Here is a 72,089-nt window from a genome sequence, read left to right as displayed (position 1 = left end):
GTTCAGGTTCCTCCTTTTCTGTAAGGTGTATTGGGACAAATCTGCAAAGAATTGCAAGTTCTGATATTGTGGGGGATAGCATCCTGCTTTCTCATGAACATCATGAGGTTTTCTTTAACATGAAATAAGTGTAGACGGAGGAGTACATCCCTTGGTATATGGTCAGACAGGTGGGGTGGTTTGGGCAGCCGGTGGATTCTATCAATGGTAATGTCGAGACCAGTGAGCTCAGGAATGAGGGTTTTAAAGAGCGTTGTAGCATAGGAGCTCAGGTCAGATTGTTGCACTGATTTGGGAATACCTCTGATTTTCAGGATGTTTCTCCTTGACCTGTCTTCCAAGTCAGCTAATTTTGCCCTGACCCATGCAGCATCACTGTCTTTCTCCTCATACACATCGACCAGATCGTTGATCGTATCAGCGTATTCATCCATTTTCACCTCTGTGTGATCTACCCTGTCACCCAACTCATGGATATCTCGATTAAATTTGTGCATGCAGGATGCCATATCCGATTGTATAGTACTCCTGAGAGACAACAACATGTCCTTTAACACAGCATCACAGGCTGGTTCTGCATAGGGAAAGATTTGATCGATTCCGGCATGTCTCTCGTGTCATCCCCAGATTCGGGGCCTGGGCTGTCTAACTTATGCAATCCATTGCCCTCCAGCCTGGGCCTGGACTTAACTGGGCTTTGGGTTGCTGGGGATGGCGGAGAGGAGGGCCGGGAATCATGTGAATATGTTATTTTAGGCAGATTCCCTTTCTTAGTGTTGTGTTTCGCTGATGGGGCTGCGGAGATGGAGTAAGCCTCGGCGCCATCTTGCTTACCCTCCATGGCTTTCATGTGGAAGAAGTCCGTTAAACGTTGCGGGTGCCTTGGGTTCCGCCGTTTGCCAGGCATGTTCTCGTCGGTTGCCCGAGCCGGATCGCTGGTTTTCGGAGCAAAATCGGTGTTCGGATTGTCCGCTAATAGCCGCTGATTCCCTGAAGCGCCGGAGCTCTGGATCTATGCGACCATCCGGCTCCGCTGCAGGCCACGCCCCTGGGAGCACTGATTTTTAATGACGATTAAAGTGAAAAAAAAGTGAAATATTCCTTTAAATATTGTGCCGGGGGGTCTCTATAGTATGCCTGTGAAGTGGCATGTGTTCGCCGTGTTTAGAAAGGTCCCTGCACAAAATGACAAAATTAACAGAAAAAAAGTCATTTAAAACTGCTTGCGGTTTTAATGTAATATCTGGTTCCGGCAATACGGATGAAAATCATTGAGATAAATGGCATAGGTAGCCCCTCCTGCCCATTACCAGCCCCTTTGGGTCTTGTACGGATATTTAAGGGGAATCCCGTACCCATATTAAAAAAGGAAAGGCGTGGGGCCCCCAGGCCCTATATACTCAGAACAGGAGTATACAGGTGGTGCAAACAAGACAGGGACTGTGTAGGTTTTTTGTGTTAAGTAGAATCTGTTTGTAATTTTGAACTGGTACATTTTTAAAGTGTAGCTCCAGTCAAAAAATCTATTTTTAAGCTTTTAGAAAAACATAATGAAGGGTTATCACCCCTGTATAATTTGTTTTGCCATCCGTCTTTTTTCCTCTCATTTCCTGTTGTCTCCTTCCATTTGCAAGTAGGAGACGTTTGTAAGTTGGATGTTAGAAAGTAGGGGCCTGCCCTATATGCTCTGCAGCAATGGGGACCTAAGGTGTTGGTGTTGCCACAACACTGTAAGTCCTCAAAGGGACTCTTGATAGAGCGCCCTGCTGTGAACAATTATATCAAGAATTGTAATTGCATGCCATTGTTGAACAGTGGTAGAAAAATTGGGCCTTTGGTGGTTGTGGTGGTGGTGCTGGTGCCACAACACTATAAGTCCTCACAGTTACTCTCGGTGGGCACAGGAACAGGCCCTGCTGTGAAATATTATATCAAGAATTGTAATTACATGCCCCTGTTAAACAGGGGCTGAAAAATTGGGCCTATACACTGCCACCTCTACCATATACTCTAGTTGGAGTGCAGGAATGAGCCCTGCTGCAAAGCATTGCATCAAAAATTGTAATTACATACCCCTGTTAAACAGGGACTGAAAAATTGGGCCTTAATCACTGGTTCTGGTGCCACGACACTGCAACCTCTCCCATATACTCTATTTGGAGTGCAGAAATGAGACCTGCTGTAAAGCATTGCATCAAAAATTGTAATTACACGCCCCTGTTAAACAATTGGGCTGGTGGCATCACCCAGAACCAAAAATGTTCTTCCAAGATATCAGTGCGGGAGGAAGAGGATAGACAGTCAACATAACAGGACAGTCACTCAGCATCAGCATAGGCAGTCTTGAAGGGATGTGATATTTAAAAAAAAATATATTCGGTTACATCAGCTTCAGGTGCTTAGTAGCTGGTGGTGATCCAAGACTGATTCATCTTTATGAAGGTCAGTTGATCAACTGAGTCGGTGGACAGGTGCACCCTGTGATCGGTTACAAAGCCACCAGCAGCACTGAAGGTGCGTTCCAAAAGAACGCTGGATGCAGGACAGGCCAGTAGCTCAACTGCATACTGTGCAAGCTCTGGCCAGTGATCCATCCTCAAGACCCAGTAAGCCAGAGGATTTTCGGTGGGAAAGGTGTCCAAGTCTGACCTTGCCCCTAGGTATTCCTGCACCATGTAAATCAGACGCTGGCGATGGGTGCTGGAACCGATCATACCTTGAGGCTGCGGACTAAAAAATTGTCTGAAAGCATCAGTCAGACGGCCACCTTCTCCACCGCTCCTTCTGACCAATGCCTCAGCAACACGTTGTCCAGGACCAGGAGTTTGTAACCTCCCAGTCTCTGGGAACGCAAAGACCTTTCTGCAAGGCCTCCCGGAGTTGTCTCATCCTCTGCTCCCTCTGCGATGGCAAGATAAGTTCGGCAACCTTACCCTTGTACCGTGCATCAAGGAGAGTGGCCAGCCAGTAATGGTCCCTCTCCTTGATCCGAAGAATACGAGGATCCTTCCGCAGGCTTTGCAGGATCAGGGAGGCCATGCAGCGTAGGTTAGCTGAGGCATTCGGTCCGGAGAACTCTGGGTCACTAAGGACAACATGATCCACAGCTACCTCCTCCCAGCCACGTACAAGTCCACGTGTTTCTTGGGACTGTAAATCATCCCTACAAGACTGCTGCTGCTGATGCTGATGCTGAGTGCCAGCCTCCACCTCCATGCTGACACAATCATCCTCCTCCTCCTCTTCCTCCTCCTCTTCCTCTTCCTGTGTGATGGGTGGCACAGCAGGAACACTGTCTGGATAAAGGGGGCCTTGAGAGGCAAGGAAGTCCTCCTCTTCCTGCCTCTGTTCTGCCTCAAGTGCCCTGTCCATTATTCCACGCAGCGTATGCTCCAAGAGGTGGACAAGAGGTACAGTGTCACTGATGCATGCACTGTCACTGCTCACCATCCTTGTGGCCTCCTCAAACGGTGACAGGACAGTGCATGCATCCCTGATCATGCCCCACTGTCGTGGTGAGAAAAAACCGAGCTCCCCTGACCCTGTCCTGGTGCCGTAGTCGCACAGGTACTCATTGATGGCCCTCTTCTGCGTGTGCAGCCGCTGCAGCATGGCCAATGTTGAGTTCCATCTGGTGGGCATGTCACATATAAGGCGGTTCTTGGGCAGGTTCAACTCCTTTTGGAGCTCAGCCAGCCGAGCACAGGCATTAAATGATCGGCGGAAATGCACACAGACTTTCCTGGCCTGCTTCAGGACATCCTGTAAGCTGGGGTACCTGCCCAAGAACCGCTGCATCACCAGGTTAAGGACGTGAGCTACACAGGGCACATGGGTCAGTTGTCCCTGTCGGAGGGCGGAGAGGAGGTTGGTGCCATTGTCGCAAACCACCATTCCTGGCTTAAGCTGGCGTGGCGTCAACCACCTCTCGGCCTGCCCCTGCAGAGCTGACAAAACATCCGCCCCAGTGTGGCTCCTGTCCCCCAAACAAACCAGCGCAAGCACGGCATGGCATCGTTTTGCCTGCGTACTTGCGTAGCCCCTGGAACGCCTACGGAGCACCGCTGGTTCTGAGGACAGAGCACTGGAAGAGGCCATGGAGGAAGAAGAAGAGGAGGGGGTGGAGGAGAGAGGTGTGTCACAACCAATAGTAGCATTTTGGAGGCGTGGTGGCGGAAAAACCTCCAACACTACTGCACCTTGTCCTGCATCCTTCCCAGCTGCCAGAAGAGTGACCCAATGGGCCGTGAAAGACAGGTAACGTCCCTGTCCATGCCTGCTGGACCATGAGTCAGCGGTAATATGCACCTTACCGCTGACCGCCCTGTCCAGCGAGGCAAGGACATTGCCTTCCACATGCCGGTAGAGAGCCGGAATCGCCTTCCGTGAGAAAAAGTGGCGTTTGGGGACCTGCCACTGAGGAACCGCACATTGTACAAACTCACGGAAGGGGGCCGAGTCTACCAACTGAAAAGGCAGCAGTTGAAGTGCTAGCAATTTAGCCAAGCTAGCATTCAACCGCTGGGCATGTGGATGGCTGGGAGTGAACTTCTTTCGCCGGTCCAGCAGCTGGGGCAGGGACATTTGCCTGCTATAATCGGACGTGGGTGTACCGCTAGCAGAGTTCCCGGAAGCACTTGGCTGTGACACACCTAATTCTACACCTTCATTCCTCTCAGAGCAGGTTTCAGAGAGGAATGAAGGTCTAGTGGGGTTGGAGATGCCAGCTGATGAGGAGCAAGGAGAGGTCCGCTTTGTTCTTTGGTGTGGGTCTTTGAGGTACGCTTGCCAACGAGCTGCATGGCAGGTCAACATATGTCTGGTCAAGCATGTGGTGCCCAAGCGGCTGATGTTTTGGCCACGTGAGATACGCTTGAGACATATGTTGCAAATAGCAGCGGTGCGATCTGATGCACACGTCTCAAAAAAGGCCCACACCAAAGAACTTTTCGAATAACGCGCAGAGGCAGCGCTCTGCACAGGCAGAGCTCTGCGATGTGATTCAGTCGGTGTGCTGCCCCTAAGCTGGCCCCCGGAGGGCATCCTGCCTCGTTGGACATGTGCCTCCTCCTCCTCCTCCTCCTCCTCCCTCCTTCCAGGCACCCACGTGGAGTCAGTGCCCTCATCATCCCCTCCCTCTTCATCGCTGTAGCAAACCTGGCAGTATGCTGCAGCTTGTGGAACATGACTGCCAGATTGCTGTCCTTCTTGAGCATCCCCTCTCTCTGCGCTCACGCTACTGCCTTCCTCTAGCTGAGTGTCATCATCAGAGCCCACAAAACACTGGGCATCCTCCTGGAGCATGTACCCAACACTGTGCTCAAAGAGTTCAGGAGACTCCTCAGGAAGACGTGGTGGGTCTAGGGAAGGAGTCACAGATGATGACATTGAGAGGAGGGAAGACGATGCGTTGGCAGCTGCTTTGCTAGTACCCTGAGACTGGGTGAGAGAGGATGAGGAGGATGAAGAGGGCTTGGTCATCCACTCTACCAAGTCGTTGGCATGTTGCGGTTCAACATGTCCAGCTGCCGAAAAGAAGGACAAGCGTGTCCCATGGCCACGTGCTGATGACAATGCACCGCGTCCACGACCAGCACTGTTGTCTCTAGACACAGAGCCTGCTTGCCCTCTTTTATCAGCTCGCACCTGTCTGCCTCTCCTTGCTGGCCTTCCAGACATGGTAATGGCCTGAAGGGAGTTGGGTAAAAAAGCAGTTGGGTAGTGTATATTGTGCTAGAGGCACACAACACCCACTAACTCCTGCAGATGCCTTTATTATAGAACACCAGAGATAAAGGGGTATATACAGATGTATACTGTGCTGTGCTGGAGGCACACACAACTTCCAATAACTCCTGCAGATGGCAAGTGGGCTCAAATAGAGAACAGCTATGTAGGTGGATATAGCGGTATGTACTGGGTACAGAGCACGCAGACAGCACGCACTATCTCCTAACACTACTGACTGCAAGCTCTATTATAAAAGATAGATCACTAGCTATATATGTGAGGTGAATATAGCGGTGTATACTGCGGTCAGGGCACGCAGACAATAACCAGAGAACACCAGAGATAAAGGGGCATATACAGATGTATACTGTGCTGTGCTGGAGGCACACACAACTTCCAATAACTCCTGCAGATGGCAAGTGGGCTCAAATAGAGAACAGCTATGTAGGTGGATATAGCGGTATGTACTGGGTACAGAGCACGCAGACAGCACGCACTATCTCCTAACATTACTGACTGCAAGCTCTATTATAAAAGATAGATCACTAGCTATATAGGTGAGATGAATATAGCGATGTATACTGCGGTCAGGGCACGCAGACAATAACCACTACACAACAGCAAGATCGAAAATCGGCCGAAAACGATCGGTGTGTACTGTGTTGAAGGTACACAGAACACCCACTGCTTCAGACACCAACACACTACACGAGGCTGCCGCGCTGGCGGCCTTATATAGTGTGGGGCGTGCACTACACAGCCTGAGCTATGATTGGCCACAGGCATCCTGGCCAAGCATGCGGGGTCACAGTGCATGCTTGGCCAATCATGAGCCAGCAATGCACTGCGCCATCGCAGTGCATTGTGGGCCGTGAGCGCCACACGAATTTGACGCGAATGGACCAAAATGTTCGGACTTCGCCGAACGGAGGAACAGCCAATGTTCGAGTCGAACGTACGTTCGACTCGAACACGAAGCTCATCCCTACACAACACCCTCTAACTCCTGCAGATGGCTCTATTTGAGAATAGCAATAAAGGGTAGGTGTATATTGTGCTGTGCTGGAGGCACAAAACACCCACTAACTCCTGCAGATGCCTTTATTATAGAACACCAGCAATAAAGGGTAGATACAGGTGTATACTGCGCTGGAGGCACACAACACTAACTCCTACAGATGGCTATATTAGAGAACACCAGCAATAAAGGGTAGATATAGGTGTATATTGTGCTGTGCTGGAGGCACACAACACCCACTAACTACTGCAGATGCCTTTATTATAGAACACTAGCAATGAAGGGTAGATACAGGTGTATACTGTGCTGTGCTGGAGGCACACAGCACCCACTAACTACTGTAGATGCCTTTATTATAGAACACCAGCAATAAAGGGTAGATACAGGTGTATACTGTGCTGTGCTAGAGGCACACAACACCTACTAATTCCTGCAGATGGCTCTATTAGAGAACAGCAATAAAGGTAGATACAGGTGTATACTGCGCTGGAAGCACACAACACCCACTAACTCCTGCAAATGGCTCTATTAGAGAACAGCAATAAAAGGTAGATACAGGTGTATACTGTGCTGGAAGCACACAACACCCACTAACTCCTGCAGATGGCTCAATTAGAGAACAGCAATAAAGGGTAGATACACGTGTATACTGCGCTGGAGGCGCACAACACCCACTAACTCCTGCAGACGCCAGAACACTACACAAGGCTTCCGTGCTGGCGGACTTATATAGTGTGGAGCATGTACTAAACAGCCTGAGCTATAATTGGCCACAGGCATTCTGCCTGTGGCCAATTATGGCTCTCCTCGCTGCCGGCCCTGTGATTGGCCAAGCATGCGGGGTCACAGTGCATGCTTGGCCAATCATGAGCCAGCAATGCACTGCGATGGCGCAGTGCATTGTGGGCCATGAGCGCCACACGAATTTGGCACGAACGGCCCACAGCGTTCTGGCTTTGCCGAACAGGCAAACAGCCGGTGTTCGAGACGAACATGCGTTTGACTCAAAAAAAACAAGCTCATCCCTAGTAACCAGATTAGTGCACTGTAAGAATTTTTGGTCAATCAATTATATAATTTTTCACTCCCTTCACCACTGATGACTATACAACAAGAAATGCAACCTGAATTTATCAATTTCACCTCTGACAGCCTATCAAGGTGATATCACTCTTATTCTTTTACAGAAGGTGCATTTTTTCTACGTGATTCCACAACTCCATATTTACCTTGTGAGATCTCCAAGACAGTTCCACCATTATGGACTTTGACATTCTTAACCACTTCCCACCCGGCCAATGCACATATACAGCTGGTTGGGAGCCGTCTACTTCTGATAGGACGTTCAGGAACGTTCTTCAGAAGGAGCGGGATCGCGCGCGCGTGCCCGCGCAGCAGCGCGATCCCGATGCGCTCGTGTCATCCGGGCACAGCGCATCTCAGATCGGCAGGAGGGCTCTGTGATTGGCCCTCCTGATCACATGACAGCCGTGTCCAATCACGGCCGTCATGTGATGTAAACAAACAGCCGGTTGCTAGGCAATCAGCTCCTCCTCTCCTCACACAGAAGTCATCGCTGCAGCCGGCTGATAATCAGTGAATATGAGCTGTTTTTTACAGCTTTTTACTCACTGATCACCAGTCTAGTGTAAACACACAACACACCACACAGTATAAACACAATGTCCCCACATATGTCCCCAAAACACACCTGTCCCCAAAACATACATGTCCCCAAAACATACATGTCCCCAAATAATAAAAACACATGTCCCTAATAATAAAAACATGTCCCCCACATATGTCCCACTAAAATCACATGTCCCAATGATTATCTGCACACATATGTACGTGATCACCTGCACACATATGTACATGATCATTTGCGTACATATGTCCGTGATCACACAAACCAATTATTATACACTTATACACTTAACGGAATTTTTTTTACCAAAAACATGTAGCAGAATACATTTTGGCTTAAATTTATGACAAAATTTGATTTTATTGGATTTCTTTTAAAATAGAAAAAAGAAAATATTGTTTTTTTTCCAAATTTCCACTTTTTTTGCGCTTATATCGCAAAAAATAAAAAAAGGAGTCGTGAATAAATACCACCAAAATATAGCTCTATTTGTGCGAAAAAAATGATAAAAATTTCATTTGGGTACAGTGTAGCATGACCGCGCAATTGTCACTGAAAGCGCTAGAGCGATGAAAGCTGAAAATTGGGCTGGGAAGGAAGGGGGCGAAAGTGCCCTGTATTGAAGTGGTTAAATGAACAGAAAGAACTACTGGATGGGAAATTAAACACCTACCCACCCCCTACATAGTTTAATCCCTTTAATACCAGGCACTTTCCTGCCCAAGCCAATTTTCAGGTTTCAGCGCTTATGCAATTTGATTGACAATTGCACGGTCATGCTACACTGTACCCACATTTTTTTTATATCATTTTGTTCCCACAAATAGAGCATTCTTTTGGTGGTATTTTAAAAGCTAAATACATCCAAATGTATATGAAAAGGTAGTTTAGTTGAACAAGAGGAATTCTATTCATATAACAATTTAAACATAAATATATTGTTAATATCAGGTAAATGATAACACAGTAAGAACAGTATCCATAATGATAACAAGGTGTCTCAAAATGTAACCACTGATGTCAATGGTAGAAAAATAAACATTATCATGAACATTAGACAATTTAATGGCAATAATATCTCAATTAAGACATTAATAAAATTCCATAGTTCAACAAAGACAAGGTTAAATAAAATCAGTTACTAGGTAATGCCTGAAGGATAACAAATCCCTGGGGCTGGATAGTCTCCATGCAGAGATCTACAAGAAGTATAGTGAACCCCTCCTTCCCTTATTACTAAATACCCTTAATGACGCTCTTAGATGTGAGTGCCTCCCCCAGTCAATATATGAAGCAGTTATAGTGGTAATTCCGCAACCTGGAAAGAATCTGTTGTTGCCTGACTCCTATAGGCCCATCTCCCTACTCGATGCAGGCATCAAATTGTTAGCTAGGGATGGGCTTTATGTTCGGGTTGAACATGAGTTTGACTCAAACATTGGCTGTTTGCCTGTTTGCTGAATACCGAACAATTTGGGGTGTTTGTGGCAAATTCGAAAGCAGCGGAACACCCTTTAAAAGTCTATGGGAGAAATCAAAAGTGCTAATTTTAAAAGGTTAATATGCAAGTTATTGTCATAAAAAGTGTGCTGTCCTGTCACCATTTGAGGAGGCCACAAGTATGGTGAGCAGTAGGGATGAGCTTTATGTTCGAGTTGAACATGAGTTTCGTCTTGAACATTGGCTGTTCGCCAGTTCGCTGAACAGCGAACAATTTTGGGTGTTTGCAGCAAATTTGAAAGCCGCGGAACACCCTTTAAAAGTCTATGGGAGAAATCAAAAGTGCTAATTTTAAAGGTTAATATGCAAATTATTGTCAGAAAAAGTGTTTGGGGACCCAGGTCCTGGCCCAGGAGACATGTAGCAATGCAAAAAAAAAAAAGTTTTAAAAACGGAAGTTTTTTCAGGAGAGAGTGATTTTACCTTAAATTTTGTACCTGGGGGTGTCTATAGTATGCCTGTAAAGTGGCACATGTTTCCCGTGTTTAGAACAGTCTGAGAGCAAAATTAAATTTCTAAAGGAAAAAAGTAATTTAAAACTACTCGCGGCTATAATGAACTGTTGGTCCCAGCAATACACATAAAAGTCATTGAAAAAAAAAGCATGGGATTCCCCCACAGGGGAACCCCAAACCAAAAAAATAAATGAGTTGGGGTCCCCCCAAATTCCATACCAGGCCCTTCAGGTCTGGTATGGATATTAAGGGGAACCCCGCTCCAAAATTTAAAATAAAAATGGCGTAGGGTCCCCCCAAAAATCCATACCAGGCCCTTATCCGGGCACGCAACCTGTCAGGCTGCAGGAAAAGAGGAGGGGATGATAAAGTGCCCACCCTCCTGAACCATACCAGGCCACATGCCCTCAACATGGGGAGGGTGCTTTGAGGTAGCTCCCCAAAGCACCTTGTCCCCATGTTGATGGGGAGAAGGGCCTCATCCCCACAACTCTTGCCCGGTGGTTGTGGGGGTCTGTGGGTGGGGGCTTATCGGAATCTGGAAGCCCCTTTTAACAAGGGGGTCCCAGATCCCGTCCCACCGTGTGAATTGTTAATGGGGTAAAAATGTACCTACCATTTCACAAAAAAAGTGTCAAAAATGTTAAAAAAGACAATAGCCGGTTTTTGACAATTTCTTTATTAATGTCTTCTTCTTTCCCTGCTTCTTCCATCTTCTTCTGTTCTTCCTTCGGTTTTCTTCTTCTTCCCCTATCTTGTTTTTCCCCCGCTTCTTCCTCTATCTTCCTTTGCTTCTTCCTCCGGTCTTCTCATCCAGCAGCTTCCTCCGGCTTCTTCTTCCCCGCTTTGTCCTATGGATGATCCGCCTCAATGAGAGTCTCCCGCTGTGTGATGCTTCTGTTCAGGTGACAGCTATTCCTAAATGTCCAACTCCCGGTGAACAATCCAGGTATTCTTTCTTGACGCTGCCAAGGCCTTTGATAGCATCGAGTGGAGATACCATTGGGCAGTAGGGATGAGCTTCGAGTTTGAGTCGAACTCATGTTCGACTCGAACATTGCCTGTTCGCCTGTTCAGCGAACAGTGAACAATTTGGGCTGTTCGCAGCAAATTCGAAAAGCCGGAACACCCTATACAAGTCTATGGGAGAAATCTAAAGTGCTAATTTTAAAGGGTAATATGCAGGTTACTGTCCTAAAAAGTGTTTGGGGACCAGGGTCCTGCCCCAGGGTACATGGATCAATGCAAAAAAAAAGTTTTAAAAACGGCCGTTTTTTCAGGAGCAGTGATTTTAATAATGATTAAAGTGAAACAATAAAAGTGTAATATTCCTTTACATTTCGTAGCTGGGGGGTATCTATAGTATGCCTGTGAAGGGGCGCATGTTTATGGTGCTTAGAACTGTCCCTGCACAAAGTGTCATTTGTGCAGGAAAAAAAGTCTTTTAAAATCACTTGCGGCTAAATTGTCGGGTCTCGTAATACAGAGAACACTCAATGAGTGTTCTCTGTATTAGCCGACAATTCATTCATTCATTGATTTAAAAAAAAAAAAAAAAAAAAGCGTGGGGGTTCCCCTAAATTCAGTTACCAGGCCCTTCAGGTCTGACATGGATATTAAGGGGAACCCCGCATCAAATTTTTAAAAAAATTGACGTGGGGGTCCCCCTAAAAATCCATATCAGACCCTTTATCCGAGCACGCAACCTGGCAGGCTGCAGGAAAAGAGGGGAGGACGAGAGAGAGCCCCCCCTCCCTCCTGAACCATACCAGGCCACATACCCTCAACATTGGGAGGATGCTTTGGGGGTCTGTGACCCCTCAAAGCACCTTGTGCCCATGTTGATGAGGACAAGGGCCTCATCCTCACAATCCTGGCCGTTGGTTGTGAGGGTCTGCGGGCGGGGGGCTTATCAGAATCTGGAAGCCCCCTTTAACAAGGGGACCCCCAGATCCCGCCCCCCCCCCCTGTTTGAAATGGCAAGGGGGTACAAAAGTACCCCTACCATTTCACAAAGAAAGTGTCAAAATGGTTAAATAAGGCAAACACACTTTTGAAAAATTCCTTTATTAAAAATGAAAAAAATAAAAAAAAGATTCCAGCGGTGATAGTTGACTCTTGCTATCCAGCGAGGGATCTCCGGGGTCCAGCGATGGATGATCATATCCAGCGACGGGGATCTCTCAGTCACCCACACGTCACTGGGGAACCCCTGGCTTCCCTCTCCAGCGTCAGAGGGGCGGGGTCAGGTGACAGGTGGCCCCGCCCTCCTAATATAAGAAACGTCAGCGCTGGGCTCTCTGCAGTGTCTCCGGAGTGGAGACAGAAGAAGGATGTATGGACATCGCTGGACTGAGAGCACCTGTGTTTTGTCATCATCCGGGACGTGCTGTGATGGTCCTCCCATGTACTTATCTTGAAACATAAGTGGTTAGGCATCGGTGCACACAATCTTCTGGGGCAGAGGTAGGTGGATGGCCCTGGGAAACCCTGCTAACAGAGTCATCAAAAAGCAGAAGAGACTGCTGCATGATTTGGGGCTCAGACTGCTTGACTGATTTGCAAGGGGGTGAGACAATGTGAAGGAACTGGAGGCACTGTTGCCAACCCAATCTACTATCGCCTGTACTTTTCCTGGCCTCAACATTCGTAGAGCAGCCTTAGGCTCGACCAAATACCACTGCAGGCTCTGTCGCCTACTCACACCTGAGGAAGGTGTTTCACTTGTGCGTGTAGCTGGCACAGATTGACCATGTCCTCTCCCTGCAACAGGAGCTCCACCAGCAGCACCACGACCGGGGCCACATCCCTTCTTTGACGTTCTCCTCATATTTTTAAAATTTAGGATCTTGCCCTAAATGGGTGTTTTTTGAATAGAAGAACAGTATCTAAAGTGTGTATCTCACACATACAGATATGCAGGAAACACTGTAAAAAAATGTTTGGCCCTAAATGGGTGTTTTTAGAACAGCAGAATAGAGCAACAGTATCGAAAGGGTACATCTCATACATACAGATATGCAGAAAATGCTATTAAAAAAAAAATTGCCCTAAATTATTATTTTTTGAATAGCAGAATGGAACAACAGTATCTAAAGTGTATATCTCACATGTACAGATATGCAGGAAACACTGTAAAAAAAATGTTGGCCCTAAATGGGTGTTTTTAGAATAGCAGAATAGAGCAACAGTATCGAAAGGTTGTATCTCACAGGTACAGATATGCATAAAATGCTATTATTATTTTTTTCCCCTAAATTATTATTTTTTTGAATAGCACAATAGAAGAACAGTATCTAAAGTGTGTATCTCACACGTACACATATGCAGGAAACACTTAAAAAAAAATTTTGGGCCCTAAACGGGTGTTTTTAGAATCGTAGAATAGAGCAAAAGTATCGAAAGGGTGTATGTATCTCCCACATACAGATATGCAGAAAATGCTATTCAAAATTTTTTTTGAATAGCAGAATTGAAGAACAGTATCTAAAGTGTGTATCTCACACATACAGATAAGCAGGAAATACTGTAAAATATTTTTATCTGCCTTAAACGGGTGTTTTTAGAATAGCGGAATAGAGCAACTGTATCTAAAGGGTGTATCTCACATGTACAAATATGCCGCAAACGCAGCCAAAACATTTTTTTTCCCCTAAATTATTTTTTTTGAATAGCAGAACTAAAGAACAGTATCTAAAGTGTGTATCTCACACGTACAGATATGCAGGAAACACTTAAAAAATATTTTTGGGCCCTAAACGGGTGTTTTTAGAATCGTAGAATAGAGCAAAAGTATCGAAATGGTGTATGTAAAATATTTTTCTTTGCCCTAAATGGTTGTTTTTAGAATAGCAGAATATAGCAACGGTATCTAAAAGGTGTATCTCACAGTAACATATGCAGTGCTGGTGCACTGAGCTTGCATACAATGCCCGCCGACACCAACCTAACTAACAAACAGACGGATAAATGTTAGATTTTCTCTGCCACTGGGCTCAGGGCAGAGTAAAAAGGTTGTGCACTGCACCCACAAAACAAAATCAAGGTAGATTGCTGAGTAATTCGATTTCTGAAAACAGGACTCCTATCTAATTCTCTCCCTCAAAACAGCAGCAGCAACCTTTCCCTACACTATCTATCTTTTCTCTGGCACTGGGCTCAAGGCAGTGTAAAAAGATTGTGCACTGCAACCACATAAGAAAATCAAGGTAGATCGCTGAGTAATTCAATTTCTGAAGCAGGAGCTTATATAGAGGCTGGGTCACATGCTGCACTGGCCAGTCATAGCCATGCCATTAGTAGGCATGGCTGTGATGGCTTCTAAGGGCACACAAGTTAAACAAATGTTGATTGGCTGCCCTACAGCTGTTTAAAAAGCGCCATTACATTACTGAACACCGAACCCGAACCTGAACATACAGTAAATTGTTCGGGTTCTGGTCCGGGACCCAAAAACCCAAAAGTCCAGTACGAACCCAAGCTTTACAGTTTGGGTTCACTCAACCCTAGTTATAAGTAATTTTCTAGCCAAAAAAATACAGATTTTTAGCTTGTAAACAAAAAGTACCAGAATAGGCTGGGTCTTCAAGTGGCTAGTAACAAAGAAGTGATGAGAAAAACTGTGTACCTGTTACCTGAGAAAACATTAGAAATCAGCTTTGGCTTACTTATCAACTTTATTTTAACTGTACTGTTCCACTGAATTTATCATATTTATGATTTTAGAAATGTTGCTTACAACATTAAAGATAAAAGGAACCTTTTTAATAAAACATACACTGAACTCATGATCATCCTAAGCATTTTGTTTTCTTTATTAAATATTTATGAATTTCTAGATATTACCTTGTGCCTAGCACAATATTTTGTAAGAATAAAGAAATAAATACATGGATAAAACTGCAAAATGTAAAACCTCTTTTTTTAAACATAATATTTCTTTGCACAAGTATTCAACAAATACTTTTAGTTGGCCTGATATTTCCTCTTAAGGTAACTCATTTTATTACAATACATTACGACATTTCTTGTTTTTTCACTTTTGAAAACATCTGGAGAAATCCAAACTACCAAAGCACCAAAAAAATTTTATTTTCTTGCACTGAACTACTATTTATTAAATCGCTGCACTAAGGCACGGCATAAACCTGGAAACTATCTCTAATTACATTGAAGACATTTAATTCAACTAGTGACAGATGAATTAAAATACATGTAAATATAGGCTATTGAAAAATGTGAACATAAACCTTTATTAAACAAAACACACATCTACTAAGGCATTGAACAGAGATCTAACCACCCACTGCTCTTAGGCTCCATGCACCGTGAAGCTCATAAAAGGAAATTTTTGGGAGTTTGGGCATTTTTTTTTTAACAGCCCATAAACTCCCCTCTATGCCATCATATGTGCCCATGCACACATGGATGTTTTTGGACATTTAACAGCAGTGGAGTTTATGGGCTGTTACCTGAACACCCTAAAATCGCGTTCAGGAGCTGTTTTTCTGACCACAGAAAATGCTTAAAAGCATTAAACCGCGTTTAACGTGTTTTATCCATTGGGAAAAAAAATGTTCTTTTAAAAAAAAAAAGGCTAAAATGGGGGGCGTGGCTACCGCGCTGCTGTATGGACGCATGAGACGGTAGCTCCGCTACACCGAGAGCAAAACTCACACTCCGGAGTGCTTCTACGACCTCATACTGGCATCCATCGACGGCGTATCTCCTCCTTATACAGCTGAGATGACCCGTAAGCGTAAGAACTTACAGCAACTGAAGAAATTACCGCAATTCTTCCCGCGGAACCCTCGAGGCCTACTCCAAGATGGCGCCGGCGGCGCCTCGCCTTCGGCCTCCAGTAGCTCCGGCTCGGAGGCTCCAACCCCCGGATCATCGATCGCCACGTGGGTCCCCGGGAATGTCCACTCCGCTCTCCCTCAGTCCAGCGAAATCCAAGACGTGGATGAGGGAAGACCCTGGCGCAGAACAGGTTAGTGGAGAGGGGGACCAGTTGGAAGATACCAGGGAAATCTCAGGACACCATAGATTCGTTCCCCACATCTAACCAACCCGTGTCCGACACTACCTTAAAAGATATGCTGATCTCCCTACGCAGCACCCTGCACGCTGACATGATGGATTGTATGCGGGGGTTCAAATCTGATATGAATGCTGTGGGCGCGCGGATCGACCATGTGGAAAATAAAATGGGCGAATTTGCCACTACTATTAATTCAGTAGTAGATGCACAGAACGACCAGTCAGAGGAGGTGGTGTGGCTAAAAGCAAAAGTCGCAGATTTGGAGGATAGGTCCCGATGCAACAATATTAAGCTGAGAGGCGTCCCGGAGTTGGTATTGCCGGCGCAGCTACTCCAATATGCCCAGGAACTGATGGGTGCCTTCTTGCCGGACTTACCTGCCTCAGATCTGGCGATTGACAGAATCCATCGCCTCCCAAAGCCATCGCACCTCCCGGACAACATCCCGAGGGATGTACTGCTGAGGGTCCACTTTTTCCAGGTCAAGGAGAAATTTACTTTCGCCTTCCGAACCAATAAGCAACCTCCGGAACGCTACGCTAACCTCCAAGTCTTTGCAGACTTGTCGCAGCATACCATGCAGAGGAGGAAGGCTTTGCTGCCCATTACCAAAGCACTTCGCAACCATGCCATTGTTTATAGATGGGGATTTCCATGTAAGCTTACCATCTCCAGGGAAGCTCATACGACGGTGATTAATAACTTAGAGGATGGTTTGGAACTACTCAAACAGTGGAACATTCTCCCCTTACAATCTGACACCGCCCCAGCCTCTCTGTCAAAAATCTCATCGCCAGACAACTGACAGGTGGTGTCACGTAAGAAGAAAAGTTTGAATCGCAACTACTGAGGCACCCGGACTTTTTGCTTGATCACTACTACTCTCCATGCTGTTGCTCTCGGTACCTGCGGCTCTATGTGAACGTTGTTGTTTCCCCCCAGTTACATGACGGGCAGGATCACTGCCTACAGATTCCTAGTTGAATCGTCCTTTTTACCTCCGTGGCTTATGCCTAAACTCTGAAACTCTAACTTTTTCTTTATTTGTGTTGCTTTTTTCTCCTTTTTCTCCTATGCTCCTTCTCACCCCTGGACCCTACCCCTTCTCCCCATGAGATGGACTCTGTGGTGCTTCGGATGTGTCAGACAGAGTTGTAGAACTGGATCGACTTGGATGCCTATACATCTGCAGTACGTTTCTGCAATCAAGGGAGGTATGCGGAATAACCTACTCATTATGCACTCTTGCTTCCGATGTTTAAGTTAGTTTCGTTTAATGTACACGGGCTAAATCACCCAGCCAAAAGGGCATCAGTATGGAAGGAAGCTCAGAATCTGAGGGCGGATGTACTTTGCCTACAGGAATCGCATTTCTTGGCCGACGACCCGCCGCCCTTTCGCAACAGGCATTTCCCTCATCTTTTCTTTGCATCTGCCTCGCAAAAACGCAAAGGTGTGGTGATAGCTATCAGAGACTCGATTGCTTTTTCACATATCCTCACAATACCAGAGCCTGAGGGCAGATATATAATTTTGGTGGGTTCTCTTAATAATAAGATTTACACTATTGTGAACCTTTACGCTCCCAACTCCCACCAACTTAGGTTTCTCAAAAGACTGCTTACTAAAATTAGAGAAGTGCGACAAGGAGCTCTGGTGATGTGTGGAGATTATAACATAACTGTGGACTTCCGAATGGACACAACCACCAGATCTCGTCGACCTCTTCCCTCTTTACAACGCTTACTGGAGGAAGAGGGGCTATATGACGTCTGGAGATGTCAGCACTCTACTGAGAGGGATTATTCCTTTCACTCCTCCAGACATAACATGTATTCAAGGATTGATATGATCTTGGTAGATAGATTTTTGTTGCAAGCAGTGTCCTCCTCCGCCATCCATGGTATCTCTTGGTCTGATCATGCCCCTATATCTGTAGTGGTGGCGGAGGGGAACACTCATACTGTGTCTGGGATTTGGAGGGCGAGTGCTGGCATATTTGGTTCACATGAACAAATGGTAGAAGTAACTAAGAGTCTCAAAGAATTTTTCATAACCAACAATGGTTCGGTTAACGACCCAATGATTCTTTGGTGTGCACATAAAGCCTTTATAAGGGGTATCCTGTTACAAGCTAGTGCTAGACTTAAAAAACAGAGGTCTCTCAGACTGGACCGAATTCTAACTGATATTGACTCACTGGACAGACAGAACAAGATAAACCCTTGCCCCACGACGGCTCATAGGTTAGACGCTCTTCGTTCTGAGCTCAGACTTTTGCTCTTAGAAGACCATAACAAATTTGTCCACTACCTTAGATTGACTCATTACTCGGCGGGTAATAGAGCAGGTAAACTTTTGGCCCAACGTCTAAGAGAACAAAGGACTAGAACCACTATTCCTTATTTGATTAACTCTTCGGATAGTAGTAAGATATATAACCCTAAAGACATTGCTGATTCCTTTGCACGATATTACTCCTCATTGTACAATATTAAATCAGATTCCAACACTTCACAACCAACAGAAGCAGACATCCAAGCCTTTCTAGACAGTGTCTCGCTGCCCAAACTTTCGGTGGAACAACTTTCCTCTTTAAACGCCCCTATTTCCCAAACAGAGATACAAAAAATCATTAGAACTCTGCCATCAGGCAAGTCCCCTGGCCCTGATGGCCTTCCTGGCGAATATTACTCCAAATTCGGCGACCTTCTAACCCCAACGTTACAAGAAATTTACTCGCAGGCGATCACTACCTCCTTCTTCCCCTCAGAAATGTTAGGCGCCTATGTTGTCACCATACCTAAACCAGGAAAGTCTCCAGATACCCCAGCCAATTTCCGCCCAATTTCGCTTCTCAATACAGATATAAAGATTTACGCAAAAATTCTGGCCCACAGACTACTGCTCATTTTGCCTACTCTTATAAGCCCCGACCAAGCAGGATTTACAGTCGGAAGACAAGCTTCCGACGCGACTAGACGAGTGATTGATGTTGTGTGCCACGCGAGGACCTGTCGAACGCCTTCTCTGCTCCTCTCTTTGGATGCGGAGAAGGCGTTCGACAGGATACATTGGGGATACATGAACTCTGTCCTTTGTAAATTTGGCTTCCAAGGCCCTATTCTGTCTGCAATTTTAGCCCTTTACTCCACTCCTTCTGCAAGGGTGTATACCTCTAGCATCCTATCCCAACCTTTTACTATAACGAATGGTACCCGTCAGGGGTGCCCATTGTCCCCCTCCATCTTCAACTTGTTGATAGAACCCCTAGCTGAAAAAATTAGAGCCCATCCAGACATTCATGGTTTTGCTTATAGGGGCAAGAACCACAAAATAAATCTATTCGCGGATGATATAATCCTGTTCCTTACATCCCCAACACTTTCTTTAATACACACCCAGCGCATCCTGGACCATTTCAGTAGTATCTCCTATTATAAAGTTAATGACACTAAGTCCCTCATCCTTCCCCTTGATATCCCATCACAGACTATGCTTGATTTACAAAAGTATTTTCCATACTCCTGGAAAAGGGACAGCGTAACGTATTTGGGCCTGCAGATTACTGCAGACCCTAATAAATTAGCTGATGCCAACTATTCCTTACTACTCCAAAAGCTTACCTCCGAGACCAGACGTATTTCTAAAATAGAACTAACGTGGTCAGGACGCCTAGCCTCTTTTAAAATGTTACTGCTCCCACAGATTCTATATGTATTTCGCACACTACCCATACCTATCAAACCCATGTACCTTAGGTTACTTAACTCTCTTCTCAATGGGTATATTTGGCAACAGAAGAAGCCTAGATGCGCTAAAGGATTATTGATAAAGCATAGAAAAGTGGGGGGCATGGGCTATGTGGAGCTGCAAGACTATTTTAAGGCAGCTCTGCTCACCCAACTCAACACTTGGCTCGATAAACAAGCGTCTACCCCTTGGAGGGACATTGAACAGTCTATGTCCCCGACAGGTGACCTTCCTTCCTTGCTTTGGCTTGACCGTCTGAGGCCCTTTAATCTGGGACAACTACCGCTGACGATCCAGGCCTCTCTTTGGGCATGGAGGGACCTCGGACGGGTCGAGCCTATGGAAGTGGGAACGGTTGAGGTCCCCATGGATATTGACCTACTTACCAGGGCTATCCCTGGTCTTACTATTCAAAACTGGAGGCTCAAAGGTATTAATTTTCTCTCTGACCTGTTTCATGATAAACAAGTCAAAGATTTCAAAACGTTGCAAAATGAATATGGTTTAGAAATGGGTGAATTGTATAGATACGGTCAGATCTCGCACTTCCTACATTCCCTGCCCACAGCCCGAATTCTCAAACAGGCAGATGTCTGGAAGTTTTACACGAATAAACACATGCTAGTAAGAGGGGTTTCGCTTTTTTATGGCCTCCTCCAGCACAAAAATGTATTTACTAAATCCTCCCCATATTTAAAATGGGAGGGAGACTTGGGAAGGGTATACTCACTAAAACAGTGGCACCAAGCCATCAACTCGATCTACAAGGCATCCCGCTGTGTTAACCACTGGGAATTGTACCAAAAGATAGTGTTGCGGTGGTACCTTACCCCATACAGACTAAATTCTCCGAAGGGAACTCTAATTTGTGCTGGAGGGGCTGCGGAGAGGTGGGCTCACTCAAACATGTTTTTTGGTCATGTAAGCACTTGACCAGTTTCTGGAACAGCGTCTTTCAATTGTTAGCCTCCCTCACGGGGATAATCTCCCCCTCCGATGTAGGATTAGCCTTATTAAATTTGGGTATTGAGAAATATCCCCCCCCCCAGTATAAAACGGTGGTGACACATGTTCTTCTAGCCGCCAGGTCACTCATAACTCGGAAATGGAAAACAGATGTTGTTCCTAACCTCTCTGAAGTGATTACTATTGTGAAAACCAATTGTATATATGAAACGTTACTACTTTCTAGGTTAAGTAATGGTATGAAGCGTACAGATGTCTGGAAAATATGGAAAGTTAAATACCACTAACCTGTTTCTATACTCTTAATATATTAGAAACCTCAGGTCCATCTCAATCCCTCTTGCCCTCACCCTGTCCTCCCCCCTTCCCTTTCTCCTTATTCCTCCCCCTTCCTAACGCTACTTTTTGCTTATCTTAGATCAAAATCTTCCTTTCTCTCTCTTTTCTGCCTGATCTTTCTGTCTTTCTTTTGGTTCTCCTCTCTTCTTTGTTCTTGGCTCTATATAGTCCCAATCTGCCCTTTCTTCATCCTTGAACCAAACATAACCTGCATACTCTGAAAGGGGTTCAGTTATAAGTTACAATCTGCTAACCTAGGAACAGACCGCTTAATTATATATTGAAGGATTACATTAATACGCTTCTTTTTCCTCATATGGCTTAAGATCTGTAACTCTGTTTATGTTATAGCACTATTGTAATTCCTCTCATATACATGCTGTCCATGACTGTCTATTTTCTATGTTTGTGAAAATTTCTAATAAAAACTAAATTGAAAAAAAAAAAAAAAAAAGGCTAAAATGCACTAATGTGGAAAAATTCTAAATATGCTAATAAACACTATTGCAAAAACGTTGAAAAACATTGAGACTCACTGCAAAGCTACTGCCGTTTTTATAATGTTATTTTGACGTTCAGTGTGCATGGAGCCTAATACTGCTAAAGGGCTGCCCCGCTGCACTGAATCACGTACATGTACATAATTAACATTTCTGGGTAGGGCTCGAGCCACTGCTCTGTCTGTGCCGTCATTTGCTACAACACAAGTCAGTTAGCAGGTCCCAGTCAATGATTTATAGCTGGGACCTGCTGATCAGCTTAGCGGATTACAGTTTACTAATGCCACATGGTTCTGTACACTGAGCAGAGATGTGGCTGTTTATTCTCCCTGCAAAGCAGATCTCATATCTTAGTAAATCACATATCTTAGTAAAATCAGCACACATTGCAAATTTTAGGCACACAGTAAACCCTTTGATTACCCCTAAATTCGGAACTGTGCATGTGTAGTTCTGGACCGGAGCCAGCCAAGACATCTGAGTGCTTGCTAGAGTGTGTTCATATAGTGCTGGTGGGACTGGTGGAGACAGTGCCTGAGTGTGTCACATGAAGTCATGGAGCAAGGGAGTTGAGCTGAGTGGCTGGAGTCTCGCATGCGGGTCTGTGGGACTGGAGCAAGGCAAGCTGGGAGCCTGACTGTCAGGGCTGTTTGGACTGGAGTGGACTGAAGGGACCACCTGGGGTGGAGAGAGACTGTCACTGTGACTCAAGAGAGGTCATTTCATGTCAGTGTGGTGTCATCATCATCTGAGCTGCTGTACACTGCTGTCAGTATCACTGTGAGAGTCAATTTCGTGTGTGTATGCCTGCCTATTCTATGCTGATTTTCTTGCTCTCCAGAGACCTTTCTCTGAGCTACTTACTTCAAAAATAAAATAAAAAATATGTCTTTGCCCTAATATCTACCTTAATTCACATTTTTAATAGCATATTGTACTTGTGTGTAGGCTAAACACAAAAATGTGCATGTAAAACTGTAATTTTGTAACTTTTGGAAATGTCAGTAAAAACAAGTGAATTTTGGGTGTCATATCAGTAAATTTGAAGCTGGTAGGTTGGCAACACTGATATCTTCCCAGCCAGTGTCATTAGTACAGTGAAAGTGTATAGAATTATCATTGATTTCTTTACTAGCATCACTGGAGATGTCAATGTCAGTTCCCTCCTGTCCGATTTTCCACCGTATTGTTGTAAGTCGCTGATCACCGCCATTACTAGTATATATTTAAAAAAAAATATTCCAGTGTACAGTATATACCATAGTTTGTAGACACTAACTTTCACACAAACCAGTCAATATACACTTATTGGGATTCTTTTTGTTTTTACCAAAGATATGTAACAGAATATATTTTTTACAAAATTTATGAAGAAATTTGATTTTAAATGTTTTTATAGTATATGTTTTAAAGCAGAAAGTAAAAAAAAAAATATTGTTTTTTTCTTTTATTTTTGTCTTTTTTGTTTATATAATAATAATAAAAAAGAAAACAGTGGTGATCAAATACTACCAAAAGAAAGCTTTATTTGTTTGAAAAAAATATATATAAAATAAAATTTGTATACAGTGTTGCATGACTGCACAATTGCCAGTTAAATTAGCTCAGTAACGAATAGCAAAAAAATGCCTGGCCATGAAGGGGGTAAAACCTTCGGTAGCTGAAGTAGTTAATACAATCCAATGAGAACCTAGCAAATTGCCCATAACATGTAGAATATTTTTGTGTCCTTGAATACTTTTACCATAAGGGCATTCTTGGCAAGAGGCTAGGGCAGTATGGCAGAGGGAGCAGGCCCAAGCCTCACAATGTACAAATTGAGATGCTTTTTCTCATTTTGTTTCCCTTTCAATATACTCTCAATATACCGATAGTTAAATTCAGCATAACTGTTTGAAAAAGTGTTTTTATGAGAAGTTGAGTGTCAGAAGACCCCATAATCCAAAACACTTAAAACCATCTGTCCTTTCTCTTGTCCGCTTTTCTAAGACATTTTGATTAATTAAAACGATAATACTTGTAGATACTATGGCATTGCAAGTAGGCAATAAGTCAGTAAAATGTCCCTCTTAATGGATTCAGAATATTGTCAGCATTTATATTGTGCAGGCTTTGAATGCATTCAAATTATATTGAAATAGTTACTGCATTCACTCACAAATGTTGCATTTGACATATTTTAAAAGATCTATCATATCATCAAATATAAGCTTAACCTTCTAGGATAGCCTAGGATAAGACAAGCCTAAGATAAGCAGTCTGATATATAAGAAAAAAATATTAACCAATATCCATAATTAGAATTAGGAACCTCTAATCTCTCGATAAACTTGACACCACCTTTCTATACAGCCATCTCGTGACACTAACAAAGGTCACTAAAAAGAAAAAAGAAATAAAGGGACAATTTAGCATTTTAAAGTACTATTCAGCAATGGATTTTAATACTGTCTAAGTGTAGGTAAGGCTGAACATTACTAATTAAAATTTTAAAGAAACTAAAAGCATTAAACCTGTGAAAGAATCCATTAGTTTGGTGAACCACTTTATTTTTGATAATGACAAGTAAAATTAAAAAGTATGTATTAGATATGGATAGTTTTAAAATGATTAAAGTGAACACAAAGCTTTGGGACCACTTTTGTCGGATTGTGGACACCCCAACCCAGGGAGTATGTGTTATTTAAATTTATATATTTTGTTAAATTTTTCATCCTAAAATTGTATTGAAATTTACAAAAAAAGAAAGAATAAAAAAAAAGAAACACAGCAAAATAGAAATGTATAGCGAAGCCTGTATATGTTCTAAGTAATGCACCCATGAAAACCAACATGTATTACCATAAAAGACATTAGAATTGATTTGCCAGTGTACAGTAAAGATTGAACATTAATGACCAAAATTAAGTATAGAATAAAGATGAAAATAATAAAAGAAAAAGAGAGAAGGGGAAAAAAGGGGGGGGGGGGGGGGAAGCAACATGGACCTATCGACAGGATGTCCAATAGGGTCAAATAGGGAAATTTTAGGATAGGAAGGTCACAAAGTCAGGGTTTTTCATAAAGGCTATCCAAGGTAGCCATACCTTTTAGTATGTGTTATTTAACATTGTTATATGCATGTGTGTGTTTAGGAATTTTGAGGTAATGTCCCCTTTAAATATGGAGGGTCCAATAGGGACTCATGGAAAATTCTGGAAAATACTGGGACTGGATATAAGGATAGTTGTAGAGGTGTACAGCTTTGCGACCATTGGCAACAAAAGAGCTCCCTCCCTCCTGCCCTTCATAAGCACTTTATGTGGTGGTGTCTCCCTGGTATTCTGGGGGGCTTGGTTTAATAATATCAGATAGATAATCTGGTTCGAGTTCTAAATGACTGAGTCAAGAGGTAATCTGTTATTGTTTTATTTCAAACAAGTTTTATTGAAGATAAGAATAAGTCAACAATATGAGTAAGCACATGTCAACCTTCAGTACAACAAGAATAATATCAGGCAGGTTGTGAATGGTACATGCATATAATAAGAGCGATAGACTTTAACTGATTAAAGTACCAACAGGGTCATCAAAGAAGAACCGACAACAGTACAGTACCAAAGTGTAGTAATTATGAATGGTATGTTGTTCAACTCAACCAGGAAATGTAAGAAGAAGCAGGAGATAACTAAACGGAGATGGAAAAGAGGAGAAAGAAAAAGAAAAAATAGGGGGGGGGGGGAGATATTTTGGTCAGTTTAGTCTCTTGAGTGTAAATAAAGACCAAGAGTTCCATTTTGCATCAAACTCCGGGATAGAATCATTTAAGGTATGGAAGATTTTTTTCCGCTAACATTATTTGGTCTATCCGTGCAATTACCTGCGCAAAAGGAACCGAGGCTGTTTTCCAGTGTAATGCAGCGGCCCACAGCATGGCTATGCTAGCTGAATGAATCCGTTTTATAAGGGGTTTAGGAATGTCCGGGGGACTCTGAAATAGGCAATGTTGAATAGATAGGGTCACTGAACCCCAAGTGGGCTGTAGCTTTTCACAATCCCTGTTGGGTACAGCCCCTAAAGCACAGGGGGGAAGATTGGGGGTAAATTTCACTAAGGCGCAGGGGGGTATAATACCAGCTCGTGATTAATTTTATAGCAATTTCCCTGACTGTCAATGACTTGGTACACTTGCGCATAATTCGCCAACCCTTCTCCCAGTCTGTGTCGCCCTCCTCTAGTTGAAGGTCCCGTTTCCATTGGGATCTGTATTTCGGAATAGGTTTCTCATCCGTAGATTCTAAAATTTTATATATCTTTGAAATCAGGCCTTTTTGTCTAGGAGATGTGTGACATAAGTCCTTGAAAAGTGTACAAGGGTCTGGTGTGTATTTAGCATAATGCTGTTGAAAAAAATTCCAAATTTGTAGGAATCCGTAATATTCCTTTTCAGGTACTTGAATATTTGGGAGACAAGGAATTATCTAATCATGGACCATTGGGAGAAGAGATAAAGCTGGTCTGTGAGGTGTAGTCGTCAAAGTGTAAGATGACTAAAGCCGGCAATAGATTGATCTAATCTCGGCTGGTTCAGCAGGGACCAGCCAAGAATCGATTTATCTATGGCAAGGATGGTGGTACTGAAGTTGATCCATCCATTGACTTCTGTACAACCAGCCTGTTGGATTTTTTGCTTGAGATTACTGCGGGTGGAAGGCTACTGCCAGCAGAACTCAATAGTGCTGCAGGAGACAGGAGAGGTTCCCCCATCAACACTAACTGTGTTGATGGTGAAATTTAGTTATTTTCTTTCCTGCAACCTGTGGTTAAAGGAAGGGTAACCATCGGTTACAGGATAACCTGTCAAACTGTCTATTCTTGATAAATTATTATTTATTTTTTGGGGGAAACCTACCCAAAATCTACTATAGATCACTTTCAATGGGACATCAATAAATTTGCCTGACATTATAAAAGATACATTTTCAATAAACCTTCCCTATATTATTCTCATTAATCTGGTGCCTAGGTCTCCTTAATCTGTGGCAATATTATCTAGCATCTAGATTTGCCCAATTAGCCCAGTGGCATACCCATGATCCCCTTGATTATGCTGTAAGTCTTATTCAATAGTATTACAGTTATTTACTCCCAGGTTTGTTTGTGACTAATAGGGATGAGCCGAACACCCCCCGGTTTGGTTCGCACTAGAACTTTCGAACGGATCGAAAATTTGTGTGAACTTTAGAACTCCTTTGAAGTCTATGGGACTCGAACTTTCGAAATAAAAAGTGCTAATTTGAATTGCTAATATGCAAGATATTGCCCTAAAAAGGGTTTGGGGACCTGGCTCCTGCCCCAGGGGACATGGGTCAATGTCTAAAATGTTTTTAAAAATGGCAGTTTTTTCGGGAACACTGATTTTTTTTATAACAATAGGTTTTTATTGGAATTTTCCACAAGAAAAACAACAGAAATTATAACAACATGAATTCAGCCGAAACATAGTACTCAGCATAGTCATAAGCCATCATGGAATCAAGTTATTGAGACATCAAACATTCATGTTACATTATTCCTCTATTGGGATCCCAGATCCTGCTATTGCACTTATAAATGCTTATCAACTGCGTGAAATGAAAAAACAATAATGATCTGAGTGTATACATATATGGTATCCCCTGGGTTACTACCAGGGAGTGGGAACGATTCCATTGGGTAGGGAGCATGCGCTCCCCATAGCCGGGCGCCCCAACTGGGAACTAACTGCATCCCAAGTGAGGGATCGCACCCCCCCTTGAATCATGCCATAAAGTCTCCCCACTCCCGGGTTCCCAGCAATGCACACTGACTAGTTAACTACATATTGTGAATTCGTAATTAAACTTTATTTCCTTTATACCAATTCAACCACAATTCCCATTCTTGGTAGGCTTCCCTGTATTTGCCCAGAGAAGAGGCAAACATTAATTCGTATGATATATGCAAGTGCGTTGTCTGGAGAATCACTGAGACCGATGGTGCTACTGACGCCCTCCATCCTCTAGCTATCTCCAGTCTTACACTTAATAGAATATGGGTTATAATTTTCCTTAATCGAGTCTATACCTAGAGATAGAATAGCTAGACCTGGGCTTGGGTGCACAATGGTGCTTGCAATTGCTGATATTGTTTTAAATATAGAAGTCCATAGGGGTTGTATTATTGGGCAATCCCAAAAGATATGGATAAGTGTGCCTCTATATCCACAGTTTCTCCAGCACATTGGCGAGGTTTGTGTGGCAAAGTCGGCAATCCTTGAGGGTGTAAGGTACCACCTCAGCAACAACTTCTGGTAAAGTTCCCACAAGTTGGCACTTCTGGTGGCCTTGTAGGTGGAAGATATGGCTATACGCCATTCATCGTTGGTGTACGACTTTGACAAGTCTAACTCCCATGATCGCATGGAAGGGTTTTTTTTTGCAAACCTTGTTTTCTGTTGTAGGAAACTGTACATTAATAAGATTCCCTTAATAGATGTAGTAGGGTTATTAAAATAGAGATAGACCCTCCATGGTAGAGCAGTGGATGGGTCGGGGAGTGTTGAAAGTAAGTGGGAGATTTGATTGTAGGTAAATATGTCAACTGGCTTTAATTCGAATTCTAGTTGTAGTGTTCTAAAGGTTTTCGTAGCTGGCCCTATTTTTAAATCAGTAACAGTAGTAATACCTTTGGTTAACCAGTGTTTAATATTCAAATTTGGAATTAAGAGTTGCAAGCTAGATAGAGGTAGCGGGATAGACTGTAAAGGAGCATCTTCTAGTGGGGTGTACAGAAGGACTTTCCAAGCCTCTATGGCTGCTACCATAGGTGGAGAAATGTTAGGAGGCATTAAGAGCATGAATCTAGCTGGTAAGAGTAGATCCAGAGGATTCTTGTATGGGCATTGGTAGACTTCTAACTCGAGCCATCTAGTGTTGGCTTTACACAAGAACCACTGTCTGATTTGGGCTAGGCAAGCTGCCAAATAGTAATCTTTTAGAGCGATATGTCCTATTCCCCCTACCATTCTGGACTTGATGAGTTTGTGGAATGCGCACCTAGCTTTCTTCCCTTGCCACAGAAAGTTGTTTATCATAGATTGAGCTTTAGTAAAGTAGGCATTTGGGACTGGAATAGGGAGAGTGCGAAACAAATATATAAATTGAGCGAGAATTGTCATTTTAAGGGCCGCCAATCTGCTGGACCATGTTAGTTCTACTTTAACCACTTTCAGACCGGACCATTTTGCTGGTAAATGACCAGAGGTCTTTTTACACTTTGGCACTGCGCTGCTTTAACTGGTAATTGCGCGGTCATGCAATGTTGTACCCAAACAAAATTTGCGTCCTTTTCTTCCCACAAATAGAGCTTTCTTTTGATGGTATTTGATTGCCTCTGCGATTTTTATTTTTTGCGATATAAACGTAAAAAGACCGCAAATTTTGAAAAAAAATGATATTTTCTACTTTTTGTTATTAGAAAAATCCAATAAACTCAATTTTAGTCATACATTTAGGCCAAAATGTATTCAGCCACATGTCTTTGGTAAAAAAAAAGTCAATAATTGTATATTTATTGGTTTGCGCAAAAGTTGTCACATCTACAAACTAAGGTACGTTTTCTGGAATTTACGCAGCTTTTAGTTTACGACTGCCTATCTCATTTCTTGAGGTGCTAAAATGGCAGGGCAGTACAAAACCCCCCCAAATGACCCCATTTTGGAAAGTAGACCCCCTAAGGAAATTGATAAGAGGCATGTTGAGCCCATTGAATATTTTATTTTTTTGCCTCAAGCGATTGAATAATGACAAAAAAAAAATTTTTTTTTTTTTTTTACACAAAGTTGTCACTAAATGATATATTGCTCACACATGCTATGGGCGTATGTGAAATGACACCCCAAAATAAATTCTGCTGCTTCTCCTGAGTATGGGGATACCACATATGTGGGACTTTTTGGGAGCCTAGCCGCGTACGGGGCCCCGAAAACCAAGCACCGCCTTCAGGCTTTCTAAGGGCGTAAATTTTTGAGTTCACTTCTCACTACCTATTACAGTTTTGAAGGCCATAAAATGCCAAGATGGCACAAAACCCCCACAAATGACCCCATTTTAGAAAGTAGACACCCCAAGCTATTTGCTGAGAGGCATGTTGAGTTCATAGAATATTTTATATTTTGCCACAAGTTGCGGGAAAATTACAAACTTTTTTTTTTTTTTTTTTTTTTTAACAAAGTTGTCACTAAATGATATATTGCTCATGCATGCCATGGGCATATGTGTAATGACACCCCAAAATAAATTCTGCTGCTTCTCCTGAGTACGGGGATACCACATATGTGGGACTTTTTGGGAGCCTAGCCGCGTACGGGGCCCCGAAAACCAAGCACCGCCTTCAGGCTTTCTAAGGGCGTAATTTTTTGATTTCACTCCTCACTACCTATTACAGTTTTGAAGGCCATAAAATGCCAAGATGGCACAAAACCCCCACAAATGACCCCATTTTAGAAAGTAGACACCCCAAGCTATTTGCTGAGAGGCATGTTGAGTCCATGGAATATTTTATATTTTGCCACAAGTTGCGGGAAAATTACAAACTTTTTTTTTTTTTTTTTTTTTTTCACAAAGTTGTCACTAAATGATATATTGCTCACGCATGCCATGGGCATATGTGAAATGACACCCCAAAATAAATTCTGCTGCTTCTCCTGAGTATGGGGATACCACATATGTGGGACTTTTTGGGAGCCTAGCCGCGTACGGGGCCCCGAAAACCAAGCACCGCCTTCAGGCTTTCTAAGGGCGTTACAGTTTTGAAGGCCATAAAATGCCAAGATGGCACAAACCCCCCCCAAATGACCCCATTTTGGAAAGTAGACACCCCTAAATTTAGGGGTACACTAGTGAGACTAGGTAATAAATGGCGGGTGCCCTGAAACTATAAAAAAATAACTAACCAACCAGCGTCACCTGTAACAGTTATATGGTGATCACTGGTGAAAGGGTTAACTAGGGGGCAATTAGGGGGCTTTATGCGGTAGTATATGGGGGTCCCTGGCGCTATAAAAAGCTGCAGCGAACCTAAATACCTACCTGCCTAACTAGCGTCACCTGTGACACTAATACAGCGATCAGAAAAACGATCGCTTATTAGGCTGGGTTCACACTGGAGCGATGCGGGAACGCCACGAATGCGCGGCGGGTTCCCGCATCGCATGCCTCCCGGCGGCAGTTCACACTGCCCTATGCGAACTGCTGGGAGTGTCAGTGAAATGTTACTGACACCCCCAGATCAGTTCGCATATCGCAGTGCGATCTGCAAACTCGGATCGCATGGTGTGAACACCCATGCGATCCGATTCTGCTGCGGGCCAAAAAAAGGGTCCCGTGCGAATTTGCGGCGGGTGCGGCGGGTGCGGCGAATGGCTGAACTCGAATCGCACAGAGATCGGATGTGATTTGCACTGCAGTGCGGTGCGAATCACATCCGTTCTCATAAACCGCTGCAATGTGAACCCAGCCTTAGTGACACTGGCGACGGGGGGTGATCACGGGGTTAAACCTTTATTGGGGGGGTTAGGGGGGTACCTTAGAACTAAAGGGGGCTAACCCTAACTGCCCTAACAGTTATTAGTCACAAATGACACCCGCCGGGTGATCAGGGGGTTAAACCTTTATTAGGTAATAAATGGCGGGTGCCCTGAAACTATAAAAAAATAACTAACCAACCAGCGTCACCTGTAACAGTTATATGGTGATCACTGGTGAAAGGGTTAACTAGGGGGCAATCATGGGGCTTTATGCGGTAGTATATGGGGGTCCCTGGCGCTATAAAAAGCTGCGGCGAACCTAAATACCTACCTGCCTAACTAGCGTCACCTGTGACACTAATACGGCGATCAGAAAAATGATCGCTTATTAGGCTGGGTTCACACTGGAGCGATGCGGAAAAGCCGCGAATCCGCGGCGGGTTCCCGCATCGCATGCCTCCCGGCGGCAGTTCACACTGCCCTATGCGAACTGCTGGGAGTGTCAGTGAAATGTTACTGACACCCCCAGATCAGTTCGCATATCGCAGTGTGGGTGTTCACACCATGCGATCCGATTCTGCTGCGGGCCAAAAAAAGGGTCCCGTGCGAATTTGCGGCGGGTGCGGCGGGTGTGGCGGGTGCGGCGGGTGCGGCGAATGGCTGAACTCGAATCGCACAGAGATCGGATGTGATTTGCACTGCAGTGCGGTGCGAATCACATTCGTTCTCATAAACCGCTGCAATGTGAACCCAGCCTTAGTGACACTGGCGACGGGGGGTGATCACGGGGTTAAACCTTTATTGGGGGGGTTAGGGGGGTACATTAGAACTAAAGGGGGCTAACTCTAACTGCCCTAACAGTTATTACAGTCACAAATGACACCAATGCAAAAAAAAAAAAAAAAAAAATGACATTGGTGTCACTGTGACTGGGGGGCAGGGGTAATTGGGGGGGTGATCGGGGGGTAAAGGGGGGGTGTGAGTGTGCCTGGCATGTTCTACTGTGTGTGTGAGTGTTGGTGCAACTTACTGATCCGCTCTCCTCCGTGTCGGAACGAAAAATACCGACACGGAGGAGAGAATACATCACTTCCTCTCCTGTGTTTACATTACAGGAGAGGAAGTGATGTCACCGGGGATTTCTATTCGTCGGGAGCGATCGCGAGGGGGTGGCCATGAATGAATGGCCGTCCCCTCGTCCCGGATCGCTCCCGAACGAATACCGACCGCCGCAGGCACCGGGCGGGGGCCCGATCGGGCCCCCGACCCGCGGGAGGCAAGGGACGTACATGTATGTCCTTATGCCTGCCCGTGCCATTGTACCGACGTACATCGGCGTGCGGCGGTCGGCAACTGGTTAAATAGAGATTGCAGTTTGGGCCCCAAGTGAGAGAGAAATGCTATGTAGTTCGCCTCAACCAGTTGTTCAGTCTTAGCCGTTAGCGTAATGCCTAGATATTGTATCCCATTGGTGCTCCAAGAATAAGGGTATGTTTTCTCTAGACGAGCTTGGGTGGTTGGGTGGATGCCCAGCCCAAGAATGTGGGACTTGCTTTCGTTAACCTTGTAGTAGGATACCCGGTTGAATAGAGCTAAAGTGTCAGAAATTGCAGCCAGGGAAGACTCCACCTCTGTCAGGATTAAAATGATGTCATCGGCAAATAAACTGATAGTATGGCTTCCTGCGTCAGCTGGGAAACCTCTAATACTAGGGTGGTTCCTGATATATATAGCTAGGGGTTCCATTAATAGGTTAAATATCAATGGGGATAATGGGCACCCCTGCCTAGTGCCATTGGAGATTGAAAAAGGTGTAGACAGTACCCCGGATGCGCTCACTCTAGCCGAGGGATTAGAGTATAATGCCAGAATAGCTGTAAGTATACTACTGCCAAAGCCGAAGGCCTCTAGGACCCTCATCATGTAAAGCCAGTGTATACGATCAAAGGCCTTCTCCGTGTCTAAAGTCAGAAGCAGAGAAGGTCTTTTTTGCCTATCGGCCATGTGGATGATATTGAGCATCCGACGTCTGCCTGCCCATGGTAAATCCCGTTTGGTCCGGGTGAACAATTGTGGGAATTATTTTGACTAAGAGCAAAGCTATCAGCTTAGCGTATAGCTTCACATCCGTGTTTAGGAGCGAAATCGGCCTGAAATTGAAGGGAGTATCTGGAGTCTTCCCTGGCTTGGGTATAGTAATAATTATTGCTTCCAGCATCTCTGGAGGGAAAGAGGCAGAGGCAGTGGCATCATGAAAGACTTTCACTAAATAGGGTGTCAGCATTTGAGCAAATTCTTTGTAATACTCCCCCCCAAATCCATCTGGCCCCGGGGATTTATTGATTGGTAAACTGGCAATAGCTTTGTGAATATCGGTGTCAGTAAATGGTTCGTTTAAGGATTGTAGTTGGGTGGAACGTCAACTGGGGAATAGAAATGGAGGACAGGAAATCATTAATTGTATCTAATCTAGGTTTGTGTGTCAAGGGGTCCTCTTTAAGGTTGTATAAAGGCCCGTAATATGAGCTAAATGCATCCGCTATTTGTTGAGGATGGTACATCTTGTGTCTAGTCATAGGGTGAACTATGTAAGGGATTTTAGTCTTGTGTCTATTGCCTCTTAAATTGTGCGCTAGGAGCTTACCAGCTCTGTTACCATGTACATAGTAGTTCATTTTCATTCGTTTGGATGATCTTTCAAATTCCTCTAGGAGCAGGAGCCTAAGATTATGTCTAAGTTGGGACAATTTTTCAGATAACGCCGGTGTGGTGTGAAGTTTGTTTTGTGTTTCTATGTCTGAAATTGCTTTAGTGAGATCGTTTAACCGCTTCAGCCTCTGCCTTTTTGCCCTCGCCCCCAACTGTACCATAATTCCTCGCATATATGCCTTATGGGCATTCCATAATACACAATGATCTCTAACTGAACCATCATTATGAGCAAAAAACTCCTGAAGGCGAGTTTGAAGAACATCCTTTGATTCTTTTTGCTGGAGAAGATAAGAGTTAAGTTTCCATAGTGCACTCCTTTGGACCGCTGTTGGATCGGCAATGGACAACACCACTGGAGCATGGTCCGCCCAAGTTATTGTGCTAATGGAGACAGTCTTAGACAATAATAACACCCTCCGATCCACTAGAAAAAGGTCTATTCGCGTGTAGACCTGATGAGGCGAAGAGAAAAAGGTAAAATCCCTTTCAGTCGCATGGAAACAGCGCCATGCATCATATAAGTTATTGTGGTGAATGGATGGTAGCAGTTTAATAGTATTCTGTTTGGAGGTCGAGATCGAGTCACACGTCGGGTCTGGAGTGGCGTTAAAGTCTCCGCATATTACCATCAAGCCTTTTTGGATCTTCCGGATCTTGCTCATAAATTTGTTAAAGTAGCGGACTTGGTGCACATTGGGGGAGTATACGGTAGCGATTGTGTAGGTGGAAGAGTTCACGTCACAGACAAGAATTAGAAATCTACCTTTTGGGTCTTTAACTTCCTGGTGTACTGTAAACGCCACCATATCCCAAATAGCAATGAGAACCCCTCTGGTCTTGGAGTCAGCGTTGGCAGTAAAGACAAAGGGATATGGTGAAAAAACTTGAGAAAGAACAGGACCAAGTGTTCCAAAATATCAGGCTCTCAGAACTCTCACCTCAAAGATGGAATAATCAGGCAAAATGAAGATAATTCCAATAAACTTCTCCTTCACTTCTCTGTGCACAATGACCAAGTAGTATAAACTTCTGCCACTAGAGGGCCAATTCAACCTCTTGTATGTAATACTGCAGCACTTGTATTTCCGTGGTATAAAACTTGAAGAGAACACAGAGGGGAGGAGGGAAGGGAGAGAGAGAGGGGACTCCAATCGTGTAGTGGTTTCAATAACTAAACAGGTTTATTAAGAGAAAGCAATAGACTCTCACATTTAAAAAGAAAGTTCAAACAGATAGAGATCTGGCGTGTACCGCCAGTCTTACGCTAGTTCCAGTTTGTCCTACGGCCACTCCCTACGCGTTACGTCACCACGTGACTTCTTCATGGGGATGTGAAGAAGTGACGTGGTGACGTAACGCGTAGGGAGTGGCCGTAGGACAAACCGGAACTAGCGTAAGACTGGCGGTACACGCCAGATCTCTATCTGTTTGAACTTTCTTTTTAAATGTGAGAGTCTATTGCTTTCTCTTAATAAACCTGTTTAGTTATTGAAACCACTACACGATTGGAGTCCCCTCTCTCTCTCCCTTCCCTCCTCCCCTCTGTGTTCTCTTCAAGTTTTATACCACAGAAATACAAGTGCTGCAGTATTACATACAAGAGGTTGAATTGGCCCTCTAGTGGCAGAAGTTTATACTACTTGGTCATTGTGCACAGAGAAGTGAAGGAGAAGTTTATTGGAATTATCTTCATTTTGCCTGATTATTCCATCTTTGAGGTGAGAGTTCTGAGAGCCTGATATTTTGGAACACTTGGTCCTGTTCTTTCTCAATTTTTTTCACCATACGCCTACACTTATTGGTGTGTCTACTTTGATTTTTTCATTGACTTTTGTTTTTCACATGTATATTTAGCATCCATTTTCTCAGTGGCACGATTTGCGCAGGACTTTTTATTTTGATTCATTTATGCGATAGTTTGTGTTTACTATTTTTTGTCCCGCTGCATTTCTGTATTATTTAGCAGCATTTGCACTTTCTTCACCCCACAGGTTGTTTTATTATATTTTGAAATATTTTCTATTTTTTATGCACATAGATTTATTTCACGTTTAGCACTTAGTGGCGCGAGGGTACATTTTTCACATTCTATACTTAAAGACAAAGGGATAGCTGCTGTGTGAGCATTTAGGGGGAGCCAAGGAGCTAAAGTGCATCTCCTGTGCACAGACAATGTCGCTGTTATGGAGTAAGGCTTCCCTCCACAGGGATTTCCGCTTTGCAGGATGGTTAAGCCCTCTAGTGTTGATAGTGAGGATGTTCAATTCCATATGTCTAAGGATCTACTTGCTAAGGTGAAGCGATTATAAAGACCTGAGGTGGTGTTGTGTTCAGCTGGAGGAAAGTGATGGTGCACCAAAGACAAATGTCCCCTGCCCGGTAACATTAAGGGTGTACTCACATTGCCGATCAGAGAAGCGGAGGACACTCCTGAAGGAACGAAATGGGGAAGATGTCGGTAGTCCCGGGTCATTGTCATTTTGGTCCCATGAAGGAGCCCGAAAATTCCTGATTCTGGTGTTGATAGCCATCTCGTGAAAAGAAGACCGAACATATTAAGAAAAAAAAAAGAAGAAAAGCAAAAACAGCAAATGGAAAAAGCAAAAAAAGGAGAAAAATTTAAAAATTAAACATGAAAAGAAGTCCAAGAAATACCATAGCAACTGAGCACCAAACAGGGTGCTCAACTTAGGCATGAGCAGATTACCCGCGATCAGCAGGAAGTTGCTGCTATTTCTGTGGGTTTAGTCCGACCGTACAAGTCACGGCCCTACGCTTCAGGGATTTGGAGTAACTCATGACCATCCGACATGTTCACACATGAGATCGAGCGTTTCTGCCAGTGACTTCTTTCCATTCCCTGTCCACTTGTCTGGGTGTGCTGGTGGCTGGGGGAGTATCTGCTTCCTCAGGGAGAATGTCCCACTCTCGCAGGAGAGCTATACCCTCTTCTAATGAAGAAATCACATACGTGCGATTGTCTCGTGTCACTGTGAGCTTCATGGGGTACCCCCATTTAAATGCTACTTTGTGGTTCCGGAGAACTTTGGTAACTGTGTTCAGGTTCCTCCTTTTCTGTAAGGTGTATTGGGACAAATCTGCAAAGAATTGCAAGTTCTGATATTGTGGGGGATAGCATCCTGCTTTCTCATGAACATCATGAGGTTTTCTTTAACATGAAATAAGTGTAGACGGAGGAGTACATCCCTTGGTATATGGTCAGACAGGTGGGGTGGTTTGGGTAGCCGGTGGATTCTATCAATGGTAATGTCGAGACCAGTGAGCTCAGGAATGAGGGTTTTAAAGAGCGTTGTAGCATAGGAGCTCAGGTCAGATTGTTGCACTGATTTGGGAATACCTCTGATTTTCAGGATGTTTCTCCTTGACCTGTCTTCCAAGTCAGCTAATTTTGCCCTGACCCATGCAGCATCACTGTCTTTCTCCTCATACACATCGACCAGATCGTTGATCGTATCAGCGTATTCACCCATTTTCACCTCTGTGTGATCTACCCTGTCACCCAACTCATGGATATCTCGATTAAATTTGTGCATGCAGGATGCCATATCCGATTGTATAGTACTCCTGAGAGACAACAACATGTCCTTTAACACAGCATCACAGGCTGGTTCTGCATAGGGAAAGATTTGATCGATTCCGGCATGTCTCTCGTGTCATCCCCAGATTCGGGGCCTGGGCTGTCTAACTTATGCAATCCATTGCCCTCCAGCCTGGGCCTGGACTTAACTGGGCTTTGGGTTGCTGGGGATGGCGGAGAGGAGGGCCGGGAATCATGTGAATATGTTATTTTAGGCAGATTCCCTTTCTTAGTGTTGTGTTTCGCTGATGGGGCTGCGGAGATGGAGTAAGCCTCGGCGCCATCTTGCTTACCCTCCATGGCTTTCATGTGGAAGAAGTCCGTTAAACGTTGCGGGTGCCTTGGGTTCCGCCGTTTGCCAGGCATGTTCTCGTCGGTTGCCCGAGCCGGATCGCTGGTTTTCGGAGCAAAATCGGTGTTCGGATTGTCCGCTAATAGCCGCTGATTCCCTGAAGCGCCGGAGCTCTGGATCTATGCGACCATCCGGCTCCGCTGCAGGCCACGCCCCTGGGAGCACTGATTTTTAATGACGATTAAAGTGAAAAAAAAGTGAAATATTCCTTTAAATATTGTGCCGGGGGGTCTCTATAGTATGCCTGTGAAGTGGCATGTGTTCGCCGTGTTTAGAAAGGTCCCTGCACAAAATGACAAAATTAACAGAAAAAAAGTCATTTAAAACTGCTTGCGGTTTTAATGTAATATCTGGTTCCGGCAATACGGATGAAAATCATTGAGATAAATGGCATAGGTAGCCCCTCCTGCCCATTACCAGCCCCTTTGGGTCTTGTACGGATATTTAAGGGGAATCCCGTACCCATATTAAAAAAGGAAAGGCGTGGGGCCCCCAGGCCCTATATACTCAGAACAGGAGTATACAGGTGGTGCAAACAAGACAGGGACTGTGTAGGTTTTTTGTGTTAAGTAGAATCTGTTTGTAATTTTGAACTGGTACATTTTTAAAGTGTAGCTCCAGTCAAAAAATCTATTTTTAAGCTTTTAGAAAAACATAATGAAGGGTTATCACCCCTGTATAATTTGTTTTGCCATCCGTCTTTTTTCCTCTCATTTCCTGTTGTCTCCTTCCATTTGCAAGTAGGAGACGTTTGTAAGTTGGATGTTAGAAAGTAGGGGCCTGCCCTATATGCTCTGCAGCAATGGGGACCTAAGGTGTTGGTGTTGCCACAACACTGTAAGTCCTCAAAGGGACTCTTGATAGAGCGCCCTGCTGTGAACAATTATATCAAGAATTGTAATTGCATGCCATTGTTGAACAGTGGTAGAAAAATTGGGCCTTTGGTGGTTGTGGTGGTGGTGCTGGTGCCACAACACTATAAGTCCTCACAGTTACTCTCGGTGGGCACAGGAACAGGCCCTGCTGTGAAATATTATATCAAGAATTGTAATTACATGCCCCTGTTAAACAGGGGCTGAAAAATTGGGCCTATACACTGCCACCTCTACCATATACTCTAGTTGGAGTGCAGGAATGAGCCCTGCTGCAAAGCATTGCATCAAAAATTGTAATTACATACCCCTGTTAAACAGGGACTGAAAAATTGGGCCTTAATCACTGGTTCTGGTGCCACGACACTGCAACCTCTCCCATATACTCTATTTGGAGTGCAGAAATGAGACCTGCTGTAAAGCATTGCATCAAAAATTGTAATTACACGCCCCTGTTAAACAATTGGGCTGGTGGCATCACCCAGAACCAAAAATGTTCTTCCAAGATATCAGTGCGGGAGGAAGAGGATAGACAGTCAACATAACAGGACAGTCACTCAGCATCAGCATAGGCAGTCTTGAAGGGATGTGATATTTAAAAAAAAATATATTCGGTTACATCAGCTTCAGGTGCTTAGTAGCTGGTGGTGATCCAAGACTGATTCATCTTTATGAAGGTCAGTTGATCAACTGAGTCGGTGGACAGGTGCACCCTGTGATCGGTTACAAAGCCACCAGCAGCACTGAAGGTGCGTTCCAAAAGAACGCTGGATGCAGGACAGGCCAGTAGCTCAACTGCATACTGTGCAAGCTCTGGCCAGTGATCCATCCTCAAGACCCAGTAAGCCAGAGGATTTTCGGTGGGAAAGGTGTCCAAGTCTGACCTTGCCCCTAGGTATTCCTGCACCATGTAAATCAGACGCTGGCGATGGGTGCTGGAACCGATCATACCTTGAGGCTGCGGACTAAAAAATTGTCTGAAAGCATCAGTCAGACGGCCACCTTCTCCACCGCTCCTTCTGACCAATGCCTCAGCAACACGTTGTCCAGGACCAGGAGTTTGTAACCTCCCAGTCTCTGGGAACGCAAAGACCTTTCTGCAAGGCCTCCCGGAGTTGTCTCATCCTCTGCTCCCTCTGCGATGGCAAGATAAGTTCGGCAACCTTACCCTTGTACCGTGCATCAAGGAGAGTGGCCAGCCAGTAATGGTCCCTCTCCTTGATCCGAAGAATACGAGGATCCTTCCGCAGGCTTTGCAGGATCAGGGAGGCCATGCAGCGTAGGTTAGCTGAGGCATTCGGTCCGGAGAACTCTGGGTCACTAAGGACAACATGATCCACAGCTACCTCCTCCCAGCCACGTACAAGTCCACGTGTTTCTTGGGACTGTAAATCATCCCTACAAGACTGCTGCTGCTGATGCTGATGCTGAGTGCCAGCCTCCACCTCCATGCTGACACAATCATCCTCCTCCTCCTCTTCCTCCTCCTCTTCCTCTTCCTGTGTGATGGGTGGCACAGCAGGAACACTGTCTGGATAAAGGGGGCCTTGAGAGGCAAGGAAGTCCTCCTCTTCCTGCCTCTGTTCTGCCTCAAGTGCCCTGTCCATTATTCCACGCAGCGTATGCTCCAAGAGGTGGACAAGAGGTACAGTGTCACTGATGCATGCACTGTCACTGCTCACCATCCTTGTGGCCTCCTCAAACGGTGACAGGACAGTGCATGCATCCCTGATCATGCCCCACTGTCGTGGTGAGAAAAAACCGAGCTCCCCTGACCCTGTCCTGGTGCCGTAGTCGCACAGGTACTCATTGATGGCCCTCTTCTGCGTGTGCAGCCGCTGCAGCATGGCCAATGTTGAGTTCCATCTGGTGGGCATGTCACATATAAGGCGGTTCTTGGGCAGGTTCAACTCCTTTTGGAGCTCAGCCAGCCGAGCACAGGCATTAAATGATCGGCGGAAATGCACACAGACTTTCCTGGCCTGCTTCAGGACATCCTGTAAGCTGGGGTACCTGCCCAAGAACCGCTGCATCACCAGGTTAAGGACGTGAGCTACACAGGGCACATGGGTCAGTTGTCCCTGTCGGAGGGCGGAGAGGAGGTTGGTGCCATTGTCGCAAACCACCATTCCTGGCTTAAGCTGGCGTGGCGTCAACCACCTCTCGGCCTGCCCCTGCAGAGCTGACAAAACATCCGCCCCAGTGTGGCTCCTGTCCCCCAAACAAACCAGCGCAAGCACGGCATGGCATCGTTTTGCCTGCGTACTTGCGTAGCCCCTGGAACGCCTACGGAGCACCGCTGGTTCTGAGGACAGAGCACTGGAAGAGGCCATGGAGGAAGAAGAAGAGGAGGGGGTGGAGGAGAGAGGTGTGTCACAACCAATAGTAGCATTTTGGAGGCGTGGTGGCGGAAAAACCTCCAACACTACTGCACCTTGTCCTGCATCCTTCCCAGCTGCCAGAAGAGTGACCCAATGGGCCGTGAAAGACAGGTAACGTCCCTGTCCATGCCTGCTGGACCATGAGTCAGCGGTAATATGCACCTTACCGCTGACCGCCCTGTCCAGCGAGGCAAGGACATTGCCTTCCACATGCCGGTAGAGAGCCGGAATCGCCTTCCGTGAGAAAAAGTGGCGTTTGGGGACCTGCCACTGAGGAACCGCACATTGTACAAACTCACGGAAGGGGGCCGAGTCTACCAACTGAAAAGGCAGCAGTTGAAGTGCTAGCAATTTAGCCAAGCTAGCATTCAACCGCTGGGCATGTGGATGGCTGGGAGTGAACTTCTTTCGCCGGTCCAGCAGCTGGGGCAGGGACATTTGCCTGCTATAATCGGACGTGGGTGTACCGCTAGCAGAGTTCCCGGAAGCACTTGGCTGTGACACACCTAATTCTACACCTTCATTCCTCTCAGAGCAGGTTTCAGAGAGGAATGAAGGTCTAGTGGGGTTGGAGATGCCAGCTGATGAGGAGCAAGGAGAGGTCCGCTTTGTTCTTTGGTGTGGGTCTTTGAGGTACGCTTGCCAACGAGCTGCATGGCAGGTCAACATATGTCTGGTCAAGCATGTGGTGCCCAAGCGGCTGATGTTTTGGCCACGTGAGATACGCTTGAGACATATGTTGCAAATAGCAGCGGTGCGATCTGATGCACACGTCTCAAAAAAGGCCCACACCAAAGAACTTTTCGAATAACGCGCAGAGGCAGCGCTCTGCACAGGCAGAGCTCTGCGATGTGATTCAGTCGGTGTGCTGCCCCTAAGCTGGCCCCCGGAGGGCATCCTGCCTCGTTGGACATGTGCCTCCTCCTCCTCCTCCTCCTCCTCCCTCCTTCCAGGCACCCACGTGGAGTCAGTGCCCTCATCATCCCCTCCCTCTTCATCGCTGTAGCAAACCTGGCAGTATGCTGCAGCTTGTGGAACATGACTGCCAGATTGCTGTCCTTCTTGAGCATCCCCTCTCTCTGCGCTCACGCTACTGCCTTCCTCTAGCTGAGTGTCATCATCAGAGCCCACAAAACACTGGGCATCCTCCTGGAGCATGTACCCAACACTGTGCTCAAAGAGTTCAGGAGACTCCTCAGGAAGACGTGGTGGGTCTAGGGAAGGAGTCACAGGTGATGACATTGAGAGGAGGGAAGACGATGCGTTGGCAGCTGCTTTGCTAGTACCCTGAGACTGGGTGAGAGAGGATGAGGAGGATGAAGAGGGCTTGGTCATCCACTCTACCAAGTCGTTGGCATGTTGCGGTTCAACATGTCCAGCTGCCGAAAAGAAGGACAAGCGTGTCCCATGGCCACGTGCTGATGACAATGCACCGCGTCCACGACCAGCACTGTTGTCTCTAGACACAGAGCCTGCTTGCCCTCTTTTATCAGCTCGCACCTGTCTGCCTCTCCTTGCTGGCCTTCCAGACATGGTAATGGCCTGAAGGGAGTTGGGTAAAAAAGCAGTTGGGTAGTGTATATTGTGCTAGAGGCACACAACACCCACTAACTCCTGCAGATGCCTTTATTATAGAACACCAGAGATAAAGGGGTATATACAGATGTATACTGTGCTGTGCTGGAGGCACACACAACTTCCAATAACTCCTGCAGATGGCAAGTGGGCTCAAATAGAGAACAGCTATGTAGGTGGATATAGCGGTATGTACTGGGTACAGAGCACGCAGACAGCACGCACTATCTCCTAACACTACTGACTGCAAGCTCTATTATAAAAGATAGATCACTAGCTATATATGTGAGGTGAATATAGCGGTGTATACTGCGGTCAGGGCACGCAGACAATAACCAGAGAACACCAGAGATAAAGGGGCATATACAGATGTATACTGTGCTGTGCTGGAGGCACACACAACTTCCAATAACTCCTGCAGATGGCAAGTGGGCTCAAATAGAGAACAGCTATGTAGGTGGATATAGCGGTATGTACTGGGTACAGAGCACGCAGACAGCACGCACTATCTCCTAACATTACTGACTGCAAGCTCTATTATAAAAGATAGATCACTAGCTATATAGGTGAGATGAATATAGTGATGTATACTGCGGTCAGGGCACGCAGACAATAACCACTACACAACAGCAAGATCGAAAATCGGCCGAAAACGATCGGTGTGTACTGTGTTGAAGGTACACAGAACACCCACTGCTTCAGACACCAACACACTACACGAGGCTGCCGCGCTGGCGGCCTTATATAGTGTGGGGCGTGCACTACACAGCCTGAGCTATGATTGGCCACAGGCATCCTGGCCAAGCATGCGGGGTCACAGTGCATGCTTGGCCAATCATGAGCCAGCAATGCACTGCGCCATCGCAGTGCATTGTGGGCCGTGAGCGCCACACGAATTTGACGCGAATGGACCAAAATGTTCGGACTTCGCCGAACGGAGGAACAGCCAATGTTCGAGTCGAACGTACGTTCGACTCGAACACGAAGCTCATCCCTACACAACACCCTCTAACTCCTGCAGATGGCTCTATTTGAGAATAGCAATAAAGGGTAGGTGTATATTGTGCTGTGCTGGAGGCACAAAACACCCACTAACTCCTGCAGATGCCTTTATTATAGAACACCAGCAATAAAGGGTAGATACAGGTGTATACTGCGCTGGAGGCACACAACACTAACTCCTACAGATGGCTATATTAGAGAACACCAGCAATAAAGGGTAGATATAGGTGTATATTGTGCTGTGCTGGAGGCACACAACACCCACTAACTACTGCAGATGCCTTTATTATAGAACACTAGCAATGAAGGGTAGATACAGGTGTATACTGTGCTGTGCTGGAGGCACACAGCACCCACTAACTACTGTAGATGCCTTTATTATAGAACACCAGCAATAAAGGGTAGATACAGGTGTTTACTGTGCTGTGCTAGAGGCACACAACACCTACTAATTCCTGCAGATGGCTCTATTAGAGAACAGCAATAAAGGTAGATACAGGTGTATACTGCGCTGGAAGCACACAACACCCACTAACTCCTGCAAATGGCTCTATTAGAGAACAGCAATAAAAGGTAGATACAGGTGTATACTGTGCTGGAAGCACACAACACCCACTAACTCCTGCAGATGGCTCAATTAGAGAACAGCAATAAAGGGTAGATACACGTGTATACTGCGCTGGAGGCGCACAACACCCACTAACTCCTGCAGACGCCAGAACACTACACAAGGCTTCCGTGCTGGCGGACTTATATAGTGTGGAGCATGTACTAAACAGCCTGAGCTATAATTGGCCACAGGCATTCTGCCTGTGGCCAATTATGGCTCTCCTCGCTGCCGGCCCTGTGATTGGCCAAGCATGCGGGGTCACAGTGCATGCTTGGCCAATCATGAGCCAGCAATGCACTGCGATGGCGCAGTGCATTGTGGGCCGTGAGCGCCACACGAATTTGGCACGAACGGCCCACAGCGTTCTGGCTTTGCCGAACAGGCAAACAGCCGGTGTTCGAGACGAACATGCGTTTGACTCAAAAAAAACAAGCTCATCCCTAGTAACCAGATTAGTGCACTGTAAGAATTTTTGGTCAATCAATTATATAATTTTTCACTCCCTTCACCACTGATGACTATACAACAAGAAATGCAACCTGAATTTATCAATTTCACCTCTGACAGCCTATCAAGGTGATATCACTCTTATTCTTTTACAGAAGGTGCATTTTTTCTACGTGATTCCACAACTCCATATTTACCTTGTGAGATCTCCAAGACAGTTCCACCATTATGGACTTTGACATTCTTAACCACTTCCCACCCGGCCAATGCACATATACAGCTGGTTGGGAGCCGTCTACTTCTGATAGGACGTTCAGGAACGTTCTTCAGAAGGAGCGGGATCGCGCGCGCGTGCCCGCGCAGCAGCGCGATCCCGATGCGCTCGTGTCATCCGGGCACAGCGCATCTCAGATCGGCAGGAGGGCTCTGTGATTGGCCCTCCTGATCACATGACAGCCGTGTCCAATCACGGCCGTCATGTGATGTAAACAAACAGCCGGTTGCTAGGCAATCAGCTCCTCCTCTCCTCACACAGAAGTCATCGCTGCAGCCGGCTGATAATCAGTGAATATGAGCTGTTTTTTACAGCTTTTTACTCACTGATCACCAGTCTAGTGTAAACACACAACACACCACACAGTATAAACACAATGTCCCCACATATGTCCCCAAAACACACCTGTCCCCAAAACATACATGTCCCCAAAACATACATGTCCCCAAATAATAAAAACACATGTCCCTAATAATAAAAACATGTCCCCCACATATGTCCCACTAAAATCACATGTCCCAATGATTATCTGCACACATATGTACGTGATCACCTGCACACATATGTACATGATCATTTGCGTACATATGTCCGTGATCACACAAACCAATTATTATACACTTATACACTTAACGGAATTTTTTTTACCAAAAACATGTAGCAGAATACATTTTGGCTTAAATTTATGACAAAATTTGATTTTATTGGATTTCTTTTAAAATAGAAAAAAGAAAATATTGTTTTTTTTCCAAATTTCCACTTTTTTTGCGCTTATATCGCAAAAAATAAAAAAAGGAGTCGTGAATAAATACCACCAAAATATAGCTCTATTTGTGCGAAAAAAATGATAAAAATTTCATTTGGGTACAGTGTAGCATGACCGCGCAATTGTCACTGAAAGCGCTAGAGCGATGAAAGCTGAAAATTGGGCTGGGAAGGAAGGGGGCGAAAGTGCCCTGTATTGAAGTGGTTAAATGAACAGAAAGAACTACTGGATGGGAAATTAAACACCTACCCACCCCCTACATAGTTTAATCCCTTTAATACCAGGCACTTTCCTGCCCAAGCCAATTTTCAGGTTTCAGCGCTTATGCAATTTGATTGACAATTGCACGGTCATGCTACACTGTACCCACATTTTTTTTATATCATTTTGTTCCCACAAATAGAGCATTCTTTTGGTGGTATTTTAAAAGCTAAATACATCCAAATGTATATGAAAAGGTAGTTTAGTTGAACAAGAGGAATTCTATTCATATAACAATTTAAACATAAATATATTGTTAATATCAGGTAAATGATAACACAGTAAGAACAGTATCCATAATGATAACAAGGTGTCTCAAAATGTAACCACTGATGTCAATGGTAGAAAAATAAACATTATCATGAACATTAGACAATTTAATGGCAATAATATCTCAATTAAGACATTAATAAAATTCCATAGTTCAACAAAGACAAGGTTAAATAAAATCAGTTACTAGGTAATGCCTGAAGGATAACAAATCCCTGGGGCTGGATAGTCTCCATGCAGAGATCTACAAGAAGTATAGTGAACCCCTCCTTCCCTTATTACTAAATACCCTTAATGACGCTCTTAGATGTGAGTGCCTCCCCCAGTCAATATATGAAGCAGTTATAGTGGTAATTCCGCAACCTGGAAAGAATCCGTTGTTGCCTGACTCCTATAGGCCCATCTCCCTACTCGATGCAGGCATCAAATTGTTAGCTAGGGATGGGCTTTATGTTCGGGTTGAACATGAGTTTGACTCAAACATTGGCTGTTTGCCTGTTTGCTGAATACCGAACAATTTGGGGTGTTTGTGGCAAATTCGAAAGCAGCGGAACACCCTTTAAAAGTCTATGGGAGAAATCAAAAGTGCTAATTTTAAAAGGTTAATATGCAAGTTATTGTCATAAAAAGTGTGCTGTCCTGTCACCATTTGAGGAGGCCACAAGTATGGTGAGCAGTAGGGATGAGCTTTATGTTCGAGTTGAACATGAGTTTCGTCTTGAACATTGGCTGTTCGCCAGTTCGCTGAACAGCGAACAATTTTGGGTGTTTGCAGCAAATTTGAAAGCCGCGGAACACCCTTTAAAAGTCTATGGGAGAAATCAAAAGTGCTAATTTTAAAGGTTAATATGCAAATTATTGTCAGAAAAAGTGTTTGGGGACCCAGGTCCTGGCCCAGGAGACATGTAGCAATGCAAAAAAAAAAAAGTTTTAAAAACGGAAGTTTTTTCAGGAGAGAGTGATTTTACCTTAAATTTTGTACCTGGGGGTGTCTATAGTATGCCTGTAAAGTGGCACATGTTTCCCGTGTTTAGAACAGTCTGAGAGCAAAATTAAATTTCTAAAGGAAAAAAGTAATTTAAAACTACTCGCGGCTATAATGAACTGTTGGTCCCAGCAATACACATAAAAGTCATTGAAAAAAAAAGCATGGGATTCCCCCACAGGGGAACCCCAAACCAAAAAAATAAATGAGTTGGGGTCCCCCCAAATTCCATACCAGGCCCTTCAGGTCTGGTATGGATATTAAGGGGAACCCCGCTCCAAAATTTAAAATAAAAATGGCGTAGGGTCCCCCCAAAAATCCATACCAGGCCCTTATCCGGGCACGCAACCTGTCAGGCTGCAGGAAAAGAGGAGGGGATGATAAAGTGCCCACCCTCCTGAACCATACCAGGCCACATGCCCTCAACATGGGGAGGGTGCTTTGAGGTAGCTCCCCAAAGCACCTTGTCCCCATGTTGATGGGGAGAAGGGCCTCATCCCCACAACTCTTGCCCGGTGGTTGTGGGGGTCTGTGGGTGGGGGCTTATCGGAATCTGGAAGCCCCTTTTAACAAGGGGGTCCCAGATCCCGTCCCACCGTGTGAATTGTTAATGGGGTAAAAATGTACCTACCATTTCACAAAAAAAGTGTCAAAAATGTTAAAAAAGACAATAGCCGGTTTTTGACAATTTCTTTATTAATGTCTTCTTCTTTCCCTGCTTCTTCCATCTTCTTCTGTTCTTCCTTCGGTTTTCTTCTTCTTCCCCTATCTTGTTTTTCCCCCGCTTCTTCCTCTATCTTCCTTTGCTTCTTCCTCCGGTCTTCTCATCCAGCAGCTTCCTCCGGCTTCTTCTTCCCCGCTTTGTCCTATGGATGATCCGCCTCAATGAGAGTCTCCCGCTGTGTGATGCTTCTGTTCAGGTGACAGCTATTCCTAAATGTCCAACTCCCGGTGAACAATCCAGGTATTCTTTCTTGACGCTGCCAAGGCCTTTGATAGCATCGAGTGGAGATACCATTGGGCAGTAGGGATGAGCTTCGAGTTTGAGTCGAACTCATGTTCGACTCGAACATTGCCTGTTCGCCTGTTCAGCGAACAGTGAACAATTTGGGCTGTTCGCAGCAAATTCGAAAAGCCGGAACACCCTATACAAGTCTATGGGAGAAATCTAAAGTGCTAATTTTAAAGGGTAATATGCAGGTTACTGTCCTAAAAAGTGTTTGGGGACCAGGGTCCTGCCCCAGGGTACATGGATCAATGCAAAAAAAAAGTTTTAAAAACGGCCGTTTTTTCAGGAGCAGTGATTTTAATAATGATTAAAGTGAAACAATAAAAGTGTAATATTCCTTTACATTTCGTAGCTGGGGGGTATCTATAGTATGCCTGTGAAGGGGCGCATGTTTATGGTGCTTAGAACTGTCCCTGCACAAAGTGTCATTTGTGCAGGAAAAAAAGTCTTTTAAAATCACTTGCGGCTAAATTGTCGGGTCTCGTAATACAGAGAACACTCAATGAGTGTTCTCTGTATTAGCCGACAATTCATTCATTCATTGATTTAAAAAAAAAAAAAAAAAAAAGCGTGGGGGTTCCCCTAAATTCAGTTACCAGGCCCTTCAGGTCTGACATGGATATTAAGGGGAACCCCGCATCAAATTTTTAAAAAAATTGACGTGGGGGTCCCCCTAAAAATCCATATCAGACCCTTTATCCGAGCACGCAACCTGGCAGGCTGCAGGAAAAGAGGGGGGGACGAGAGAGAGCCCCCCCTCCCTCCTGAACCATACCAGGCCACATACCCTCAACATTGGGAGGATGCTTTGGGGGTCTGTGACCCCTCAAAGCACCTTGTGCCCATGTTGATGAGGACAAGGGCCTCATCCTCACAATCCTGGCCGTTGGTTGTGAGGGTCTGCGGGCGGGGGGCTTATCAGAATCTGGAAGCCCCCTTTAACAAGGGGACCCCCAGATCCCGCCCCCCCCCCCCTGTTTGAAATGGCAAGGGGGTACAAAAGTACCCCTACCATTTCACAAAGAAAGTGTCAAAATGGTTAAATAAGACAAACACACTTTTGAAAAATTCCTTTATTAAAAATGAAAAAAATAAAAAAAAGATTCCAGCGGTGATAATTGACTCTTGCTATCCAGCGAGGGATCTCCGGGGTCCAGCGATGGATGATCATATCCAGCGACGGGGATCTCTCAGTCACCCACACGTCACTGGGGAACCCCTGGCTTCCCTCTCCAGCGTCAGAGGGGCGGGGTCAGGTGACAGGTGGCCCCGCCCTCCTAATATAAGAAACGTCAGCGCTGGGCTCTCTGCAGTGTCTCCGGAGTGGAGACAGAAGAAGGATGTATGGACATCGCTGGACTGAGAGATCCCCCGTCGCTGGATATGATCATCCATCGCTGAACCCCGGAGATCCGTCGCTGGATAGCAAGAGTGGATTAGCACCGCTGGAATCTTTTTAAAATTTTTTTAATTTTTAATAAAGGAATTTTTCAAAAGTGTGTTTGTCTTATTTAACCATTTTGACACTTTCTTTGTGAAATGGTAGGGTTACTTTTGTACCCCCTTACCATTTCAAACAGGGGGGGGGGCGGGATCTGGGGGTCCCCTTGTTAAAGGGGGCTTCCAGATTCTGATAAGCCCCCCGCCTGCAGACCCTCACAACCAACGGCCAGGGTTGTGAGGATGAGGCCCTTGTTCTCATCAACATGGGGACAAGGTGCTTTGAGGGGTCACAGACCCCCAAAGCATCCTCCCAATGTTGAGGGTATGTGGCCTGGTACGGTTCAGGAGGGAGGGGGGGCCGCTCTCTTGCCCCCCCCCCTCTTTTCCTGCGGCCTGCCAGGTTGCGTGCTCGGATAAAGGGTCTGATATGGATTTTTAGGGGGACCCCCACATCAATTTTTTTTTTTAATTTGAAGCGGGGTTCCCCTTAATATCCATATCAGACCTGAAGGGTCTGGTATGGATATTTAGGGGGACCCCCACGTCATTTTTTTTTTTTAATTTGACACGGGGTTCCCCTTAATATCCATGTCAGACCTGAAGGGCCTGGTAATTGAATTTAGGGGAACCCCCACGCTTTTTTTTTTTTTAATCAATGAATGAATGAATTGTCGGCTAATACAGAGAACACTCATTGAGTGTTCTCTGTATTACGGGGAGCCGACAATTTAGCCGCAAGTGATTTTAAAAGACTTTTTTTCCTGCACAAATGACACTTTGTGCAGGGACAGTTCTAAGCCCCAGAAACATGCGCCCCTTTACAGGCATACTATTGATACCCCCCAGCTACGAAATGTAAAGGAATATTACACTTTTATTGTTTCACTTTAATCATTATTAAAATCACTGCTCCTGAAAAAACGGCAGTTTTTAAAACTTCTTTTTGCATTGATCCATGTCCCCTGGGGCAGGACCCGGGTCCCCAAAAACTTTTTAGGACAGTAACCTGCATATTACCCTTTAAAATGAGCACTTTAGATTGTGAACGTTCGAGTCCCATAGACTTTAATAGGGTTCTAAAGTTCACACGAAGTTTAGGTCTGTTCGCAGGTTCTGGTGCGAACCGAACAGGGGGGTGTTCGGCTCATCCCTATTGGGCAGTATTACGAAAATTCCAAGTGGGAAAGAACTTTATCTCCTGGGTACAGTTGCTATTTGCGGATCCCTGAGCCAGAGTCAGGATTAATTAGGCTACTTTCACACTGGGGCGTTGCGGGTGCTGGTGGTAAAGCGTGGCTATATTTAGCGGCGATTTACCGTCGTTTTAGCGGCGCTATGCAGTTTTAACCCCCGCTTGCAGCCAAAAAAGGGTTAAAAGCACTCGCAAAGCGCCACTGCAGCGGCGCTTTGCAGGCGGGTTTGCAGCGCTGCCCCATTGTTTTCTATGGAAAGGGGCACTTTAGGAGCAGTAAATATACCGCCCCTACAGCGCTCTAAAGATGCGGCTTGCATGACTTTTTGACCGTCCTGCAAGCACACTGAAGAGACAGCAGTGGCTGTTTCAGGGCTCTTTGCAGGCGCTATTTTTAGCACTGTAGCGCCTGAAAATTGCCCCAGTGTGAAAGGGGCCTTAGGCTTTTCCTGATATCTTTCCACTGTTCAGGGGAACTAGACAGGGGTGTCCTCTCTCTCATCCCTGCTCTTTGCTTTGACACTGGAACTGTTGGCAGCCAAGATTAGAGTCTCTTCAGGGATAGTGGGATTTCGTCGGGGTGAGAGGAAGGATAAGCTCTCCCTTTATGAAGACGATACACTGATATATCTAGGGGACACTGATTGTTAAACTATGGAAGGAACTTGAAAAAAGAATGGTTATCATGTTTTTTTTTTTTTTAAATGCACCCCCATTTGGTGAATTAGGTCATACCCTGAACTGGCCAACATTTCTGGCTACTCTACATGGAAAGCGGCCGGACTTAAGTACCTCTCTCAACTGTTCAATGGGACCACTATGAAAATGTTTGATCACTTGCGACAGGAATTTAATCAGATAAACAATAACTATTACCTGTATTTCCAAGTTAGACATGCATTGAGGGTGCAGGGCAGAAGTGTAAGCCTGAGCTTGGCATAGTCTGAATTTCGTTCTTTGCCACCCTGAATCTATGCCTATTTACTCTCCCATGCCCAACCCCCGGACTTCCTACCCTGCAGGGATAAATGGGAATCAGATGTTGGCCCTATTGATGAGGATAGCTGGGCACAAATCATGGCTGCTCATCCGTTGGTATCTAAATCTGAAACAAAGAAACTATCACATCTGTTTATCCTCCATCGGACTTACAGAACTCTCATTCAACTGCATAGGTGGGGTAAGAGGGACTCCCCCATGTGCGAAATGCCAAACACACCCAGGTACCCTAATACATTTGTTGTGGAAATGTCCAAAATTGGTAAGAGTTGTGTCAATATGGATAGTGGCCAGTCGCTTGTTTGCTCGGTAGTCTAGAAGAGGAACTATACTCTCCAGATATGTATATTGCCATTACTAGACTACTTTATTTAGCTTGCAAACTGATTTAGCTCACTGAGCAATTCTGGCTCACTACTCAGGTGCCCATGTCACGCCAATGGATGCAACCTAATGATATTCTGATTAGGAAAAAGCATGCATATCAATATAGGAATGCCAGCAGGAAATTCAACAGAATATGGCAGGAGTGGCTGGAAGCCCCAAACGTAGCCCCTCCTCAACTGGTCAAGGATAGACTCTTACAGATGTGAGAGGATTGTTTTAGACTTCCTGGATAGTGGAGCGATAATGGTGGGTGGACATGGTGATGGTGAGGTAGGCCTAGCATACACTTATATGACCTGTTTGAGCAACAGCACACAATCTATCGATTTATAAGTTTGTTTCAAATGTTTTCTGTTTTGTTTTCAAATATGCATATAAGAAACCCTATCCTAAAACTGTAGAATATATCTTGCTAAGAAACACTAATTCTGTATATTGGTTCGATTTCTGGAATATCGGGTCATTGACTTATTGTTGACGTTACCGGAGACTTGATTCTAAATCCCGTTGTTTGTACCTTTTGTATCTTTTCTCTTTGACCTTTTATACAATAAAACTTTGTTTTCTGATATTTTTTTTTTCCAATGACTAACTGGGAAATCAATATGGGGCTTTAACTCCTAGTATTAGAAGGTCAGTGAAACAGCAATACAATTACATATGCGATGGCTAGAGTTGAGCGAACACCTGGATGTTCGGGTTCGACAGGTTCAGCTAAACTTTGGAAAACAGTTCGGGTTCGGGACCGAACTTGACCCCGAATCCGAACCCCATTGAAGTCAATGGGGACCCGAACTTTTGAGGACTAAAATGGCTCTAAAAAAGTCATGGAAAGGGCTAGAGGGCTGCAAATGGCAACACAATGTTGTTAAGAGCATGGCAAGTGCTCTGCAAACAAATGTTGATAAGGAAATAACTTAAAATAGCATACCAAAAAAATAAATATATATATATATATATATATATATATATATATATATATATATATATATATATATATATATATATATATATATATATATGCTGGAGGCCTCCTTCTCAGAAGGAGAGGTACAGGAAGTGATTAAGTACCTCAGAAACTCAACGGAACGATGCCACACATTTGGTGGGAATGCCCCAGAATATGCCCTTTCTGGAAAAAAATATTTAATTTAATGGATAAGCTAGTGGGAAAATAAAATACTTTGAAATAAAAAAAATAAAAAATTATAATCTTGACCTAGGAGGACGAGGTCCATATGGAGTAGGAGGTTGAGGTGACGGTGGATGTGGCGGTGTAGGTGGAAGCGGCGGTGGAGGAGGACGAGGTAACCAACACTGGTTCAAAAATACAACAATGGCTGGGTAAGGCCGGTGATGTGTTGAATTCTGTCCCCCGTCGGATAGTGTCCTCCCTGTACTGCGTTTGCTCAGTATGTAGGACAAGGGGATTTCGAAAATCTCCGAAGACAAACGGCGCTGCACGGTGAGTCCCGGCTCAAGCCACACCATCTGAGGTTCAAGCCGAGTGAAGCGAGGCCATGCCCGAAGCATGGCAAGCGAAGTATGGCGAGCGAAGCAAGCCTGTGAGGGGCCCTGTTACTATGTGCTACCGTATGTCCACTGGGATGGTGGGGCTTGAACCTGCACTCACAGGGCAGGCGCCGTTCATCTTGCGAGATTTTCTTCACATGGTATGGACAAGTCCTGTGGGATCCATGCCTGGTTCATTTTAATGAACATGAACTTGTCCACATTGGCCCTGGACAAGCGGCTGCGCTTGTCTGTGATAACGCCCCCTGCCATGCTAAATACACGTTCAGATAATACACTGGCTGCAGGGCAGGCCAGCACCTCCAAGGCATAAAGGGCAAGCTCAGGCCATGTGCCCAATTTGGAGACCCAGAAGTTGAAGGGGGCTGACCCGTCATTCAGTAAGTGTAAGCATGTGCACATACTGCTCCACCATGTTGGTGAAATGCTGCCTCCTGCTAAGACGTTCCATCTCAGCTGGTGGTGCTGGTTCTTGTGGCATGCTGACAAAGCTTTTCCACATTTCGGCCATGCTAATCCTGCCTTCTGAGGTGCTGGCAGTGCCCCGGCTGCATTGACGACCTCTTACTCCTCCTCTGTCTTCACCTTGTGCTTCCACCGTACCCCCGCTGTCAGGTTGGAATGCCACCAGCAATGCGTCTGCCAGCGTGCGCTTGTACTCACACATCTTACGATCATGCTCCAGTGAGGGAATTAAGGATGGTACATTGTCCTTGTAACGGGGATCCAGCAGGGTGGCCACCCAGTAATCAGCACCAGTTAGAATGTGGGCAACTCGGCGGTCGTTGCAAAGACACTGCAGCATGTAATCGCTCATGTGTGCCAGGCTGCCCAGAGGCAACGAAAAGCTGTCCTCTGTGGGAGGTGTATCGTCTGTGTCCTCTGTATCCCCCCAGCCATGCACTAGTGATGGCCATGAGCTGGTCTGCGTGCCACTCTGCTGTGAACATGGTTCCTCCTCCTCCATCTCCTCATCTTCCACCTCGTCATCCTCCAGAACTGTGCCCTTGCTACCGGACAATTGTGTACCTAGCGTTTGTTGGTGCAGGAACCCACCCTCATAGCCACTTGTGAATGACTGCCCTAAAAGCCTTGCAAATGATTATTGGTGGTGAAGTGGTGCTGTTCCGCAGAGCGACTCACGTGTGTGTGCTGCAGCTGAAACTCCACTATCACCTGCTGCTGCCCGCATGTGCAAGATGGAGTTTCACCTTGTGGGCACGCCACATATGAGGCGGTGAGCGGGAAGGCCTAAGTTACGCTGCAGCGCTGACAGGCGAGCAGCAGCAGGGTGAGAACGCTGAAAGTGCGCACAGACGACCCGCACTTTCTGCAGCAGCTCTGGCATATGGGGGTCATTTTTAAAGAACCTCTGGACCACCAAGTTCAGCACATGCGCCAGACAAAGATTGTGCGTCAAACCAGATAGGCCCAGAGCTGCTATGAGATTTCATCCATTATCGCACACCACCAGGCCGGGCTTGAGGCTCACTGCCACCAGCCACTCATCGGTCTGTTGTTCCATGACCCTCCACAACTCCTGCGCGGTGTGGGGTTTTTCCCCCAAACAGGAAAATTTTAAAACTGCCTGCTGTCGTTTACCCCTGACTGTGCTGAAGTTAGTGGTGAAGGTGTTACTCTGACTGGGTGAGGAGGCGGTAGAGGATGAGAAAGTGGAGTAGGAGGAGTTATCAACAGGAGGCAAACTGAAGCGCCCTGCAATCCTCGGTGGTTGAAGGACATGCCCCAAAACTGCTCTCCGCCTCAGGCCCAGCCGCCACTGCATTTACCCAGTGTGTTGTTAGGTAGTTATAACATCCCTGACCGTGCTTACTGGTCCACACATCCGTAGTTAGGTGGACCTTGCCACAGATAGAGTTGCGCAGTGCACACCTTATTTTGTCCCCCACTTGGTTGTGCAGGGAAGGGATGGCTCGTCTGGAAAAGTAGTGGTGGCTGGGCACGATGTACTGTGGGACAGCCAATGCCATCAGGCTTTTAAAACTCTGCGTCTCCACCAGACGGAATGACAGCATTTCAAAGGCGAGGAATTTTGAAATGCTGGCATTAGGGACCAGGGATCGCGGGTGGCTAGGGGGGTACTTCCTCTTCCGCTCCAGTGTTTGGGAGATAGAGAGCTGAATGCTTCCATGGGACATTGTGGAGATGGTTGGTGACCCAGGTGGTAGTGTTGCTGGCAGATCCTCTGTTTGCGGGTTGGCAGGTGCCACTGTCACTACAGAGGTGGATGAAGAGGCCAAGACTGCAGCAGAAGAGGAAGCAGGAGGAACCAGAGACCTTTCTTGGTTTTTGAGGTGTCTACTCCACTGCAGCTCATGCTTTGCACTTAGATGCCTGGTCATGCAGGTTGTGCTCAGGTTGAGAGCGTTTATACCTTGCTTCAGGCTCTGATTGCACAGCATGCAAACCACTTGCGTCTTGTCATCAGCACATTGTCTGAAGAAGTGCCACGCTAGGGAACTCCTTGGACCTGGCTTTGGTGTGCTCGGTCCCTTGCTGTGTTGGGCAGTAGCAGGCGTACTGTCTAGGGGACGGAGCTCCGCTTTTGCACCCTGCTCCCTCTTCTGCTGTGCTGGTGGCTCTGTGCGACCACCGCCTCTTCCTCCGAACTACACTGGTCTCCTGCATGACGTTGATTCCATGTGGGGTCCAGGACCTCATCGTCCTCCACATCATCTTCCACCCAGTCTTCACCCCTGCCCCCCTTGTCGGTCTGCACAATTGCGAAAGTAGCAGCAGTTGGCACCTGTGTTTCGTCATCCGAGACGTGCTGCGATGATCCTCCTATGTACTCATCTTCAAACATAAGTGGTTGGGCATCAGTGCACTCAATCTCTTCCACTTCTGGGTCAGGGCTAGGTAGATGGCCCTGGGAAACCCTGCTAACAGAGTCATCAAAAAGCAGAAGAGACTGCTGCATGATTTGGGGCTCAGACTGCTTGGCTGATTTGCAAGGGGGTGATGTGAAAGACTGATGGACATCGGCTGCAGGTGCCAACTCTGATCTTTCATCAGGAGACTGGGTGGGAGACAATGTCAAGGAACCAGAGGCACTGTCAGCAACTCAATCTACTATCGCCTGTACTTGTCCTGGCCTCAACATTCGTACAGCCGCATTAGGCCCAACCAAATACCGCTGCAGGCTCTGTCGTCTACTCGCACCTGAGGAAGGTGTTTCACTTGTGCGTGTAGCTGGCACAGATTGACCACGTCCTCTCCCTGCAACAGGAGCTCCACCAGCAGCACCACAACCGGAGCCATGTTACTTCTTTGATGTTCTCCTCATAATTTCCAAATGTAGGATCTTGCCCTAAATGGGTGTTTTTGCAATAGCAGAATAAATCCAGAGATGTAAACGTGTATCTTAGAGCTGCAAAAATGGCGAAAATGCTATTCAAAAAAATGTTTTTGCCCTAAAAAAATTTTTTGGAATAGCGCAATAGAAGAAAAATATATAAATTGTGTAACACACACCTCCACATATGCAGAAAACACTGCAAAGTTTTTTAATTTTTTTGCACTAAATGGGTGTTTTTGCAATAGCAGAATACACCCAGAGTATGTAAACGTGTATCTTAGAGCTGCAGAAATGGCGAAAAATCCTATTCAAAAAAATAGATTTTTCCGTAAAAAAAAAAAGTTTCAATAGCACAATAGAAGAAAAATATATAAATTGTGTAACACGCACCTTCACATATGCAGAAAACACTGCAAAGTTTGCACTAAATGGGTGTTTTTGCAATAGCAGAATACACCCAGTGTATGTACAGGGTGTATGTCACAGTAACATATGCAGTGCTGGTGCACTGAGCTTGCAGATAAAAGTTATATTTTCTCTGGCACTGTGCTCATGGCACTGCAACCCAACCAGGCAAATCTATGTAGATCGCTGAGTTATTAGAATAGATGTATGAATCTGAACTCCTAGATAATTCTCTCTCCCTCAAAGCACCAACAGGAACCTTGCCCTACACTGTCTATCTTTTCTCTCAGTGCAGTGTAAAATCGCTGACTAATTAGAATAGATTTCAGAATCAGGACTCATATGTTATTCTCTCCCTCACAGCAGCAGCAGCAGCCAGGAACCTTTCCCTACACTATCTAAAGTAGAGTGACGTGCTGTGTGCCTCTAGCTTAAATAGAGGCTGGGTCACATGCCGCACTGGCCAATCACAGCCATGCCATTAGTAGGCATGGCTGTGATGGCTTCTAAGGGCACACCAGTTAAACGAATGTTGATTGGCTGCTGCAGGGCTTTTTAAAATGCGCCATTACGTTGCCGAACACCGAACCCGAACCCGAACATACAGTCAATTGTTCGGGTTCGGGACCCAAAAACCAAAAGTTCGGTACGAACCTGAACTTTACAGTTCGGGTTCGCTCAACACTACATATGACCCTTCAAAAACTTCACACAATATTTCCCTAAGTCTTTCTTTAGATATGTTTAACCACTTACCAACCGGCTCACGCCCATATACGTCAGCAAACTGCCACGGGTGCACAAAATGATGTACCCATATGTCATGCTGTTATTGGAGTGGGCACGCGCATGCCACCAGTGGCCCGCGATCGTGGCACGGAGAGGCAGAACGGGGAGATTCCTATGTAAACAAGGCATTTACCTGTTCTGCCTAGCAACATGACAGGGATCTACTGCTCCCAGTGATTGGGAGCAGTGATCTCTGTCATGTTATAGTAAGCCCACCCCCCTACAGTTAGAACACGCTGAGGGAACACATTTAACCCCTTGATTGCCCCTAGTGTTTAACCCCTTCTCTGCCAGTGACATTTGCACAGTAATCAGTGCATTTTGTAGCACTAATTGCTGTATAAATGCCAATGGTCCTAAAATAGTGTAAAAAGTGTCCGAACTGTCCTCCGCAATGTCGCAGTTACGGTAAAAACGGAGATCACCGCCATTACTAATACAAAAATTATTAATAAAAATGCCATAAATCTATCTCCTTTTTTTGTAGACGTGATAACTTTTGTACAAACCAATCAATATACGCTTATTGTGATTTTTTTCAAACTTGTCGCTCTTTTTTTGTTTATAGCGCAACAAATAAAAACCGCAGAGGTGATTAAATACCACCAAAAGAAAGCTTTATTTGCGGGTACACTGTCGCACGACTGCACAATTGTCAGTTAAAACAACTCAGTGCTGTATCACAAAATAGGGTTTGGTTAGGAAGGGGGTAAATCCTTTCCGGGGCTGAAGTGGTTAGGGGATGCTCTTCCATAGGATAATTTATGCATATATTATTGAGCTGTCCAATACTGATTTATCTTAATATAGTCAGGACAGTGGCAATATAGCTACAGGGGGAATATTCAAGACCACAGGTGATAAAAATAAATTGGGAGGGGGAAATTCTACAGCCAGGGGAAGGGTGTGCAGCTGTAAAAAGTTAAGAATAAAATCTTATGGCTATAGGATGAGAGAAGTAGTCCGGAGGCTATATACTTAATCATTTTTTACATTTTTTTTTTTTAGTTTTTTTCATTTCAAAAGTTTCTCTTGTAAGGCTGTCCCTGTCCTGGCCAAAAAAATCACAGGCAGAGATGGCAATGCAATCTCAGTACTGCCGGAGGTAAGATGTATTTCTTAAACCTTGTACACACGTGTGATGGCAGACAAAAATCCAAAGTACAAACACACACGCTTAGAATCAATGCTCACCAAAAAACGACATTAGCAGAAGGTGCCCAGAGGGTGACGCTTGAGAGCTGAAATTCCCCCTAGTACATCACTACGTTTGTGTTTGTTGGCCAAAAATCGTTACACGACCTTCAGAAAAATGTCTGACGCTCTGTTGGCCAGCAATCGGATTGTGTGTATGAGGCTTTAGCCTAAATATATTCTTGCCTCTACGCTAAATAAGAAAGGGTTTCTTGCAAGGTAAGACACTTGCCACATAGAGGTGATAGCCAGGGATGCTTCTAGGGCTGTGAATGACTTAGGGCACCCCTGGGTATTACAAGTAGAAACATGATGCAGGCACTTTTTTTTTTTTTTACAAATGTTTTTATTATGATATGAAGCATAATAAAGATACAGTATGTGTGATAGTTTTAATTGTTGCTTTTCCTTTTATATATAAGTTCTGAAAAATAGGATTCTGACATTTCTGGAAATGTCACCACCTTTTATCAAAGAGATGATGGCAAGGGGTCCTTCAAGGATTGTGAAAGCTTTGTGGCACCCCTGGGTGCTACTAGTAGAAGCATTGTGCAGGGCACATTTTTTTTTTTAAATACAAATGCTTTTATAATAATAAGAAGTATAACACATTGTAAATATATATGTCAGACTTTAGTTAGCTGCTTTCGTTTTGTTTATAAGCTCTGAAAAATAAATAAGAATCTGACATTTCTAGGAATGTCAGATCCTTCTATTCTCAAGCTGCCCTACAGTTGTCACAGCTCACACTGACAGTGCTTGAGCCAATCCAGGCTCTGGGTCTCTCCAGAGCTATCAAGGCCACATAATGAAAAAACTTAATTCATTCATTCGTTTTTTCATTCTATCAGCAAGCAACTTCTGTTTTAGCCTCTGCGCTATTATCATCAGGGTGAGAATCTGTAGGAAGTCTCTTCATAACTGTATGCAGGCAGAGGATCAGAAGCTGAATCATACCTGTGATGGGGAGCACTGGTTTCTACAAAGCCATATACTCACAATAATAGCAGTAGGGCTAAAAGCAAGAGCCAAGAGTCAAGTTTTTATTTTTCATCCTGCAGCCCTGACAGCTGTGGAGAGACTTTCAATGGAGAAATCAGGGCTGCAGAATTAAAACACTTGTATTCATTCATACAATCAGCAAGGGGCTTGAGCATTGTCATCTTAACCACTTTCAGACCGGACCATTTTGCTGGTAAATGACCAGAGGTCTTTTTACACTTTGGCACTGCGCTGCTTTAACTGGTAATTGCGCGGTCATGCAATGTTGTACCCAAACAAAATTTGCGTCCTTTTCTTCCCACAAATAGAGCTTTCTTTTGATGGTATTTGATTGCCTCTGCGATTTTTATTTTTTGCGATATAAACGTAAAAAGACCGCAAATTTTGAAAAAAAATGATATTTTCTACTTTTTGTTATTAGAAAAATCCAATAAACTCAATTTTAGTCATACATTTAGGCCAAAATGTATTCAGCCACATGTCTTTGGTAAAAAAAAAAGTCAATAATTGTATATTTATTGGTTTGCGCAAAAGTTGTCACATCTACAAACTAAGGTACGTTTTCTGGAATTTACACAGCTTTTAGTTTACGACTGCCTATCTCATTTCTTGAGGTGCTAAATTGGCAGGGCAGTACAAAACCCCCCCAAATGACCCCATTTTGGAAAGTAGACCCCCTAAGGAAATTGATAAGAGGCATGTTGAGCCCATTGAATATTTTATTTTTTTGCCTCAAGCGATTGAATAATGACAAAAAAAAAATTTTTTTTTTTTTTTTACACAAAGTTGTCACTAAATGATATATTGCTCACACATGCTATGGGCATATGTGAAATGACACCCCAAAATAAATTCTGCTGCTTCTCCTGAGTACGGGGATACCACATATGTGGGACTTTTTGGGAGCCTAGCCGCGTACGGGGCCCCGAAAACCAAGCACCGCCTTCAGGCTTTCTAAGGGCGTAAATTTTTGAGTTCACTTCTCACTACCTATTACAGTTTTGAAGGCCATAAAATGCCAAGATGGCACAAAACCCCCACAAATGACCCCATTTTAGAAAGTAGACACCCCAAGCTATTTGCTGAGAGGCATGTTGAGTTCATGGAATATTTTATATTTTGCCACAAGTTGCGGGAAAATTACAAACTTTTTTTTTTTTTTTTTTTTTCACAAAGTTGTCACTAAATGATATATTGCTCACGCATGCCATGGGCATATGTGAAATGACACCCCAAAATAAATTCTGCTGCTTCTCCTGAGTACGGGGATACCACATATGTGGGACTTTTTGGGAGCCTAGCCGCGTACGGGGCCCCGAAAACCAAGCACCGCCTTCAGGCTTTCTAAGGGCGTTACAGTTTTGAAGGCCATAAAATGCCAAGATGGCACAAACCCCCCCCAAATGACCCCATTTTGGAAAGTAGACACCCCTAAATTTAGGGGTACACTAGTGAGACTAGGTAATAAATGGCGGGTGCCCTGAAACTATAAAAAAATAACTAACCAACCAGCGTCACCTGTAACAGTTATATGGTGATCACTGGTGAAAGGGTTAACTAGGGGGCAATCAGGGGGCTTTATGCGGTAGTATATGGGGGTCCCTGGCGCTATAAAAAGCTGCGGCGAACCTAAATACCTACCTGCCTAACTAGCGTCACCTGTGACACTAATACAGCGATCAGAAAAACGATCGCTTATTAGGCTGGGTTCACACTGGAGCGATGCGGGAACGCCACGAATGCGCGGCGGGTTCCCGCATCGCATGCCTCCCGGCGGCAGTTCACACTGCCCTATGCGAACTGCTGGGAGTGTCAGTGAAATGTTAATGACACCCCCAGATCAGTTCGCATATCGCAGTGCGATCTGCAAACTTGGATCGCATGGTGTGAACACCCATGCGATCCGATTCTGCTGCGGACCAAAAAAAGGGTCCCGTGCGAGTTTGCGGCGGGTGCGGCGGGTGCGACACGAATTCAGCCATACTATCTGTATAGCTGAACTCGAATCGCACAGAGATCGGATGTGATTTGCACTGCAGTGCGGTGCGAATCACATCCGTTCTCATAAACCGCTGCAATGTGAACCCAGCCTTAGTGACACTGGCGACGGGGGGTGATCACGGGGTTAAACCTTTATTGGGGGGGTTAGGGGGGTACCTTAGAACTAAAGGGGGCTAACCCTAACTGCCCTAACAGTTATTAGTCACAAATGACACCCGCCGGGTGATCAGGGGGTTAAACCTTTATTAGGTAATAAATGGCGGATGCCCTGAAACTATAAAAAAATAACTAACCAACCAGCGTCACCTGTAACAGTTATATGGTGATCACTGGTGAAAGGGTTAACTAGGGGGCAATCAGGGGGCTTTATGCGGTAGTATATGGGGGTCCCTGGCGCTATAAAAAGCTGCGGCGAACCTAAATACCTACCTGCCTAACTAGCGTCACCTGTGACACTAATACGGCGATCAGAAAAATGATCGCTTATTAGGCTGGGTTCACACTGGAGCGATGCGGAAACGCCGCGAATCCGCGGCGGGTTCCCGCATCGCATGCCTCCCGGCGGCAGTTCACACTGCCCTATGCGGACTGCTGGGAGTGTCAGTGAAATGTTACTGACACCCCCAGATCAGTTCGCATATCGCAGTGCGATCTGCAAACTCGGATCGCATGGTGTGAACACCCATGCGATCCGATTCTGCTGCGGGCCAAAAAAAGGGTCCCGTGCGAATTTGCGGCGGGTGCGGCGGGTGTGGCGGGTGCGGCGAATGGCTGAACTCGAATCGCACAGAGATCGGATGTGATTTGCACTGCAGTGCGGTGCGAATCACATTCGTTCTCATAAACCGCTGCAATGTGAACCCAGCCTTAGTGACACTGGCGACGGGGGGTGATCACGGGGTTAAACCTTTATTGGGGGGGTTAGGGGGGTACATTAGAACTAAAGGGGGCTAACCCTAACTGCCCTAACAGTTATTACAGTCACAAATGACACCAATGCAAAAAAAAAAAAATGACATTGGTGTCACTGTGACTGGGGGGCAGGGGTAATTGGGGGGGGGGGTGATCGGGGGGGTGTGAGTGTGCCTGGCATGTTCTACTGTGTGTGTAGAGTGTTGGTGCAACTCACCGATCCGCTCTCCTCCGTGTCGGAATGAAAAATACCGACACGGAGGAGAGAATACATCACTTCCTCTCCTGTGTTTACATTACAGGAGAGGAAGTGATGTCACGGGGGATTCCTATTCGTCGGGAGCGATCGCGTGGGGGTGGCCATGAATGAATGGCTGCCCCCTCGTCCCGGATCGCTCCCGGACGAAAACCGACCGCCGCAGGCATCGGGCGGGGGCCCGATCGGGCCCCCGACCCGCGGGAGGCAAGGGACGTACATGTACGCCAATATGCCTGCCCGTGCCATGCTGTCGACGTACATCGTCGTGCGGCGGTCGGCAACTGGTTAAACTCTGACAGCTGCGGGGGGAGATAGGAGATAATAAGATCTGACATTCTAGGAAGTGTTGGGTTACTATTAACTTTGCAGAGCTTAAACGTATAGGAAAAAGAAACCAATTTAAAAAAAAAAACGCATTATTTTTACTTTTTGCTATAATAAATATCCCCCAAAAATATATAAAAAAATTATTTTTCCTCAGTTTAGGCCGATACATATTCTTCTACATATTTTTGGTAAAAAAAAATCACAATAAGCGATTATTGATTGGTTTGCGCAAAAGTTATAGCGTTTACAAAATAGAAGATAGTTTTATGGCATTTTTATTAATCTTTTTCTTTTACTAGTAATGGCGGCGATCAGCGATTTTTATTGTCACTGCGACATTATGGCGGACACATCGGACATTTTTGACACATTTTTGGGGCCATTGTCATTTATACAGCAATCAGTGCTATACAAATGCACCGATTCCTGTGTAAATTACACTGGCAGTGAAGGGGTTAACCAGGAGGTGGCAGTGTAGGGGTTAAGTGTGTCCTAGGGGCGTGTTGCTAACTGCAGGGGCCGTGGCTGTGTTTTACAGATCACTGATCTCTGCTCCAATCACAGGGAGCAGAGATCAGTGTCACTTGTTGCTAGGCTATGCATTCTATTATGAATGCTACTGCTAGACTAATACACCTCACTAGTCGATCCGTGACTCTGCCAATCCCTTCACTAGCTCCCCCTACCCCACCGTATAAAATTCAAAATGCTAACCATAACATTCACAACATCGCCCCCATCTACATCACCAACCTCATCTGCAGATATCGCCCAAATTGCCCCCTTTGCTCCTCCCAGGACCTCCTGCTTTCTAGTTCCCTTGTTACCTCCTTCCATGCTCACCTTCAAGATTTCTCCAAAGCCTTTCCAATCCTCTGGAACTCCCTCCCCCGGTCTGTCCGATCAGCCCCTACCCTGTCCACCTTTAGGAGATCCCTGAAAACTCATTTATTCAGGGAAGCCTATCCCACGCCCACCTAACAACTGTCCCCGAGCCATCAAATCATTCTCTGCAGCAATTACCTTTTGTACCACCACCCCCTCCCTTTAGAATGTAAGCTCTACGAGCAGGGCCCTCCTGTACATTTTGTATTGAACTGTACTGTAATTGTGTGTGTGTCCCCCCTATACATTGTAAAGTGCAGCGTAAACTGTTGGCGCTATATAAATGGTGTATAATAATAATAATAATAGGCAGAATGGGGAGATGCTGTTTACATCGGCATCTCCCCGTTCGACGATCGCGGGTATCCCCGTGGCAATTGAGCCTTCGATCGGACTTACAGATGTCCCGACTGGCATGCGCATGTGATGGCACGGCGGCAAATTCAAACGGACATACCTGTACGCACATTTGCCTGTCTGTGCCATTCTGCCGACGTACACCGCCGTACACCGCCGTACACCGCCGTGGGCCGGTCGGGAAGCGGTTAAAGAAAAACTTCAATAAAATAGTCAGAAATTGCTTAGTAACCAGTAACTGATGAGACAATAAACACTTTGGTCAGGAGTAAATAATTACTTTTGGCATACAGAATTAAGGAATCAAGTGCATATAATAAATGCAGGAAAAACAAAATGTTACCCGACGCAAACCACCGTGACAGGCCTCCATCCCTATTATAAGTAAACAAGGAGCAATGGTCATGGGACTTAAAATGAGGCATGTCACTTCAAGTAGAAATGTATTTTACAATCTGAATAAAAACATTCCATAGTGTTGAAATACATAATACAATTGAGTAATGATATCAAAAAGGCCATTAAAAAATCTGACATATAGCACTAGGGATGAGCTTGAACATTGGGTGTTTGCTGAAGAGCGAACATTATGCAGTGTTCGCGGCAAACACCAGTCTATGGTACATTAACATGAAAAACCAAAAGTGCTCATTTAAAAGGCTTATATGCAAGTTATTACCATAAAAAGTGTTTAGGGACCCAGGTCCGGCCTCGGGGTGATGCACCAATGCAAAAAAAGTTTTAGAAATGGACATTTTGTCAGGAGCAGTGATTTTAATAATGCTTGGAGTGAAAAAATAAAAATGAAATATTCCTTTAAATATTGTGCCTGGGGGCCCCCTTAGTATGCCTGTAAAGTAGTGCATGTTTCCCATGTTTAGAACAATGCCACAGCAAAATTAAATTTCTAAGGAAAAAATGTAATTTAAAACTGATTGCAGCTGTAATGTATTGTTGGACTCTGGCAACATAGAAAAAATTCATTGAAAAAAGGACATAGGCCCCCCCAATACATTCCCAGGCCCTTTAAGTCTGGTATGAATATTAAGGGGAACTCCTCACCATTTTTATTTTTTTAATGCCTGGGGGTTCCCCCAAAATCCATACCAAAAAACAGTGAGGGGTAAAAAACTCCTTACATGTCTTGCAGAGTTCTTGACCCACTCTGAAGGATGGCTGATTTCCTTTTTAACCCTTAATAACCATTTCTATGGATACATCACCATCCAGCTATTACAGCCACAGACTATACCCCTAAGAATTACTCCATCTGGAGCACCAGATAAACACTGACTATACTGCCAAAATCCATACCAGGCACTTCAGGTCTGGTATGGATATTAAGGGAACCCTGTATCATTTTTTTTTAAAATGGCGTAGGGGTCCCCCCAAAATCCATACCAGACCTGAAGGGTCTGGTATGGATTTAAAGGGGATCCCTGCGCCAAAATGAAAAAAAAAATGGCGTTGGGGCCCTCCAAAATCCATATCAGCCCCCTATCCGTGCACATAACCTGGCAGGCCACAGGAAGAGAGGAGGGGGGACGAGAGAGCGCCCACCTCTTTTCCTGAATTTTACCAGGCCACATGCCCTCCACATGGGGGGGGGATATTTTGAGGTCCCTCCAAAACATCTTGTCCCCATGTTGATGGGGACAAGGGCCTCATCCCCACAACCCTTGCCTGGTGGTTTCTGGGGATCTGCGAGCTAGGGGGCTTATTGGAATCTAGAAGCCCTCTTTAACAAAGGGACCCCCAGATCCCGCCACCCCTTGTGAATGGGTATGGAGTAAATTCTACCCCTACCAATTCACCAAGAAAAGTGTAAAAAATAGTAAAAATAACAGGAGACACTTTGGGACAAGTCCTTTATTTAAAAATCTAAAAATTAAAATGTCCGGCACTTTAAATCCATCTTTGATGACAGTGCCCAACGGATCAAAAAAAGAAAATGCAACAACTCTGCCTCCATGGGAGGCTCTTGCTGAGTGATGCTACTTCCCAATGACATCTGTTATATAGCTGAGGGTGGGGCTACCCACTGACATAAACGGTCAGCGGTCAACTCAGTCAGTGGGAGCCTCCTGTAGAGGCGGAGTTGTTGCGTGGTTTTTTTTTCGAAAATGGATTTACATCACGGGACAATTTTTATTTTTTTATTTTTTAATAAAGGACTTGTCCCAAAGTGTCTCCTGTCATTTTTACTATTTTTTACACTTTTTTTGGTGAATTGGTAGGGGGGAGGGATCTGAGGGTCCTTGTTAAAGAGGGCTTACAGATTCCGATAAGCCCCCCGCCCGCAGACCCCCACAACCACCAGCCAAGGGTTGTGGGGACGAGGCCCTTGTACCCATCAACATGGGGAAAAGATGTTTTGGGGGACCCCCCTCATTTCCTACAGTCTGCCCCAGGTTGTATGCTCGGGTAAGGGTCTGGTATGAATTTTGGGGGGACCCCTATGCTATTTTAAAAAAAATTGGCGCAATGTTTCCCTTAATATCCATACCAGGCCCTTAGGCCTGGTATGGATTTTAGGAGGACCCCCACACATTTTTTTTGTAAATTTTGTTGCGGGATTTCCTTAAAATTCATTCCAGACCCAAAGGGCCTGGTAATGGACTTGAATCCAACAATACATTACAGCCGTGATCAGTTTTAAATGACTTTTTTCGCTTTAGAAATGTAATTTTGCTGTGGTACTGTTCTAAGCACGGGAAAAATATGCTATTTTAGGGGACGTGGCCAGTGCACGAGCCGAATGGAAGCTCTGTGAGAGAGCTCCGTGATACGAATGGGCACATTAGTGATAAATAACAGCGAATATCGGTAAATAAGATACAAACTGACGACGGAAGATCTCCTGAGTCCGAGGGTGATGTCGAAAAAGCAAAAAGAAGAACGGAAAATGAAAAAACTAACGACGTTCTCTCCTCAGTCAGCGGGGGGGAGAAAAAAAGATGGCGCTGATCCTCTCACAGCAGCTGTACCAGCAACGCCCTCCTCGGGGAGAGCGCACTACACAGATATGCCTGATGCTGCTTCAGAGGAGACAACTCAAAAAGCACATCTGGAATCTCCTCATGAGGAAGATTACCTCAGCCCTACTTGTCGCAGCCCTGCTAAGACTCGTATCAAACTGGATTTCACAAGCCAGGAGGTAAGCCATAAAATAGTATACCTCATCTTAGCCAAGAAGACACAGCCATATCTCCTATAGCTTTACCTATAGCTGCATTCCCCACTAATAACCAGCCTATTCTGGACACCCAATTAAAAGAAATGCTATTAACTCTACATACTTCGCTTCATACGGATATTTTACAACTCACAAAACAATTCTCTAGAGAAGTGAACTTCCTAGGTGAAAGAGTACACACTATTGAGAATTCTATGGGAGACATGACCAACACTATTAATGACTTAGTATATGCTCATGAAGAAAATAAGGCTGAAAAAGAGTGGCTTAAATTTAAAAAAGCAGATTTAGAAGACCGCTCAAGGAGGAACAATCTCAAAATCAGGGGTATCCCTGAAAATATACAGCAGTCTGATCTTAAAACATATGCCACTGAATTATTCTCTAACTTGCTGCCAGCTATACCAGCCTTAGCCCCTGTACACACGGCCGGAGATTTTGCCAACCAAATCCGTCAGATTTTGTCCGTCGAATTTAGTTTAGTGTCCGAAACTGTTGCATACACACGGTCGGGCCAAGTTGTCTGATTTAGCGGTTGCCAAGAACGCGGTGACGTAAGCAGTGTACGGCGGGACAAGAAAAAGGAAGTTCAGCACCACTTCCGGCACCCTTTGGGATCCTTCTGCTGATCTCGTGTTTTAGTAGAAGTTTGGTGAGAGACGATTCGCACTTTTCAGATTAGTGATTCAGATCGCTACCGCTCTTCAGTTTGTGCTTGTCTTTGCGTATCTGATAATCAGTGCGTGCAGTCATTAAGTATTTGCTTCTCATTGTGGACTATATCTTGGTATAGTACGCTTTGAAAGGCATTTTTTATTGTCTGCTTGCTTCTGCTATTCAGGTCGTCCTTTCAGGCCTTGCTGTTTATCGGTGCTTTCTGGTGTCCGTTCTGACCAGCCGACCGTTTTCCAAACATGTTTTGTCTACGTACTCATCGTACAGTTTGTGCTGTGCAGGGGCTTCGTGTTGGGGTTCTTACTTTGACTTTGACACAAGCCCGGTCCATGAACAGGGAAGGGAGGAGTTTGTGGACCAAGAATTGGTTGCGCCAGTGTCACCAGTTCTCCCACATGCCTTTGCTCCGTGAGATCCGCGAGAATAATCCTGATAATTTCTGGATTTTTCTCAGGATGACGGACCCTGTTTTTCACCGTCTGCTGGCTTTTCTGACCCCTTATATCACCAGGCAGGATACCTGCATGTGGCAAGCCATCACTCCGGAGCAGAGGCTCATCGCCACGTTGCGCTACTTGGCGACAGGGAGAAGCCTTCAGTCCTCTACAGGCATCTCCCCCCAGGCTCTGGGGATCATTATTCCAGAGACCTGTTCTGCCATCATTCATCTCCTGAAGAAGGACTATATTATGCTAAGTTTTATCCTTAAACATCACATTCTATGTATTTTATGATTGCTAATGTCTTGCATTTCTTTCCTCATTCCCTAATTACCATCATTGCAATATGCTCTTATTCATATGCTCTGCCCCTTTGTCCTCATGCATATTTGCCTCACTAACTTCCCCACCATGCTCCAGGCCCCTAAAACTATAGTCTAGTCACATAACAATGTTTTTTGGCAGCTCCATAGTATTGCTTTCCCCTAAACACCCCCTAAAATCTCTACAAATGTGATGTGTGTGCTTCAATTCATGCAAAGTGACCTTTTTGACTCATTAGTAACCCCCCTCTCCCCAACTGCTAGCTCAGCTGATAGCATTCTTCTATCTGATGACTTGACCCAACCCAATACACACTCTAAATACCTTTTTCATGATCACATTTATGGACAAATTCACCAAAGCATGTAGTGTAAGGGCCTGCCTCAATACTTTCAAATGCTATTTTGATTTTTTTTAACACATTAATTTTCTTGCTATGTAATAGCAGAATGTCAAAATGTGCTTCCATTTTGTTATTATGACACTTCTTACCTGTCCCATGGGCTGCCAATAGTGTAACTAAGGAGGGGCTTCCCAAAGTATCACACATTATTTAGGCATTCAGCTCTCAATCAAGTGGAGAGGGTTACCTGTCCTAAACATCCCCTCTCATTTTTTAGCAAGGGCCCATCAGATGGGGGGGATATGACTCTCATAAGGGGACCTTATACTTTAGGCTTTAAATACTCAGTTAAAAAAATGTTATACTAATTTTGTCAAAAAATGTGGGTGTCTAATCTGCATGCAATGTTGATTTGTCAAATTACTATTTTTTGTTCTTATGTCACTACACAGTGTCCTTCAACGCCACAGGAATGGCAGGCTGTGGCCTCCCACTTTGCCAGTTTTATTAAAGTTGTGCCTTTTTCACCAACAGTGCAAACCCAAGTTCAGAGCGAGATAAGGGGACAGTCTCTTCTTCAGATAATCTTATTATGTTGTGGGTCTGCTACACACACACCTTCTTTTTGTTAACTAATGTATGTAGTGCATTACTGATCAAAATCGTGCTCATTTTCAGCACCATGGCAGGAAAATGGCATGATTGTCCAAATTTACACCTCACTGTGGGTGCTTTTTACTAAAGGCACATCCACTATGCACTACAAGTGCACTGCAAAAGTACACCTGAAACTGCACTTGGAGTGCAAAGTGGAGTTGCCTTTAGTAAATCACACTCCTTCTCAGCACGAACTTAAATTTGACTACAAATACATTTTATGCCCAATGAAAAAGGAAGCCACACATTGTTGAGAATTCAACTTTTTAATACAAGCAACTTCATATGTGCGTTTATTAAAGGTTTTTACAACAAACCAAGAGATTTTGTGTATTCAAAACAGAGTTTAATCATATTTTTTTTACTTGTTTTTTTTGTGTAAACAGGCATGTATCAAACCGTAAAATACAGAACACAGGAACTTACAAAGTTCAACTTTGAAAAGTGAAGACAATATCAGACCTAAGTATGTACAAACTGGGCTTATATTGCCTTCATCACATGGGGTGTGACCCCTGAAAAAAACACATTTGGAAGATGTACACAGTGTGTCAACATGTGCTATATCCCATCATGGGGGATCAATGTACATGCTTTGGGGCTGCAACCCCTTCATCTCAGACACTTTCCACAAAACATGTACATTGATCCCCCATGATGGGAGATAGTGCATGTTTACACACTCTGTGCATCTTCCAAATTTAGAATTTTGCAAAATACAACATTTTTATGTTAAAAAGCAAAAATAAAACCCTATCTAGTTTTTTAGTTTTCACACTCTCCCCAAAACATCAATGATGTTCTTCATTTTATTTTTAACATCATTGATGTTTTGTTGTACAATTTCCAAATCCCGAT

This window comes from Lithobates pipiens, unplaced genomic scaffold (genome assembly GCF_037356315.1).
Source record: "Lithobates pipiens isolate NorthernLeopardFrog02 unplaced genomic scaffold, aLitPip1_a1.2 Scaffold_23, whole genome shotgun sequence".
In the NCBI taxonomy this organism is placed as follows: domain Eukaryota; kingdom Metazoa; phylum Chordata; class Amphibia; order Anura; family Ranidae; genus Lithobates; species Lithobates pipiens.
The sequence above is the reverse complement of the archived record's forward strand: the minus strand, read 5'-3'. Positions refer to the sequence as shown.